Source organism: Curcuma longa, chromosome 5 (genome assembly GCF_044706935.1).
Source record: "Curcuma longa cultivar G26 ecotype Majalengka, Jawa Barat chromosome 5, ITB_CL_G26_1.1, whole genome shotgun sequence".
Taxonomy (NCBI): domain Eukaryota; kingdom Viridiplantae; phylum Streptophyta; class Magnoliopsida; order Zingiberales; family Zingiberaceae; genus Curcuma; species Curcuma longa.
The window spans coordinates 2,297,183-2,356,190 of NC_133865.1; the positions used below are offsets into that span (position 1 = coordinate 2,297,183).

Sequence of the window (59,008 nt, forward strand, 5' to 3'; positions counted from 1 at the left end):
TTGAACGAGCAATTTACGGGATAGAAGTAGGTGAGGGCCCTCTGCTCCATTCATCTCAGATATGGTGAAGATCTTAGCCAATGTATAGCCTGAACCTTCCTTCCCCTTAGATTTGCTGCATTGCATAAGGACGTTATCATCCTTTCCTGATTCAAATGACATGTCAGATATTACAATCACCACAAGACATATTCCCTATTCTTATGCGTTTTAGCATCTAAACCATCTTAAAATGACCTAAATAATCTAAAATAGGTCAAGAACCTGCAGGTTTAAGTTTGAAATTCACCTCTATCAGAATGATGGTCCAGTAGGAAAGGTGGTGATCCAGTAGCTATATTGAATTTGGAGAATGTAGAGGCTTTCATTTTGGAAAATTACAGAAGATATCGTTATTCTATGTTGTGAAAGAACTGGCGTGGTACACCATTCTTGGAGTTATGTAGGTGTTAAATTCCCAGCTTCACTGGGCGCATGCTCGTTTGTTTGTTTCTGTCCCTTTAATGATCAGGTATCAATGTTCTGCTAACTCCAGTCTGTACAGTACAATCAATGAGCTCCCTTAGGTGGTAGTTGCTGGCCATGCAATGCATTTGTCTTCACATACATTGACTAATATTCACTCGTTCCTGCCTTGAAAACAAGCTGAACACCACTGTTATTGCTCAATATTATTTCTTTAAACCAAAATTAAAGAAAACAAACACAAGCAGCCAAGTATAATAGACAAAAACCTTTAAATCTTTCTTTATATCCCTTACTATATCCTCATTTATATATAAATAAATTTTATTTTATTTTATCCTTTCAACTTCTTGGTTGTCTTTCTCTTCGATTCCATGCAATAGAAGAGGACCAAATGGTGATGTATGTGGTAAACGAAGAATGTAAAAGTTAAGACAGTTTCCCCTTTGCCATCTGTCAATCATTGCTGCGATAACATGAATGGCATATTTTATTGAAAGGTTGATGAGATGATGATTTGAGGGGTTTAGCTCCATTAAAATTATGTGAGAAGAAATATGACTTTGTCGTGCATGAACTGTGACTAAAATGATTTGATCCTTAGCTAAGTGTTCAGCTGTCTACATCCACTGTGTTATATGGCTTTTAAGTCTATTTGAGCACTGTAAACTTAGTGTGTCCTCTAAAGTAGTCCTGTTGTTTTTTAGCAGACACACAAATCTTTATTTCTAAGGAATAGAATACACACAAGAGCCCAATGATCTTAATGCGTTGATCAAACCTTAGTTTGATCAACTATGAGGGCAACTTAAATTCATTTTCGGAAAAAATTTTGTTCTGCAAGAATTCACCGGAACGGATTTCCTAGTGTTTCCCAACACTAGTCACCCAGAGGGAGGTTCAATCAATCGAAGAAGTGTCGATCGAGCTATATAAAAGGGGAGTTGAGGCAAGCTCTTCAAACATCTCTTGCAAACATTGATCTTTGTTCTAGTGCTGATCAGAAGTGCTCCAAAACTCCGCTCATGTGGTTCGGGAAGCGCCAAGAAGAGTGTCATGACATTCAGAGTTTCTAGCTAGTTCACGGCGAGTTTATTTTTCTTTTATGTTTGTTATTGTATCATCTTTTCAATATTTTGTACTTGTGATTTTCTTGCAAAACTTGTAAGAGGTTTCTTCACCTCTAGAAGCTTTTCAGAAAGAAGAAATAAACAAGTGGACTCACGATTGAGTGCATATGTGGAGTAGGGACCTTGAGAGGTTGTCAAACCGCATTAAAATTTTGTGCCTTCCTTTTGTATTATTTATTCTTTCTTCCTCTATGATACTAACTAACTTTAATATTAAAAAAATGAAGAAAAGGTGATTACACTATTTACCACCTATAGCGTTAACAGGATCCTATAGTAAGCTCATGGAGTGAAGAGACAATAAGGACATGTCCTCTTTAAGGGAATGAACTTAGGTGTTGATTCAACTGAGAGCCCTACTAGAACATTGAAGTCGAGATCGAATAGTTACCACTTAACTATCATATTTAGAACTTGCATAAATTCCTATTATACTCTTTTCTGTGCTAACCCAGTATTACAAGGTTCGGGTGATCGAAAGGTATATTCGATCGATCGAACAGTCCAGGAGACTAAACAGTAAGGTTCAGTTGACAGGAAGCTAAGGTGGCATAAGCATGTACCATGACAGTTGAAGTGTCCATTGTACTAATATGACATCTGATATGGACAAGAATAAGTCTTAAGATGTTGTTGTGACAAAGGATAGAGTTTAGCTTACTGATGTGTCAACATGCTCAATCAAGATAAACTTTGTCATGTTGACATGGCAGAAGGATGGACTTCGTCAAGATGACATGGCAACTCGAAGAATGAATCGACGATGGTCAGACAACCAATAAAGCATGTTCAGGTGATCGATAAAGTCAAGTCAGCTGAGGACTCAAGACTAATTGCTAACGTGGAAGGTCTAGTTGATCGAAGGGGTTCAGTCGATTGATAGACCAGATCTAGATCTAATTATTGAGGTGATCAGTTAATCAAACCAGGGAATCAATCGATTGAAAAAACTATATAAATGAAGGCTCGATCAGAAACTTCAAATCATCAATTCCCAAGCCCTCAAGCTTTCATCTCATGCAAAAGCAACGTCTTTGTGTCATTGTGCTCCTCCAACAACCTAAAACTACTTCAATACATCTTCATTGTCGGTAAATTAATATTATTTCTTTAATTTACATGCATTCACTTCAAAAGGGACGGTAAATTATTACTGTACCTTGCAATCTGTAAGAGGTCTTTCTCCACCTTCAAAAAGTTTTTAGGAAGAAGAAGTTTAGTTGATTGCCTTCTCATAAGCGATCCACAATTGTGAAATTTAGAATAGCAGTTAGTGATTATGAACCAAACAAATATTATGCTCTTATGTTGTGTCTTTTTCTTATTTCTTTTACTTTGTAACTCTAGATTTCGAAAAAGAAAAGAAAGGGTTTTAATAAGTCTTTTTACTAGCAATATTCACCCTATCTATTATTTTCAACAGTCCTACCATCCCATCTTGCTAACCCATTTAGAATTTCTCTGTCTGCATTTAATTCACTTGATATGGACGTTCGTTGTCTAAAATTCATTCGATTATTTTAAAATTTTATTTTTAAAAAAATTAATTAATTTGATTAATTTAGTTTGTTTTTAAAATTTTTTATTTGATCAAATTAAATAAATCAAATAAATTAAATGAATTAAAATAAAAAATAATTTATAATTTTTTATATAAATAATTTTTTTACTTGATAAATTTTTTTCATTATATTTAAAAAATATTAATTTAATAAATATTTTATTATTATTTTATTTTATTTTATTTTTATTTAAAAATTTAATAGATTTATTTAAAATAAAAAATTTAATTAATTTAATTTTAATTAAATACTTATCGATGGACGCATCGATCGGCGCCCTACCCATGCGTGCTTTGGTTGCCAGGTACAAGTTGCGCACGCTGCTGTCCAAGTGCGAGCCACAAACAACGCCCATGCAGACCTAAATTGCCCGATGGTTGTTGTGAACAAACCATGTTGCACTCTTAAGAGCGGGGCTGTGTGACAGTCTGCACATGTGGGCGAGGGATGCAGGGAATAATTTACTCCGAGTATATCTCAATTAGTTTTCATGGAGAATCATTCTACACGAGATAAAGCTTTTTTTTTATTGCTTCTCAAGAATATTTTCAGACTCACGACTTAGAGAGGATAATTTTAGGGAAACATATTTCTAATTACTTTTGAAAATTGAGTCAGACCAGAAAATTCTGAAATTCTGCCAATTGATCAAGAATCGGAGGCAAAATCGATCGGATTGAATCCATTACTCATCTAGGTTAAGGGGATAAAAAAGAAAGGAAGGAAAAGTTAGATCACGTGACCTTCAGTGGATAACTCTTCTGATATTTGTCGTTTGGTTTTTATTTTTCCACAGTCAGAAAGAGAAGGACGGCATCATTCTACACGTGTCATCAGCCGTACCGGACACGCATTGGCAAACTCGAGTAGCCAACGCTGAACGCCCTCGACATCATTCACCGGTGCGAGGCCAGGGCGCGGCGGAGAACCTGGACGAGAACTGCTGGGGCGCTGAGGTGGGGGAGGTGGCCCTCCACTGGCAGGAGCTCCACGGTGGTGCGGCCGCCCAGTTGAGCCTTGAGGTAGGAAGCGACGGAGAGGGGGACGGACACATCCTTAGCGGTCTGGATGACGACGCAAGGGGCGCTCACTAGACCAAGCACGCCGCGCAGATCGCTGTTGAACACCGTCCTGCACACGAACAGAGAGATGTCCGGACGCATGTTGAACAGCGTCCGGCTGAACTCCTGGACCGCCGCCGGCACGTCAGCCCCCACCGCGAGCGGAGCGAACCCCTGTACCCACGCCTTATAGTTGGACTCCATCGCGAAGAACACCTTTTCCACCTCACCCCTCTCGAATCCCCCGTGGTAGTCCCCGTCGTTCAAGAACCTGGATGGGATCCCCAATTCGCACACAGAACAAATTAAAGACCAAAATCAGTTATCTTACGGAAAGGAAAGAGGGTTTTCTGGATCCAGAAAACATGCACCTTGGCGATGCGCAGATGAGGATGAGCTTAATGAAGAGGTCGGGGCGTCGGATGGCGGCGAGGATGCCGATCATGGCGGAGACGGAGTGTCCGACGAAGAAGCAGCGTTCGACGCGAAGAGCCTGGAGGATGGAGAGGAGGTCATCGACATAGGAGTCGAGAGTGGTGTAGCGTCGGAAATCGAAGTGGTCGGGGTTGACGCTGCCGGCGCAGATGAGGTCGTAGAGAATGAGGCGGTAGTCGCGCTGGAAGTAGGGGAGGATGCGATTCCAAGCCGATTGGTCCGTGCCGAAGCCGTGCGACAGCACCACAACCCTCTCGCCACTCCCCACCACCCTCACGTTCAGCACCTGAAGCAATTTGTTGGCGCTGCTACCGCTGCTAGCGTCTGTGACTTTGCTTCCACCATGATTATGATTGTGATTATGATTGTGGTTGTGATTTTGATTTTGATTATTGCTGCTGCCCCCCATGGCCTCCGTTGAACTATAGCGAACTGATTCCCAAATTCTGGAACCCGAGTCCTTAGCACTCGCTCGCTAGTCGCAATATGGTTGAGAATTGGGCGACGGTTGGGGGTGATCAGATGTCATCTATATATAAACCCTTGCTTTTGTCGGTCGGTCGCTGCTTGTCGCTGCCGCTGCCTGCTGCTTCTGCGGTTCTTGAAAGCCTTCCATATTCTCCTGTTTTATCTTTTCTTCTAATTCTGCTTTTCGAGGAGAGGGGCCATTGATTAATTTACTATCCGCGTTGATAAGATAAGATGCATTTCTTTGTCGTTGTCCTTTCCACTTGGGAATTCGTCCACATATGTGTATAGGATTCTTGTCTCTTGTTGAAGAAGACAACTCGAGTTACATACGCACTGGATTAGTCGGGACCCGCCTCTCACAGTGGTACGATTCCCGACCACAACAGTCGAGTGGAGGAGCATCATCTAAGAGTTTCCCTCCACGGCTTGCTCTGGTCAATATAGCATGCTCAAGGTTAAATTCTATCCATTCTAATAATTTTTCATCAATAAAAAAAAACATCTATTATTCTTTTTCGCACGTCAAAGTTTTCTTATTTATTTATTTTATACTCTAAATGACTCTATTTTATCCGATTAATTTTGAAAGTCAATCATATTCATTCTGAATCGCACTTTGAAATATAATTTATATACATTCAAAAATCAATCTCTAAAATATTCATCTCTATTCAAATGCAAATTCTAATCCTTTTATTTATTTTTAAAATATTTAATATTATATCACACCTCTATTAAGTTCTTTTTACTCTTATTGGAAATAGTGTTGTTGGTTCATACCCGAATCTAGCTTAGTTTGAATAAAATATGCCCATTCTAAGTTGAGCAATCTTGATTGTGCTTAGTGAATATTGGAAGGTTGGGATCTCATTGTAACAAAGATGAAATTTACCACCCAAATGATCTCACACAGTCGGCTCCATAGCTATATGTGAGGAGGTAAATCAAAAAGTTATAGTTAGTCAATATGAGAGAGGAATATTTTCTTCGATTTTATTGAGATTCAACCCTAATCCATTATAACAATATCTAGTCTTTAGTAGTCAATTCAACCTTGCCCTAGAGGCAAAAGGTTGGGTTGTCTTCTATGTGTGACTCCGCACACCATGTTTATCTACAATATAGATTAAATGGACACTTGCATAAAAACTAAATGCAAACATTGACCAAATGTGATTCTTATTTCAGAATGTTTATTTACATAGATAGCTAGAATTCTGGTATACATTGCAACACATATGCCCTACTGGCACATTTTGACTGGCTTATTAAACTCACTAGGAGTTGACATCACTGATGATGATATTTTACCTCCTAGTGACTTTAACATAATAGGATCTAGGAACCTTTCTTTAGGTGGTGCCCATATAGATGATGATGGGGTACTAGCCTGGAGGCGACAACCTCAACCTCAGCCTCACCCTCACCCCTAGCTCCAGCCCCAGCTAGCAGCCGAGGACATAGATATTGAGGTCAAGTTCAGGAGCTACTTGGACTACCGGCACCTCCACCTCCACTTATGACTGACCAGAGGTCGACCCGACTAGAGGAGTCCTTACAGAGCTTCCAGCAGACGATGATCAGTCGGTTGGATGGTCAAGATGCGAGCATAGCAGAGATAGTGGGGATGCTTAGAGCATGGGGGCATCCACCACCACACCACCTTAGTAGATGTTTTATTTCGACTGACTTGAACTTGACTTGGACTTGTTAGAACATATTATATACTGGATCAACATGTACAATTTTTTATTATTATGCATAGCTTAGTTTTTTTTATGCAATATTACTCTAACTTTGCTTGGTAGACTAGCAAAATGAAAGTTTTCAAAATTTACATCTTTTTTCTTTTCAAATCTATTATAAATAGTTTTTCAAAAAGTTTTCAAAAGTTTATTCTTTTATTTTTTTGAAAATCTATTTTCAAATTTTTTATTTTGTTTTCAAAAGTAAAGAATGAATGTTTTAGCTTTAGACTAGATTCAATCTCCTAGAAAAGCATGTACCTATATATCTAGGTAGAGCATTTCACAAAGCACACTAGATACCTTATTTGTGATTGTGAAACATAGACTATGATGTGCGTAGGATATATAACCATTTCTTACACTTTATTCGCACATCTTTATGCTTTTCATGCTGTATCTTATGTATGTTACACCCTTATCTGTGCATTTGACATCGTATTCTTTATTTCCTAGTTCGGAGGACTGCTTGTGTGTTTGTGTGTTTCAGGACGGAAAACGGAGCAAAACAGGCGAAACGGAGCACTATTGAAGATATGGCAAGACAGGGTCGTGCCTCATAGGCACGGCCGTGTCTATCACCTCCAGAGGCCGTGCCTACATAGCACGGGCGTGTCTTCAACCAGAGAACCAACAAGCCTTGGCCGTGCCTCAAAGGCACGCCCGTGCCTTCCTCCTGCAGCAGCCAAGACATGGCCGTGTCCCTCAGACACGGCCGTGTCTCCCACCAGAGAAGCCCCTGTCTTTGGCCGTGTCCCACAGACACGGGCGTGTGTCTTCATCAGAACCATGCCAAGACATGGCCGTGTCCCTCAGACACGGCCGTGTCCTCTACCAGAGAAGCACCAGCCTCAGCCCGTGCCTCACAGGCACGGGCGTGTCTCCCAGCAGAGTACAGAATTGCTATGGTCGTGCCTCACAGGCACGGCCGTGCCTCAAGACAGAGCTTCAACCGTTTGTGGCCGTGCCTCACAGGCACGGCCGTGCCTCCACCACAGCTGGGCGACCACACCCGGCCGTGTCTCCCAGACACGGCCGTGTGACGGGGGCGTGCCTGGCCGATTTTCAGGGCATTTCTTGGGGGCCTATAAATAGACCCCCTTAAGAGCCCTAAAAAGGGGGAGATCTTGGAGAGCCACCGGAGCGTGCTAGAGCCACCGACGCCTCATTCCGGAGCCAGATTCGACGATCCGTTCATCCGCTTGGACACTCCATCGCATCTACATCCCACCTTCGAGGAGATTGCAGTCCGGAGAAGAAGAACTTCATTGATAAGTCTTATTTCCTGATTTCTCTTAGATTCTTGGAATAGGATGTATTGTTTTCACTCTACTCTGCATTGTAACCTCCCCGATATGGAGTAGTCCTCCAGATTCTAGGATGTAGGAAGAATCGGGGTTATTGGATGATTGTAAACTTGGGATTTGTTAATCTACCATGTTCTATGATATTATTGTGCAATTGCTTTGTGGATTTATGCTCTATGCTTGTTTGATGATATGCTTGTGAATAGTATGAATCCATGAGGGTAGAGATTATTCAGAGTTTGAGGAATTCTTAGGATCGTATACCCGGGACGCCTCGTGACAGGAGGAGAGTCTTAACCGGACCTTCCGAGGGATTGCTTAAGCTATGGATAATGTTTATGAGGGATAACTAACGGTTGTTTAGTGTTGGGGAGAGGTCTCTAAAGGGATACCCTGTGACAGGGGGTAGGAATCTAGTAGTATTCTGGGGCGCCTGCGTGACACAGGAGAGCCTTGAACCAGGCTATCTAGAATCATCTCAAACCAACCTAAGTAACATTAGAACACCATTGATTTATTCCGAGGAAGCCTGACGAGGTTTAATTGGATAATTTGGTTAGAATCCCTACAATTGTATAATCATTGAGGAATGATAGAGGATCCAAGTCAATCAATCAATACCCCGAGGAATCCGAAGTCCTAGAGTCGCTTTCCACACATTGTCACAGTCGAACTCTATCTTCGAACTAAGGTTTAGGAACTCTAGAACACTCCTTCTCCCCCACACCAAACCAATTCCAATGAACTCTCCACTCTTATTGTGCTAGGATAGTAATTAATTCCACGGTCCCTGTGGATTCGATCTTTTATTACTTGACGACATTCCGTATACTTGCGGAAAGCCTATCAAAATATTTTTCAAGATTGGATGAATTTTTTTTTTGAAAAAGTTTCTTAAAAAGCCTAAGATTTCAAAAATATTTTTCAAGTTCAAATTTTGACTTAGATATTTTTTCAAAAAACTTGAATAACATGTTTTAAAAATTAAGTAATTTTGAACTTAAGCTCAAATTCTAAATTTTTTAAAAAAGTTTAAAATTTTTAGAAGTTCTAAAAAATTTACTATTTTACTTTAAGGACTTGGATAATTTTGCTTAAGTTTGGTTAAACTGAGCAATATCAAGTTCAGGGGGAGAGAACTGAAAAAATATTATTTTTTAAAAATTGCTTATTTTTTAACTAAGTACAAATTCAGGGGGAGCCCTGATGCAGGGGGAGTTTGAGTTACACTGATTGCACATCATGCATAACATATTTTAACTCTGTTCTATTATAAGTTAGTATTGTTTTACATAACTTGAAACTTGAGTTGTCATAATTAAAAAGGGGGAGATTGTTGGTGCGGGAAGCACCAGATGATCGAACCTTAGTTTTGATAATGACACTAGGTTCAAGTTAAGTGTGTGTTGGACTAATATTGTTGATCTAGTGTGCAGGGAGCACAGGTAAAAGTCCTAGTTGAGGCTAGGCAAAGGAAAAAGTCCTAGTTGGAGGCTAGGCAAGGAGAAAGTCTTGATCTGGAGGATCAGGCAGAAGTCTTGGCAAGTCAAGAGCACCAGGTGCAAGCCCATGCAGTGTCGGAGGACCAGGAAGCATGGCCAAATCCAGTCGAGTACGGTCAGGAGACCAGAGGATTGGTGAAGTCTGGGCGGTCTGGAGGACCGAGTCACAGCAGCAAACCCTGGGGGCCAAGGACAAAGCCGAGCAGGAAAGTCCAACAAGTCTGGAGGACTTGGTTGGCAATCAGGTAAACTCTCCTGAGAGGAGTGGGTTAGGACGCGTTCCCGAAGAGGAACATTAGGCGTCGGTCTAATCCAAGGTTTCACCAGAAACCTAAAGTTAAGACCAAGAGACAGTTCTGAGAACTGACTCTCCACCTGTTATTTATCTATTTTTGGAGCTAACTTGTAATGCAGGTTGGAGAGGTGAAGTACTTGACTCTAGGCAAAGTTATCCAAAGTTTGGATGTTCGAGTCGACCGGAATGGGCATTCAAGTCGACCTGAGCTTGGATAAGTGCAGCGAAAGTCGAAGTATATCAAAACCCTCCACGTCAGATTGGAGTCGACCAGAACCTTGACTCCAGTCGACCTGAGCTTGGATAGGCGCAGCCAAAGTTGAAGGTTATCGACATCCTCCATGTCAGCTTCGAGTCGACCTGAGTAGGGACTCCAGTCGACCGGAAGGCGAAGTCAGCCGCAGAGGAAGAGGATCGCTGCCTAGTTGGGGTCGACCTGAGATGGACTCCAGTCGACCTGAGTCGATTCTATATAAGCAACGTCGACCAGAGGCTTGATACATCAATTCCTACACTTCCACGATCAAACCCTAATGAGCCGACGACATCCTGAGAGAGCAGAAGCATCCTATCAAGCCGTCGTAACGCCAGATTCACACCCAATCGAAGATCAAGAAGCTCCAGCACTTGGGTAACAATTTTATTATTTTAATTTGTAAATTCTGATAAAAAGATTGGTTTTATCGTGATATATTTGTAATCGATACAACTTGTTTCCGTAAGGAAATAAGTTCATTAGTGAATTGCCCGTCAGAAATGATCACAGATCGTGGGTCTTGGAGTAGCAGCCTTCGGCTGTGAACCAAGTAAAAAAATCATGTTCCTTGCTTCTTTTTACTTTACTCTTTTTACTTTACTAAGTCTTCCGCTAGCAATACTTTGATTTACGCAATGGAACAAATGAGTTTTAGAAAATTGGGAAAAACGCTTAAGCGCTATTCACCCCCCCCCCCCTCTAGCGCTTAACACGATCCTACATTTTCCTCCTCCTCTATTCAGGCCGCAGCACTGTTGCTTCTAAAAATAGAGGAATCATGATTTTGGCAGGGTGGTTCAGTGTGGCGTCACCCTTCTCCAAGAACGCGATTTGAGGAGGGGTTTTTAGGGTTTCTGAACGAGGTTTTCTCCTTTGGTGAAGAAGACAGAGAAACTCTAGGTCGAACGTGGCCACTCCCTTCTTCCTCGCGAGCTTCGTCTATGCCTTTCTGTTGCTACGAGTGTTGTCGATCGTGTGGGAAGAAGACATGGAGTCAAAACCCTAAATCACCGTCTAGATCAATCGGAACCCTAAGCTCACCGCTTTCCCATCTCTCTCATGCCACTGTTCTTCCTCCCAATGGTCAGCGCCTTCCCTTGCATCAGTCGAGCTCTCCCTTCAGGTCATAGCGCGCCCTGCTTCTGCCAGCAGATTGGGAAGATTGCTCGTGGCTGATCGCATGAAATCAGAAGAGTTTGCTACTTGCTAGTTGAGGGCTGGCGGCTAGTGCACAAAAGGGACCCTGTTGATTTTCTTCCTGTTGTGCTCTTCTTCGTGGTTGAAGAGGAAAACTTGAGTAGTCTTCTTCTTAAGCTCCCCTTCCTCTTGTGCTCCCCTTCCGGATTGTTGCCTTCTCCCGTTGATGACTGCAAGAAGAAGGGAATAAACCAAACCGGCCGGATCAAAGTTCGGTTGGATCAAGGTTTTGAGGCACAACAGAAAATTCTTATTTTCTTCGAAGTCGCTGCAGGGTTGTTGCCATTCATCCACAGTCATTTTACAACCATCTATAATCTTCTCGAAAGCTTACAAAGCTTCCGGAGAATTATTCCATCATCATCGGAAAGGGTTTTTGGTCATTTGCTTTAAATCAATGATCAATGATTGACCATCGAAAACTACACCGGGAATACAATTTTCAGTAATAGTTAGAAAGCCCCGGAAATGATTGTGACAAACGTTGTTGTGTGTTTACAGAATTAGGCTTTTCTCTCGAATCGATCATTATCGATCATCGGCTAATATCGAAGACGATGACGTGACTCGTGGCTTCCGAAGCCGTCCAGACGAGAGCTTGGCGTGGATCATCAGTAGAGGTGGGACTTTGACAAGGACCGCTCGATTGATGCTAACTTTGCTCAATGTCATCAATGAGGTAAGCATAGAATATTTACTATTCTGTAAAATTTTAATTTCCTGTCATGCCTTGTACTTTGTTATTTCCTATTTTGTATGCGTGTGTTGTAATAATTCTTGTTAATTATTATTCTATTACCGCTGCGCGCATTTGTGAAATGTGTAAACACGCGCATTACACCGGGACGATCCCAACACATATATTGAACTAATTAAGAATATATGTGAGAATGTAATGACAAGAGTAAAGATTTTAGATGGATTAACCGAAATATTTCCCATAAGAATAGGATTACATCAATGGTTAGCTTTACATCCCTATCGTTTTATACTAATCATGGACGAAGTTACTGAATACATCTAAGATATGGTACCATAGTGCTTGTTGTTTACAGATGATATTGTTTTGGTAGATGAGACTTGTGAAGGAATAAATATTAAACTCAAATCACGGTAAGAATGTTAGAAGTGAAATGTTTTAAGCTTAGTAGAGTAAAGATAAAATATATAAATTTTAAGTTTATATTAGACGTAATGAGACAATTATTAAAATAAAAGATGTTGGTTTGTCTATGACTGAACACATGAGCAAAAGATGAGAGTTGCAGAGATGAGGATGTTAAGGTGGATATGAGGACATAGAAGGACAGACAAGATAAGAAATGAAAAATTAAAGAAAAAGTTGGAGTTGCACCTATTGGTGTAGGGAGCACCAGATGATTGAACCTAAGTTTTGATAATGATCAAAAAAAGTTTAAGTTAAGTGTGTGAGTTTATCTGATGAGCTAAACTGAGTGTGCAAGTAGCACAGAAAAGCCCTAGTTGCGGCTAGGCACAAGAAAGCCCTAGTTGTGACTAGGTGGTGGAAGTCATAACTGGAGGTTGGGCAAACCTAATCTGGAGGATTAGGTGAGAAGACTTGGTTTGGAGGACTAGGTAAGGAAGTCCTGGTCAGGAGGACTAGGCTAGAAGACTTGGTGAATTAAGTGCATCAGGAGAAAAACTAGGCAGGTCTAGAGGACTGGATGACTAGCAGTGGAAATCCTGAAGGCCGAGGATTAAGACTAAATAAAAGTCCAACAAGTCTGGAGGACTTGATTGATGCAAGGTAAATTCTCCCGAGTGGAGTGGGTGAGAACATATTCCTAGTAAAGGGAACAGTAGGCGTCGATCTGACCTAGGATTTCACTGGAAATCCGAAGTCAAGACCAAAACAGTTTGTTAAAACTGTTTCTTTCCTGTTACATTTGTGTTTTGCACTAATTTGTAATGCAGGAAAGGAGACCTGAAACTTTATATCCCGGGCGTCCTTATCTAGATCTAGGTGTCCGGATTGGTTTCAGGTAATCGGATGTCAGCAGAACAGGGTCAGCGAAGCGGTGAGGTAGCAAAGTCCTAGTGGTCGGGACATCTCAGCTGGGCACCCGGAAAGATTCCAGGTGCCCTGATCTAGATAAGACGTTGCAGAGTCAAGGTTGATCCAGAACCTTTACGTCAGCATATAGGCGCCCGGAAAGGGATATAGGCGCTCGAAAGTGTCGAGTCAACAACGTCAATAGTGGATCAACGGACAATGTAGAGGCATCCGGAAAACTTCTAGGCGCCCAGATCACTCAATAAAAAAGCCTCGAGGGAGAACCCTTGAAGCATCAATCTACGATCTAACAATGCTTGTCTACACGAAGAAAGATCATCCGGAACATTGTTGTCATGTCGAGGAGCTACATCAAAGTCTACACATTCTGTCGGTATAACTATGTTTTACATTTTTGTTCTTAATTTCTAAGTCGGTATTCATGTTACCAATCTTATTTTTTATAAAGTGCTTAACTCCCTTTCGTAAGAGGAGAGTTACTTAGTGGATTGCCCATCGAAAATAGTCTTTTGATTGTGGGCTTTGGAATAGCAGCCTATGTGGCTGTGAACGAAGTAAAATCTTTGTGTACTTGTGTCTTTTCATTGCTTTCTCTATTTCATATATGCAAAGTTTTACAGATTTTATTGAAAAGTGTGAAAACACAATAAAAGTGCTATTCATCCCCCTCTAGCACTCCCAACGATCCTACAACACCTATTGAGGAAAAATTTTGGAAGACACATTTAAGATGGTACGGACATATAACTAAATGACCAATAGATGCTCAAGTTAGACTATGTGAAGCTATGATAAATGTGCACATCAAACCAAGAAGAGTATGCACATCAAACAAGAAAGAGGAAGACTAAGAAAACTTAATCAATCATAATAAACTAAGATAAATTTTATTTAAATATAAATAATGATATAATAGGGGATAAATCTCAATGACGTCGAAGAATCCATATAGTTGATCCCTAGTGGGATAAAACTAGGTTATTGTTGTTATTTTTTTTTTCAAAGAGGAACCAAGGGCATCAACTCATGTTTGATGAACTATCGATGTTCAAGGTGTTGTATACATGTGTTTGTACATTTATATTATTATTATTTTTTCTTTTTGATAACCCAGGTACCTAGTTCTTACGATCTAACTAATCTTGGGGCGATCATGTTGGGATCGTCCTGGTACAATCCGCGTGTTTACACGTTTTACAAACGTGCGCAGCGAAAATAGAATAATAATTAAAACTAATTATCACAACACACGCATGCATAGATAGGAAACAACAAGTACAAGACATGCTAGAAATTTAAAATTTTTTATAGAATAATAAAATTATTCTACGCGTACCTAGCATATGATGCTAAGCGGAAAGGGCATCAATCGAGCGGTCCTCGTCGAAGTCCCGCCTCTACTGGTGATCCACGCCAAGTGATCTTCAGGATGACTTCCAAAGTCTCAAGTTGCGTTACGATCTTCGGTACTAGCCGTCGAGCAGCAACGGTCGATACGAGAGAAAACCTTAATATCAGAAACACGCAACAACACACGTCGCGATCTTTTCCGGGGCTTTCTAACTATTGCCAAAAATTGAATCTTCAGATAATTAGAAAAAGGAAAAAGAGGGACCGAAATAATTTTAAATGAAAAAACCTTTGGAAACTTGACAAGTTTACATGGGAAACCCCTAATATGCGATCCTTTGATCGTTCCGACGATGAACCCAATCGGCAGCGGCTCCAGCGGTGGAATTAGCTCCGACGAAGCAAGGGCAGCAGCGACAACCCAATCTGGTGGTGTTACGACGGCGTTCCAGCTAGTTTTCGATGGCGACAACAACCAAAATAGGTTGGCGTCGGCGACAGAACAGGAAGGGAAGAGGAGAAGGGTTGCGACAAGGTTTTTTGTGGGGTTTGGCTAGCTTCTCCTCCGGCAGAGACGGTCTGCGGTGAGTGGCGACAATGAATCAAGCCCTAACGGGCGTCGACGCGGTGAAACAGAGAGGAGAGGAGAAGAAAACTAGGGTTTTGGTTCGATGCCTCCTTCCTTCGATGCACCACCCCTTTTAACTACGGCCGTTGCGGTTTTCTCGGTGCTGGATGTGGAACCGCAACGACGACGTTTGGTGATTTCGATGAACGCGGGCATCGCGCAAGATGCAATCACACGAGAAGCGATCGCACGGTGAGCGGCTAAACCAAGAGTAAGGCGTAGGCTGAACCGGAGAATAAAAATCAGGCTGAACCGAATCAAATTTTAGGGTTTACTATAGCAAATCGGTTCAATTTTGGTTCGCTTGGTTCAATTACCAAACGATCTCCGATTTGACCCAGACTAGTTTTTTTCAATTCATCTTTGCAAGATGAATCTCCTCATCTCTTCTATCTTGAAAAAAATAATTTGCATTATGAACAAAACTAGATTAGTTCAATTTGGTTTAACATCAAATTATTTGATTCAAAAACCAAACAATCTTCGATTTGAATCAAATCAGTTTTTCCTTTTGTTTGGTCCAACCAAACAAATAATCTCTCAAACTGAGAATCAAATTCTCAAACTTGTTTTAAGTCCTTCAGAAAAACTTGTAATGCGTGTGACTATGATAACATGCATTTTATTAGTTTATTTTGGCTCTAATACTTAATATTTTGGTCCTCTCGTTGTGTAACTATTGAATATTAACACATATTACGAGTAGGAACTCATTTTGGACTATATTGCTTATTCCTATAAATTTTGGACTGAATCTAATATTTTCATGTGTTTTTGTAGGAGACCTAAAGGGTCATAATCATGAAGTTGGACCAAGCTCAAGTGAAGTGAAGAGAGCCCAACCCAAATTCGGATTCATCCCATCTCATCCTATTTCGGATTCGGGTATGGGCTCACAAAGGATTCACTATGATCCGGATGGAATGACAGGGGCCAAACACGTAGGATAAAAGAGGCCCACAAAGGACACGTGGAAAGGACGTGGAGGCCAATCAGAAGAGCCCAACTCCTCTGAAAGAAGGGGAGATTAAACTCAAGCCCTAGGCAGAGGTGCCACCTCCCTAGTAGCACGAGCAGAAAGCCCTGCCAACTACCTCAGAAAATAACCCCCAGCACTCCCACAGCTAGGATCAACAGCCTACAACCTCAGCATTGGCCCACCACAACCTACGAGCCCAGGTTCGGTACAACGATAAGTCTACCACACCAGCAAAGGACATATACAGGACCTAAGCCCGTAACTGAACCCCACAGACCTAGCCAATCTCCTCCCAAGCTGGGTCGCATCACCCAACCTCACTAACGGGCCGTCTACTTGCACTCCCCACAATTGTACGAGCCAAAACTCCCTAGCCCACCAACCAGCTAGGGCCAAAAGTAGGGCCATTACACCAGCCGAGCTCCTTCAGACCTCGGCACCTGATGCCCTGCAACTATCAAGTAAGTAGAACTACACTCATAGGCCAACCTCATGAGCAGGTCGCTGCATCATAAGCCGATCTCGCGATCAGGTCGCCGCAGCATAAGCCGACCTCACGATCAGGTCGCCGCAGCATAAGCCAACCTAACGATCAGGTCACTACATCACAACCCCACCTCTAGACCAGACTGTCACCTCGTACGCCGACCTCAAGACTCGACGGTCACAGCAGGGGCTAGCACCTGGGTGTAGCAGCCTGGCCCCACCTCGAAGGAAGGACTTCCTATTAATCTCTTCCACCACAAAACACATAAGGAGATCGGAAGAAGACCCGCCTACCTACCCGGCTAGGAATATTCCACATCAGCGCATCTCAATCCTACATATTGGTCACGCCTGACGCGGAGATGATACCAACGGATAACGATCAAGGCTCCTTCACTAAACTTATTCGCAGGAGGCGATTTAGATAACGATCAAGGCTCCCTTACCAAAGCGATATAGATAATCCAATCTTATTACCAAGTCCCAGACAATCACAACCCTCCAAAGAAGATAAGATATATAGAAAAGCCATCTGATTTGCAGAACCTGTCACACATCATATCCAGAGATCTCGTCATCTCCCCCAATCCCAGGCCGCTGGATCCGAAGGTATCGCTCCCCCTCGCTCTATATAAACCTCACAGGTACGACATTCAACCCATCTTGAATCCGGAGGGTACACTTGCATTTTCTGGGTCTGACTTGAGCGTCGAAGTGGCCACGCTGGGATCCCCCGGCGCCCAGCTAATCCGTGCGTTCAGTGCCCCCTTCGCAGGTCCTTTCTCTTCCGCTGTGGAAACCTCGGGTGACGCGGCCTCCCCCTTGTCTGGTGATTCAGCTGTCGTTGGTAAGGAGCCGGAACAACTACGACTACAATCCGCTAAGGAAGCTAGAGGAGGAAGCAAGTGGAGTTCATGAGAGCATTCTTCCCTTGGGAGCAACCCTAGCCGCCACCATCATCTACTCTCACCGCCACCTTCAACCCTAGCCGCCACCTTCATCCATTGCCATTGGAAAGAAGGCGAGGAGATTCCCTTTCTTCATCCGACCACCTTCCATCCACCGAAGAGTCAAGGGATACCTTCTCCATCACGTCATCTCATCCACCCACCTCATCTACGGATTACATCGGAGTGTAGGGATTCCTTCCTTCGGCGCACCATTCGTGGAGTTAGCTTCGCTTCGCATCGCATCCACCGTCGGCTAGAGACATAGGGAGAATCATTAGTTTTACTCTACTTCCTATTTTTGAGCTTAGATTGAATTGTGCACTTTACATGTTTGTTAAAATTCCTCTTACATTTTGGATGTTGATGTTTCTTAGGTTTCTCTTATTTGTTGTTCATGCACTAGTTTAATTTGTTGATCCACTTGTTCTTAATATTGTCCTTTCATTTTAGTAATTGCGTTTACTCAGATTAGTGTTCTTTCCATTGTTAGATAATTTAGAACTTAAACAACCCCCTCGGTCCAATACAAAAGGAAAATCCAAATTCGGCTACAATAACCACTAGAATTATCATACACCATCTACAATCGTTGGGAGACGACTCGAGTTACCCTATACTACTTTAGTTAGGGGGTTCAATCTTATTTAAGTTGGTGTGCTCATTTAGACGATAATTTGAGCCTTACATCAGACTCAATAGGTTCCCAATTATGTTGGTCGTCTATAATTAACTATTAATTGCAGAACGATCATGAGTAGCATATAGTAATACATTATGATCCCCAATTGATCAAAAAATCAACAATTTATTCTAAAATAATTTCTAAACCTTTCAGCAGCTTTAATGAAACATGTCTCATTCCTTTCACCGTCTTATACCCGCTTGGTTTAGGATATGGCCTATGTGTGTCAGTTCCCACTAGGCTGACTACGTCACACCTAACCCAAGCTTGCTTTTTTATCCTACGTGGATTCAAGTTACTTGTACATATGTCTAAGAGTGTCATACTCTTGACATGTAATGCTTTGGTCAAAGACTTTCAGTAACAATCCTAATAAGTGGTCGTAGGGTATACATCTCTTTTTACAAAGAGTGGTAAATCCTCCGTGGGTTATTCAAACACCTTCGAGCACTTCGACTTATACCCAATCATCCTGAGTCCACACTTCTTCAGATATTTGCTTAAGATGTCAAAGTATAAGTCTCCATAACTAAGGTAACTTGAATACCACAATTCCAAGGAAATTCGCATTTAAGCTGCACTTAGATCTTCATTGACATATACATAAAGTCATATGAAGTCTTACGACAGATCATTCCAATTAACAAGTTACCTTTAACTAGCATCCACGTTTAACTCTTAACATCGAATGCCTCTAGTAGTGAGATCGGTTGCTTGGTAACCAAGAAATTTAAAACGTGTTAGTCTCAACAGAATCGATGACGTCTATGCTGATCAATTTCTCGACTAAGATAATTTCAATACATTCATAATTGCACATGTAGAGATGTTTACTAGTTGTGATCCAATCACAAATTCTTTTATGCTTTAAATCGTATTGCGGACATTCAGTAAATGAGTTTAAGATCCAATCAAACATATAAAGAATGTGCACTCAAATAGTAAATTTCTATTTATCCAATAAATAATCTAATCGTAAGGCGATATCTTAGGACACCTCTCAAATATAATAGATTAGTTTGACCCCACAAAAGTTTTCCATCGGTCCTTGAGGGTAAAAACTAGAAGTATGAGCAGCTTAGCGTCGACAACTGATCCCTCGTAGTCTTCACCGTCCCTGTAAGACTATTTCAATGCCGAATCAGTATTTCACTTGTGAAGGCAAAGTCGTGGGCCTTTTTATGGCTACTTCAGCCCACACTCGAGTTTTTCCTCTAAATTCAATGTCGCGTGCATGCCCCAATAGAGGATCGAACTATGACACTCTGAAAATCCTTATTATGGCTTAACTATTGCACCAAACCCGGGTACCATCATAGCTATGCCTGTGGGGGCTTATTATTTTTGTTCTTGGATGTAAAAAATGATAATACTCACCCTAAGGGCCCTTTTATAATCTGTCTCAAGGTTTATGGAAGAGAGTTAAATCACATTATCAAATAAGCTTCTAAATAAAATAGGAGAAACTTAATTCTCTCCAAGGATTTGCGCATTTTTATTTAAATCATACTTTGGATATAAATCTACCATTAGAATATCAATACAGAGAGAGATGGAGTTTCATTACCGTTTATGCCCAAAAGCTTGTTCTGAACGAAATGTCCTACAGATAAAAGCACACTCTAGTAGCTTGCTATTTATTAATTTTAATTAACTCAGTAAAACCACTGTTTAATAAAATGTTCTGAGAATTATTTTATTTATGTTTGTTTATTTGTTAAGTCAGCATGTAATACATATAAGGTTTAACTTTACCATTTTGTCCTTTGTTTGGAGGAGAGTCGATGGCAGACGCAAAATAGAAGAGGAAAGGAAAAAAAAAACCGTCTGTTCGCCTCACCTGCTCTCCTTTTCTCCCACCATTAATTTGATCGCCCATTGGCTTCCTTTTTGTTTTCTCTCGTCGATTTCCCATTCTCCCATCTACACTTCCGCCTCCCCCCCCTGGAATTTCCATTCCTCTCCCCATCCCCTCATTTCTTCCTTCCATTTCCTTTCCCTTTCTCCTTGCGCCTTCTTGAGCTGGAGAGAAGAATTTTCAAACGTTGTGTTGATAAAAGGGGCTTGACTATACTTTGCTATTACTTTCTTGTGAGAGCTTTAAGAACTCTCACTGATGTTGTTCAAGCGCTGCAACAAGATACTAAAGAAAAATTCCTAAATTTAGAATATATTCTCACATAAAGAATCATTTTTTTTTTTGGGTTTTCCTTCCTTTTTTTTTTCTGCCTCTTCCGTGTGGATTTCCTTTAGGATTAACGAGGGGAAGAGGAAACGGAAGCATAGGAATGGGAAAGCAAGGACCTTGCTGCCATTGTGGAGTCACAAGTTATCTCCTCTCTATTTTTTTTCTCCCTTTCTCTTTGGTATCTTCGTCTTGCATCTCTGAATTTTCCTTTGTTTGTGTAGTTTTTTTGGTGTATCTCTATAAATTGTGAAACTGTGTTTCTGGACTGAGGTCTAATTGTGCGTCTCTAATCGTTGGCTTCTTGTTGTTCTCCCCATTAAATTTCTCTTGGATTCGTTACTTTCCCGGGTCGCAGTGGAAAACTATTATAGATGTTCTGTGATCTATGAGGTTTCATGTTTATACTTCTGGAGTAAAATGGATTATGAGGTGTTTAATTTAATTTATTTGTTTTTGCTTTGAGTGCTTTGCATATTTTCTCTCTGTCTGTGCGCTATGAAATTTAGTTTTGAGAGGTTCCCACAGCTGTTCAGGAACAATCTGTATCTAGCAAAAGCTGTAATCCAAAAACAGAATTATGAAGTGGCTATGTATGTTATTCAGTATGTAAGACTGGCCTGCAATAGATGCTGCAAATTTCCTAGAGATTTTGTGTTTTTTTTTCTGCCTCTTACGGAAGTCATCAAGAAAATTAGCCATCCTCTTGGAGTGACTTCATATCGTGTTTCACTTATCTATAGCATGGAAACCTGCTGAAATCTCAGACATACAACTATGTGGACTCATACATTGTCATAGAAAAAAGTATATATGGCTAAATGAAATTAGTTCCTTCATAGCACAGGCCTCATGCTGAAACAGCTACTTGCTACCTATGATTGAAAAACCCAAGGACCTTGCAATGAGCAACTTTACAAAAAATATTCTGATTCTATGTATCCTAAGTGAAATTTAATTACATGCTTCTAGTGATTTTCAACCTGAACTGAATATAGAACGGCAAGGATTAAACAGGAGAGCTTGAGTTTTTTCTGGGTGTTCACTCTATTTCTTGCACACATTTTATTAAAGAGTGTGTCTCATGTTATGTTTGTCTAGAAATGTCAGTTTCTAGCTCTAGAAGATTGTTTAGTTAAGCAATGTTTTGTTTTTCGTTCTCCATTTTGATAATTCCCCTTGATAATATAACTATAATTTGTTTTATTATCATAATCAAACATCTCAACTACTTCAGAAATGTTGTCAAAAACTACTAGTGTCAATTGTTATCATTCATGTGTTTTTTTCATTGTACCAAACTGTAGATAATAAATCATGTTCATGAACTTAGAGTATATTTTCCATTCATCTATTTTCTAAACATTATTAAAAGATCATTGAGAAAACCAGGGACTTGTCAATTTATCATTATTTTTATTACTATTGGAAGGATAGATATAGACTCAACAATTCCAGATTAGGTAGGGGACTTGTTAGTTTCAAAAGGATTTATGAAGTCATGATTATGTTGTTTTGTATTAAACTCTTAGGCAAAAATATCACATGTATTCCTTGCACAAGTTTTTGGTTGTTTGATGGGTAGAGTATAATGTAATTCTACCTATCTGTTTCTATCATTATTGAACTTACATATGTTTGCATAAGAATGAAACACCTAGTTTGTGTTTGATGTGAGTAAAGTTGCTACATAATTAATTAATTAATTCAATAGGGCAGGTGGCAGCAGAAGGGGAGTCAAGCTCAGACTAGGAAACACCCATTCAATCTAATCAGAGGACCACACATGTCACCCTGCAAATTGATCATAATTGGTCAAAAGTGCTCATGCTGACCTATGGTCACAAGGGCAACCATCTCGAGGCCTATAAATGATAACTGAGACATTGAAAGAATGATGGGTGATGTGGAGCTTGCTCTAATACTATTTGGGACCCAAGACTGACCTGACTTTAGAATGCCAAGAGCCCAGAGATAGTTTCGTCAAAGTTCTTCACAGGCCCTTACATTTCCTTTGAACTCCTTACAGTTCAGCTGAGCTGTGAAGGTCAACAGTTCGGCGACTTGGATTGCACCTTGAGTAAACTCTATTGTTTACTTTATTGACCAGATCTTGTGTCAGACCTGTTGGCCATGTGCCAGCATGTTGTAATCCAACCATAATTGTGTTCATTCCTAAACACAACACTCTGATCTTTGTTTCAATCTATTATCTTATGCTTTTGTCTTTCATTTACTTTTTCTTGTATAAGGGAAGAAATCAATCTTGTTCCAACAAAAAAATTGCATCTTAGAGCCACTATTATTAGCAGCATTTCTAAGTCATAAAATATGTTACTAAGCATCTTATGCTAACTGAAGCTTAATGTTGATAGGCACCCCTCTCTGGAGGAATGGACCACCTGAGAAACCAGTTTTATGCAATGCATGCGGTTCTAGGTGGAGAACCAAGGGTTCATTGACAAACTATATACCACTCCATGCTCGTGAAGTTATAGACTCTGATGAGTTAAATGGTGCAAAAACAAGAAGTTTAACCTTCAAATTCAAAGAACAGAAGCTTCCGAAAACAACACAACATAAACATAAATTGCAAAATCAATGTGACATGCAGTATTGTGATCAGAACTTCTGCAAGTTTGAGGGTGATACAAGCAATCGATCCAGTTCTGGGTCAGCTATATCAGGTTCAGACAGCTGTTTATACTTTGGCACTGATGATGCCAGCAATTTAACAGGTATTCTCTAAACTGTTGTAAACATATGACTGTCCTGAATTCCTCTTCAGACAATACATTATTACTTGATTGACTGATTAAAAGTTACTTTATTCTATTTTTTTTTTTTTTTGCATTACTAGAAGCATGAGTGATAAACTACAACTAACAATTTTAGATTTTACATTTCACCTTCTTGAATTCTTTTATCCTTACTACTGTGATCTTAGATGGATGTTCCCAGATTTGTATTGCTTGACGTCCCTCACATATGGTCCATACATCAAGGATACAATTAGCAATACATGTCAATGGACCAGCAGCTAGATGTTATGCTATCTATGGTGTATATGAATTGTGCGTTGTCTTTCATGAGAACTGTGGTATCTTTTGTCCTTTTATTGTTTTCTGATACTTTGATTTCAGGACCTCTTTGGATGAGTAGATCTCAAAATCACCAATGTGTTTTTCTTATGTGCATTATTTCCCACACAATATTCATCTTCCATCTTTTTTCTTCTTTACAACTCTAGGAAAGTATATACTTTTTCATGTTAATTCTTTTCAAGCATCATGGCTTTCACTTATTTTGAAATGATTCATTTATTCTTTTACATCCACAACCAATAATTGCTATGAGGTGTCCACTGGTTTGACTTGTTATGATTTTGCTTATATAACTTTGAGAAAGGGTCCTAATTTTGTCGCAATAGTTCTTGTCAAACATCAAGTCATCAACTTATTTACTTGGAATGGTTTCTCGTATATATTAGTTTCTTAACCAATGATGGCTATGAGGTGATTATTTGTCACTATTTCTATTGTCATCGATTTTCCTTCCCTTAAAAAGGCATTGTTAAATTAGTCAAGGAAAGATTCAAAGATCCTTTGAGTGATACTTGTTAGGACCAAGTGACTGAGCTAAAGAGAGGTAAATAATGATGTTACTAATTGCTTATAAACAATTGTTGAAATGTTAGCTTTGGTAGTTCATACAAAACACAAAGTAGATAAAAGAAAAACACAAGCAAACCTAATAATACATTGATGTAACATGGTTTGGCATCCTTGGTGTCTACACCATGGCCTATCAATCATTCAGGTGGATCACCCCAAAATGCCACTACACTATCTCCTTCACGAACATATTTTAAAGGTCAAGAAACCTCTTGTAAATCACTTGAGAGTTTTACAATTGAGCATAATAGAAAGCTAAAAAAAGAATATAGAGAGCTCAAAATTCACTTAGAATATTGCAAGAAAAGTTAGCTTCCAATTCTCCATCAACTTCTCCTTTTATAGCTTTTCCCCCAATTTATTAGCATTACTACTCGACATCCAACAATCGATTGGAATATTTTTTATTAGGCGATTGTTCCAATGTTGTTGTTAGCATATCCAACAGTTGTCACTTTATCAACGACTTCATGCTAGCATAGTAGTAGTAGTTGATTGGAATTTGTAAACAATCAACTAATCCATAAGTAATCCACTTACCGATCAACTCAGCCATTAGCAAAATCATTCTTATTACTAGTTGATCACCCCGAGTCGACTGATAACCAATATAATTTTTTTTATCAGGTGATTGTTCCAATGTTATTGTTAGCATATCCAACAATTGTCACTTTATCAACGACTTCATGCTGGCATAGTAGTAGCAGTCGATTGGAATTTGTAATCAGTCAACTAATCCATGATTAATCCACTTACCGATCGACTCAACCATTAGCAAAATCATTCTTGTTGCTAGTTTGTCGCCTTGAGTTGATTGCATCAGTTGGTTAAAGTATAAATAATATAAGTCGACTGACATTACCACGAACCGGTCATAACCCCAAAATTTTCTCATTTGGGGTTTGGAGTTTCATCAATCAATAGATCTGGTCCATCAATCGGCTAGATCGATGACCATGAAAAAACCACTTCTATTTGATCATTGAGTCCACGACACAACCATTAATCGTCTAGCATTCAATCCTAGTTGACAAGTACACTAACTCCAACCATTTCTAAGGTCGTATTAGACTTGCTGAGATCTTACCATCTCCCAAGTACATTCTTTCAACACTTAACTCCTATGGAGTTATATATGCCGCGAAGTCATCTTCTAACTTTTTTGGCCTCACGTCCTCAGATGCACATGAGCCCTTGGCTTCACTCTGCCATCCTTCACGCCTTTTCTTTCGACGTTTGCTTCCTCGGCTCCTCTTCAATGCTCCTTATCCTATAGTTCATTGGATGCTCCACACTATCCTTCATTTTTTTAACCTTGAGCCATCGATGTCCATCAACCTTGGCTTTGCCAAGTCATCTTTATTTGTATTCTCTAAGTCATGCAAGAATCAAATACACATATCAAAACTAATGCAATCCTAACTTTAACCCTTTACCCACACATCAAAACCTATGTTCCAAATCATCAAGAAGGATGATTGAACCAATAATATCCCAATTTTGATGTGTGATAATATGTTTGAGATGGGTAGAACATAAATGAATTTTGGAACCTAAACTAAGATCCCCTACATTTATGTTCCCCCTAAGAGATAGGAATTTTAAAATTTCAGTTTCATCATTAAGATGAGAAATCTAAGTTTCTAACTTAAATCATACCCTTTCTCCCCCTTTAACAATGTCAAAAAGGTTGCTTTGTTTAAATTTTACTTTATGAAATTTTACCAAAATCATGAAAGTGATTGGTAACTTGCATTTCAAAGCTTTCCTCAAGATGTAAAAGGAAACCACAAGTTTATCGCAGTAAAAATAGCTTGTATTTTCGAATTTAAAGCTTCGGCTTTGATTTACTTGACTCAAACATAGTATTAGTGGACTAGTCAAAGTGCCAGTGACCTAATCAAAGAGCCAATCGACTGGTTTTTGGAATGCACTCGGGTGCCAAATTTAGAAAGGTATTAAAAATTTTAAAAGCTAAAAAAATCATAAAATTTGAGAAATACATTTTTTAAAGTTAATTGATCATGGAAAACCCTTTTTTTAATGAAAAACCATCTGAATTTTCAAAATGACTAAAAATTTTCAAAAACATGCAATTGTGTACCACTTCAAAGCTCTTGTTTTGACCTCTAAGTTTGAAAATGGCAATCCTTAATTTTCAAAATTTTAAATTGTATTTTTCAAAATAAAATGTCCAACCATGTTCTTAGACCAAATGTACATTATAAATACATTAGTTTTCCCCTTGATTGATCAATAATCACTACGTGTGATTCTATCTATGGTTTATCAAGATGCTTCAAGTGATGTGAACCACTAGTATCATCCTAACATCTTATATGGTATCAAAATGTCCAATACAAAAATCATGTTAACCTATAGTTTTGTTAGGACTACTAACGTCGTTAGGGGGTTGAATAGTGATTCACTTCCTTTCTCATTTGTTGATTGTGTGCTCATCTATAATATGTTAATGCGCAATAGAAAATACAAAATAAATACAAAAGAACACAAGTATAGATACACCTTGATTTTACATAGTTTGGAACCCTTGGTCCTACTCGATGACCTATCGTCCTAGTGATAGTGCTACTATGCTTTTGCCTTTTCGGATACCTTTCGGAGGTGGAGCAACCTCTTACAAATATATTCTTACAAGATAATACAAGTCAAACACAAATATAAAAATGATATCGAATGTAATCGAAATAAACATGTTTACATAAATGAGTTTGGCTTTGATTGCGTTGTGGTTGCTTTAAATTGCCTTCTGAAGATCTGAAATGCAGCAACACTTCCCTTCAAAACCTTCAAGAATTGACATTTAAAATCCACCATGAAATTCTCTTTTATAGGCTTCAAGTCGTGGCTCGAATCCACTTAATAGTTGATTGTTTTACTGTTGATCACCATTCAATTGCTCCACTATTAACTCAAACATTGCTTGCTTTATCAGTCCAACAGCTCAATCCAGCTAAGCAACAATTGATTGCTCCTCTCCTTCAGTCAATTACTGATGCTCAGTCGAGTTACTCATCGAGTTCTAAACATTCTATTTGCTCCAATAGTGTCATCAGTTGAGTGCATCACTCAATTGATGCATTAGTTGACTATTGAAACACATCAATCAATTGACTATAAATCCTCTTAAACCCCCTCAAATCCTGGACTCGTGGTTTAGGGTTCATCAATTGATTGCTAACACTCATCAGTTGATTGCTCACACCTCAATAGTGCTTAAAATCCCCTTAAACCCCTTATTCGTGGTTTCAGGTCATTAGCTAATTGCTATACCTACAGTAGTCGATTGATATCTCTATTTAAGCCTTATCAAGGCTAAATTCTCACTTTGCCTAGTACCGGTTGACCTTGACCTACCAGAACTTTTTTGTTTAGCATCCGGTCAACTTTGACCTACCGAAACTTCCTTTGCCTAACATCCAGTCAACGTTGACCTGTCAGGACTTCATTATTGTCTTGCATCTGGTCAACCTTGACTTGCTGGGACTTAACTTTCCATACTTAACATCCCGTCCTCTATAACTTGTTAGGATTTCACTTACATACCTAACATTTGGTCCTCTATGACTTGTTAGGACTTGCCTTCTCAGGTCTAACATCTGATTCTTCACGACATGTTAGGACTTCACTTCACATGTCAAGTGTTTGATCCTCTATGACACACTTGAACTTTACTTCTCATGCGAAGTGTCAAGTCTTTCATGACCCACTTAGGCTTTACTTCTCATGCTAAGTATTCGGTTCTCCATGACATACTTGAGCTTCACTTTTCATGTCAAGTGTTTGGTCCTCTATGACCTATTTGGATTCACTCTTATCAACTCCCTATTGGACTTTCAACCGCCAAGTATCTGATCAATCATAACCATTTGGATTTCTCCATGGTCAAGAATCTAGTCAACTTGACCTATTGAATTTTTCGCTCAACCATCAAACATCGAAACCCAAACTAAGCTTGGTCAACTTTGACTTGAGGTCGATTGCATCAACAATCTTTCCCTCCAATAATGCCCCTCTTTACTTGATATCTCACTCTTAACCATCAAACATATTGATCAAATATTGAAACTTAACAATCTCTTCAACTTGAGCTTGATCAACCTTGATCAACGATATATTGTACCAACAAACCTATAGTTTTGTTGTAAAATGTAAATGAGGTCTCATTACTTAACTGTGTGTGCATGTCATTCTATCTATGCTAAGTATCAAGTCAACCATTCACAGTTGTGCCCAAAATAGATAAGGATTGATTTGGGCACCCAAAATAGGTTACATGCAAGATTCACCAAATATTCCTTTGGATCTATGTCATGGCTACTAACTTTGCCTTTGATTGCCCCTTAGCAACTAGGCATTAGTAAACCCTCTTATTCTTTGATCTTTTATATCCTAATCCATTCTTGCTATAATTGCCAATTATGAACTTTTCTAGATGTAGTTTCAAATTTGCTACTTGTTCTCTTAACCCCTTGCTTTTTTCTCTAATTTTTTAAAATTTTCAAGAGGGAACTATTTCTAATCTATCCTCCAAAATATTAACAATTAGTTTCTTCAAATGAATATTTTTTTTTTTGTGTTTATATGAATTTAGCTAAACTAGAAATAACATCAATTATATCTTCGGTAGGTAAATTAAGTACCTCACTTAAAATATCGTTCGATTTGGATGAATGATCAACCCCTTCACTTGAGCTCCTAACTTCTTCGAATGATGTTGAGACGTCATCATCAAATGCCATAAGTGCAAGATTGGTTGCACATACTCTTTCTACTACTTCTTATGACGATGATAATGAGGAACCTATGGATGCATCATCCCACGTCGTTTGCAAATTGTCTCCTTAGGCTTCTTCCTTTCTACTTTGGCTCTTCGTTTTGTCTTCTTATTTTTTTTCTTCCTTTTTCTTGAATAAGAGGAATTCTTTTCTTAATAGACTTTCTTCATAGCAATTGAAGCACCTTACCCTCTTTTTTCCATTCTTCTTCTTTAGCATCCTCCTAACATCATTTTTATCAAATTTTAAATCTTTAAAAGAACTACTTAACTTTCTTACCATATATGCCTCCTCCATACAACTTATGGATGAGTAGACAATTTAGATGATGATTTTGGAGTGGAGGATTTCATCTTCTTCCCTGAACCCTAAGCCATATTTGCCACAGGAGCAACTCCCCTTGATCTATGAGTCTACTTCTTCTTCCAAACCTATAAATCTTGTTTCATGTAATTCCATAGTTAAAAAGAAGTCATCCAAACAGAATAGAATCCTTGATACATAAAAAGGATCTATCATGGACATCCATTGTAGAGTTCTTGGAAAGTCATTGATAACACTTTAAGCATGAAATTGTTTCTCTAATGCTTGTCAAATTGTTTATTAATTCCTTGATCTATGCATGAAGACTTGCTACCTTCTCCCCTTTCTCTATCTTTAGGTTGTTGATTTGTGATCTTAGGAGGTCTCTTCTTGTCGATTTTGCCTCTATCCCCTCATGAATTTCTGCCAACCTATCCCATAGCTCCTTTGCACACTCATATCTTTCAACTCGGTTGATTTCATAAGTAGGGTGCATGCTCAATAGATGATGTTTGACTTTTGAATTTGCCATATACTACTCCCTTTGCTTCTCAATCTATCTACCATCTTCTAATTCTTTCCTCTTTTTATCCTTAGGTATTTCAAAACCATACATCATGATTAGCATCATACCAAATTGGTTTTAAAAAGATCTCCATTCTTCTCTTCCACCTAGAGAATTTGCCTTCGAACTTAGGTGGATCAATGTTGGAACTAGGCATCTTTCCTTTGTACTTTCCCAACAATTAGTCTGATGAAAAGCTCCTTGGCTCTAATATCAATTGTTAGGACTAGATGAAATGTTTGTTCACAAATACTCGCTGAAATGTTATCTCGATTAATTCATACAAAACACATCATAAATAAAAGAAAAACATAAGCAAACCAATAATATAATGATGTACTGTGGTTTGACAACCTTAGCTCCTACTCAACCTATCAATCTTAGGTGCAACACCATGAATAGCTGCTATACATTCTCCTTCTTGGAAATCTAGATATGGAGAAACCTCATATAAACTACTTGAGAGTTTTATAATAGAGCACAACAGAAAGCTAAAGAAAGATTACAGTAACCTAATATTGCTAGGAACGTTAGCCTCTAATTCTCCATCAACTCTTTCCTTTATAGCTTTCTTTTAGCTTAGTTACTATTATTGCTCAACGCCCAACGATCGACTCAAATTCTTTATTAGTGTTCTACTCTTATCGTCGATAGATTTGACCATTATTGCTTTATAAATGACTCCTTCCATGCTGACATTTAACATTAGTTGATCAGAATTTGTCATTAGTTGACAAATCCATGATTAGTCGACTCAACCACAAATCCATAATCAATGGACTCATGGTCAACTCAAATGCAAACAGAATCATTTGGTTCGCTGGCTGATTATCCCTAGTCGATTGCCAACTGATTAATAACCAATATTAGGCGACTAGCATTACCATGAACCAATAAACTGATTGTAATTCTAAAATTTCCTCACTTGGGGTTTGAATTTTCATAGTGCATACTAGACTAGATGGATAACAATGAACAAAAATCACTTCTGTTTGATCATCGAGTCAAGCAACTCAACTATCAATCTATTAGTGTTCAGTACCAGTCGATTAGTACACTAATTCTGATCATTTCTAAGGTCGACTTCGCATATGTTGACATCCTTTCTTCTCTCAAGTACATTCTTCAACACTCAACTCTCATAGAGTTATACCTATCTTAAAGTCATCTTTTGACAAACCCCATGTTCTTTGGATGCACTCGAGTGCTTAGCTCCTCTACGTGCCATCCTTCGTGCCTTTGCATTCAAAGTCCGCTTCCCCAGCTCCTTTTTGATGTTCCTTGTCTAGCGGCCCCTAAGATGCTATACGCCATCTTCTACCGATCTCTATGAGCCTCAAGTAATTGAATGCCCATCAACTTTAGCCGTACCAAGTCATCTCCATGTGTATTCTTCCAAGTCCTACAAGACTCAAATAAACACTTTAAAACTAAGGCAATCATAACGTAAACTCTTTGCACACACATTAAAACCTATGATTGTTTTGAACACCAAGAAGGCCAATTACACTAATAATATTTTGGTGGTGTAAAACTTTTGTTCCAATGATTAATTATAATTCTAGAACGAAACATAATATGGTGAATTCCTTCCCATGATTGGTGCCTTCTGCATTTCCTTTCATGATGTTTATTGGAAAACTGAATGAGTTTTGTCTATCATCCTTTTTGTGTGTTATTTCTAAATATAAATTCTGCAAGATAAATGAACAGTGATAACTTTTATTTGATTAAATATATCCTATTCTTGTCATTTGCGAGTTGTGAGATATATGTGGACAATGAAATTCATCTTCTACATAATAGTTTCCATATGCTTGAAATTGATAATAATGGTTTAGCTTATGGAGCTCCTTGTTAATGTAATATTAGGCTCTAAAATATCACCTCAATCTGTGCACGTTGTTATTTAGTTCAACTGCCCTTTCAGGTTCGGTGCAGTCGAATGTTTGTGATTCTTTGGCGCCTTCTAAGAAGACATTTGTTACTCACCCCAAACTTTCTGTTGAAAAACTGACAAAAGAATTATATTCCATATGGCATGAACAACAAGCATCTAATCTGTCCACAACCTCAGAAGATGATCTACTTTACAGCAGCATTACCCCTCTTGATTCTTTTGAGATTGGGTATGGAAGTGTACTCATTAAAAATACAAATTCAAAAACAATAGATGATGAATCAGAAGCTAGCTCATTTCCAGTGGATAAATCATTCTTTACCAATGAGGCTTATTCAGATTCAGCTTTTCTTCCCATAGATACTAAAACCAAAGGAATTGCCACTCCTGGTGCTAACACTGTAAAGTCCACAATACAAATGGTCCATGTGAATGCTAAAAGGTACCTTCTTGCATTTGTAAATGAAAAACATGTGTTTTATCTCCAGTCCATGCTCCTCAGGCTTGACCTCTTTGAAAAGCTACTCTTCAATGAACTCTTGGATCTTAGACCATAATTCATTTGCGGTTTAACATTCATGTTTTGTCTATTTTGTTCAGAGCTAAAGTGACATATAATAAGTTTGCTTCCTTGAAAGATAGAGACTCTCCCCTAATCTATACAGATTTAAATGTAAGGATATGATTTTAACGGTAATATCAGTGCTTTACAGAATGATATTTGTTTGTAGTGTAATAGCTGAAATTTTATTGGCTATTTTACCTTGTAGTTTTTTATCAACTCTGAGGGGTTCATGAAATATTTAACACACGAGGAACAACAACAGTTGATGAAGTACCTACCATCTATAGACATTGCCAAAACTCCTGAAAGGTTGGTTCCATTTTTAGCTTTATTCATTAAGTGAGGTTAAGTTTCTATCAAGTTCTAATACTACCTTGTTGATATGGCAGCCTCAATAGCATGTTTTCTAGTCCCCAATTCTTAGCGACACTATATTCCTTCCAGCAATTGCTTCAAGAAGGCATTTTGGATCTCTCCTTGGCTGGAGCAAATGCCGAAGAGTGTAAGATATTGAGGAGACTGCTATTACAAAACTCCAACAATCGGTGGTTAGAGTGCTATCAAAAAATAAAGGTAAAAGGAATTTTTTTTTTTTGCCAAATTGCTGACAATTCATCTCTTCTGGCTGACAAACAATGATTCATTGCTGTAGGATGCACTATTAAAAAAGATAAATGGAGGGAATGACACATCAGTCACTCAAAAGCTTCCTGGTCTTTCCAAATTGGCTTCAACAAAAAGGAAGCAAGACAAGCAAAACCAGAATCATTCAGGTTCAGTTTTATGCTTCTACTAAAAGTAAACTTTTGTAATATTTTTCTTTTCCTTTCCAAGTGAAGGGAAGGACAATTACCTACCCACCAATATTTTAAAATAGGAGGAATAAAGAGAGACATATGACTATGCACAATGTTATAGCTAGTGTGAAAATAGTTACGTATATTTAGTTACATGAAATAAAGAACATCTCAATTAATCATATAACAACAACCACCCGCCAAACTTTTATTCCACTAAGTGGGGTTGACTACATAGATCCTCCTATGCCATTAGGCTTGATAATCTACTATATTACCATCTATATTTAATTGAATTTTATTCTATTTTATCGTTGCTAATTGAGTCTTCTTTAGTCTTTCTCTTTCTCTATTAATATGCATATTTGTCATGCTCTCATATCGTCTAAGTGAGGCATTTATTGGATGCCTAAGTACATGTTAAAACCATCTTAAACGTGATTCTCAAATTTTTTCATCAATAAATGTAACCACGACTTTCTCTCTAATATTCTAATTTTTTATCTTTATCTTGTCCATCCTCATATGCCCCACATACCGTAACATTTTCATCTCTATGACTCTCATCTTTTGCTCATGTACTCGCTTTATAATCCAACATTTAGCTCATATAACAAAATAGGTCTAATAGTTGTTTTGTAAATTTTTTAAAAAAATTTTAGTGGTACTTTACGATCACAAAGAACACCTATCGCCCTTCATTTCAACCATCTTATTTACATCCTATATAAAACATCTCTATCAAGTCTTCTATCCTTTTGCAAAAAGCATCTTTATCAACTCCTCCATCCTTTTACTAAAGTGATCCTAGATACTTAAAGTTATTAATTACAATTACTCGTTATCTCGTAGCTTAACAATTGTATTGCTACATCTAATATTACTAAACTTAAATTTCATTCTATTGAGGCTAAAATCTTTTACTTAATGTTATTCGCCAAGATTCAAGCTTAGCATTTATTCTCTTACGTGTCTGATCGATCAAAATAATATCTGTAAATAACATGTACTATGGTAATGTGTTTTGGATGCCTAGTGGTTCATCCATTACTAGTGTAAAAAGATAAGAATTTAAAGCTAATGTTTGATGTATTCCTATTTTTATAGGAAATATTTTAGTTAATCCGACTGGAGTCTTTATTTTTGTCATTACATCTTTATATATCCTCAATTTTTTTCAATATACACTACATTAATACTTTTTTTTCTAGAATATTTCATATAATTTCTCTTGAGACTCTATCATAAATTTTTTCCTAGGTCAATAAACATTTTGTATAAGTCTTACTTCTTTTTCTTATATTTTTTAATTAGTTATTTGAGAAGATGTATAACTTCTATTATCGACTTTTCTGATATGAATTCAAATTGCTTTTCAGTCATCTTTGTCTCCTTAATTTTTTTCAATCACTCTTTCTCAAAGTTTTATGGTATGACTCATTACTTTAATATCTCTACAATTTGCATAATTTGGTATGTTTCCTTTGTTTTTATTAAGAGAATTATAGTACTTACCCTCCACTGATTACATTTTCTTTGTTTTCAATATTAGGTTGAATAATTATAAGCCATTTAATACCCTACTTCAGTCAACATGGTCTCTTTTCTTAATATTTTTCTATCACTCTGCTCCAAAGTTTTATGATGTGACTTATTAGCTTAATGCCTCTATAATTCACATAATTTTATACGTCTCCTTTGTTTTTATATAGAGGATTAGAGTATTTATCCTCCATTGATCAGATATTTTTTTTGTTTTAATGTTAGGTTGAATAATTTTAAGCTATTTAATATCCTATTTCCCTAGACACTTCCATGCCTCTATTGAAATATCAGATGTGGTTCAATTGCTCCAAGAAGTAATCTCGAGAGAACTTGTTGAATCGGTTATCTTGTAAGAGGGGCGGGGGTTGAATAACGAGTTGGTCTTTCATTTTCTTTTTGTTGATCGTACTTATCTACAATTGTTAGCATTACGAAAAATAGAAAATAGTAATAACAATGATAAGCACATGACATTTGGATTTTATGTGGTTCGGAACCCCTATATTTCTACTCCATGATCTAGAGTCCTACTATAAGCATCATCTCTTTTCTCTTTGCCAAATACCTTCCGGAGGTGGAGAAATCTTTTAAAAAGTATAAAGTTTTATTCTTACAACAATACAACCAAATATAAGAAATACAAATATATACAATAATAATGATGCAATAAATAAAGATTACAAGTACTTAGTCATTTGATCGTTGTAGAGTTACTTTGGAATGCTCTCTAAAGGCCCTTGAATGCAATAACACCTACTCTTGAACTACCCTGAATGAATCTCCCAAAGACCGTTATGTTTTGAGATGAGTAACCCGTAAACTTTTATCTTCATCATCATTAGTCGATTGCCATGATTGATATGGCTGATATCGTAAGAAATAATAAGCCTATATCTTCAGAATCCTCATAAATCACTTCTTGAAATAACCATCAAGCGATTGTGTATTGAAAAGTCAACTTGTGGGACATCTGTTCATTTTGGGAAAACATCAGTCGACTCCATCAGTCGACTGAACACTTTTTATTCGATCCCGAATTACTCTAGTTGACTTCTGAAGTCAACTTCTAAACTTTTTGTTCGATCTAGGAAACCATTAGTCGATTACTGAAGTCAATTCGATAATCTTTTATTCATTTGAAGCTGAACACAGCATTTTTAGTATGAAAATATCATTAGTCTACTTGAGTTGACTAAATAATCTTCTATTCATTTTCAAACTAAAAGCACTATTTATGATGGAACACTATTCATTCAATCGACCCTTGAAGTCTGTTCATGTTGAAAATACTATTTATACTATTAACAATACTATTGACACCAAATTCCTTCATGCCAAGTGTTCGAGACTCTCGCATGCCTAGTATAGGTGATACTTCATCCTTTCTTAGTATTGAGTTGATCTTCTAAAACTTCGCCTATTTCTCAACCTCGGGTCACTCTTGACCTACCACTGGTAGGAATTCCACTGCATAGAATCCTTTATTCTAAGATTTCCAATGTTGTTTAGCATCTAGTCCCCCTTGAGTTGTTAGGACTTCATCCCTTGCCAAACATCTGGTCTTTTATGACCTGCTTGAACCTCCATCACATGCTGACATCTGCTCTCATAGAAAGATCACAATATAAGGTGGGGGCGGACAAGTAAAGATTGCTCTCAAATTGACTCACAAAGAAAGTCGATGCTCTGTCACGGGCAAGGCGACAAAGGTCAGTAGGGCTGAGAAGGATTAATTTCCTAAAAAGTAGGGGCGGCTAATAGAATTTCTTGAAAATAAGAGAAGGCTAACAGAATTTCCTAAAAATAAGGGCGACCTAATTTTAAAGCTCCACGGTTGTGGAACGTGCCATAGGTAGGTTGTGGTGCATTTTGCATTGATTCTTCATTGTGCTTAACAAGCTCCACAACTGTTGTAGTTACCATGACTAGACCATGGTCGATGCAGTTTGTTCCAATTGATCCTCCATGGCTATCTCTCTTAACCAGATGATCCATGACCGTGGTGGTTATCACGGGCTAGTAGTGGATCATGTTGTAATATTGTTCTTTTAACTTTGCATCTCCAAACATGCTATCAAAATCTCCACTTCATGTCAATATAAGGCATAAATCATAGTCATATGAACTAAATAGATGAAATGAATGCAAATGCTAGAAGTTAATACAAATTATGCATATATAATACAGTAAATGTATGCTAAATAAGGACGAAAACATATACATGATTTATACACATTAAATACCCTCAAACTTAAACTTTTGCTTTTCTTCAAGTAAATCATGCAGTTAAAATTAATGTGTGTGAATGAGACTTATTATACTTAGCGAATTCATCTAACTCTATCATGTAGTATTATTAGTAAGTATAGATAGATTATTTCACTGTGGTATAATTTGAAAGTTTCTTATGCGTTGTGCAATCTACATTGACTCTAAAGCATCGGATGTCAATCCAAGCTATTTCTTCATTTCACTGTGTTATCAGAATTCCCGACGCAAGAGGCACATTATCTATCACACGCAAGGCTCATTCCTCCTAATGCTTTACATTTTTCACATTTAGTCTCAAAAGAACACCTGAAGTCGAGGTAAGCTAATAGGTATTTCTCCAATAACCACTCGATATCAAAGGGGTACCTAATTGGTATTTCCCCAATAACAACTGGATCTCAAAGGGGTACCCAATTACTTTTACTCATTGTCAAATATATATTTTTTCTTTATATTTTTCAAACACATATTTTATTCATGAGTCCCTCGACTTGAGTATTTCTCTAGTAATCAAAAAGTAGTAGGAATCCCCAAGGAAACTAAGGTACTAGTCTAGTCTAGTGAATAATAACTGTTCTTGAATACTTCAACCTTCGAAGTCAAGTTTATGTGAATGTGAAAAAAAGATTCATATTAGGTAAGTAAATAATGAAACTCTCCAACTCAACAACAGTCATGTCATATTACTACAGATAATAGAAAATAAATCGTTAAAGATTAGAACACTTATTCAAACATTTGATTTTATAAAAATTTTTTATGCTAATGTCATGCCATAAAAAACAAATATAAAATATGATAATGAGTGAAAGAAAAAGCAAATAAAAACATGATGAAATATTACAACTAAAACTAAAAATAAATTAACCAAACTCTCCCAAACTTAAATCATGTATTGCCCACAATGTATAGAGGAGTTAGTGGCATAAAAAAACTTATTGAGGTGGATAGAAATAACCTGGAGATAGATGCCTTTCTTTAGTGCGTAAAGGGGCAACGGGATGTGGTGCCTCCCATGGGCAAGCCATGGTTGATGCAGTCTTGGTCGAAATTTCCAGCCTTGCACTCTCGAATGAACCATGACCGTGGTGGCTACCATGGGCAGACTGTGATTTTTGCTAGTTCCTTAGAAAAATTAGACCTTATACTCTTGAGTGTTCCAGACATACTTAAAAACAAATCAAAACATCAAATCACAAAACAAAAAAAATTGAAAAACTAAAATGCAAAATAAATTTGGGTTGCCTTTCAAGAAGCGTTTATTTTAGGTCGTAAGCTTGAGCTCTATCATTCCCAATTTAGAGCGTGTGGTTTGAGGAAGTTGCACTTCCCTCCTCTCTCAATAGGCTCATTAAAAGAGTATCTCTTAAACCTTGCTTAGATAGGAACAAGATACCTTCTTAACTTTTCTATCACTAGCTCTCGGTCTTTGATCATATATGCTCATTTACAAAGCGTCGTTAGGGGGACATCCATGTGATTCCTCTTTCACCATTTGCTGTAAAAATCCACTCTAAAAAAAAACATTCTTAACAAAATGTTGATTAGTAGCCTTAGATCAAATGCAATTTTATTTTCACCAACCGCTAAAGAGAGTTTAACATCAATTATGACTTTTGTGGTGGCTAACAAAGTAATGGCAGTCTAAGGATCCTCATCCATCTCAAAGATAACAGAATTAGCAGGAACAATAAAATTTTCAATCTCTTCGTTTCTTATATCACCTTCGTCACTCACCTTAGGCTCCTCTAAAGCTTTACTACTTTTCAAAGTGATAACATCATAATGTTCAGTAGGATTTGTCTCGGGTCGATATGGAAGTCTACCTAGAGCTCTTCAAGAGGAACTAACAACCTGTAAAATTTGAATTTCTAACGTCTCAGTATAGTCAACTAAGGCATCGAGCATACTTGCAATTTGTTTGATTTTGTCTCTTGTGACTTGATGTTGTTGTCTAGACTTTGTTATTTGTTGCCTAAACTCCTTGTGTTGTTTAGTTTGAGTTGTAATGAAGTTTTTCAAAAGGTTTCCATGTTAGATTTTGATACTTGTTGAAATCTTGAGGGTGGTCCATAATAGCCTTGTCTAACTTGAACTTAATTGTTCCTGTAAAATTTTTTTTGATGGTTTCTCTAATCATGGTTATAGGTGTTTGAATACGGATCATTCTGCAACCGTTAGTTGTAATTGTAGATGGCATCCTATTATTCCACTTGTACTCTTTGCAAAGGTGCAAATATTATTGACCAATTAACATTTGTATGACTTGTTGCACCACAAATCTCACTATAATCATTCGTAAAATTCATAGCATTAAATTGATCAAACTTTCGAGTTAGAGTGCCCATCTTCGCATGCAAGGGAAATAAAAAAATAGCAGTAAAAAGAAAAAGAAAATAAAATAAAATTCTAGTTTAAGCAAATTGCAAATAAAACTAATATCAATGAAAACACAATCCCTGGTAATGACGTTAAAAATTTAATACATGTTAACCACATGTGCATGGTCATCGTCAGGTAGTAAAATTATCGTCCTCTAGGATTATGTTGTCGATTATCAGTCTATGCACAAAGTAGGCTATCTAGTAAAAATCTAAATGAGAAATAGCTGTAAAAAAAACTAAGTTAAATTAAGAAAACTAAATAAAAGGTTGATGGGGAAACCAAAGACAATTCTAGATTTTTGATTTTACCACGATGATCGTTGACATTTAATTGTGAGCCCCTCTCTTTCTTACCTCAATGTTAGATTATGTTTTAAGGTGGTTGATCCTATGGTAACCGATATTCCCTCTCGAAATACACCAATGTATCTATCCTTTGACGTTCTGTGACAACCAATGTTATCTTCGAAAAAGTTTGAACTACTTTTGTGATCAAATACTCAAGTCCAGTTCTATAGATCCATGCTTAAGGTTCATCACTCGATTTTTCTCCTAATCTCTTGTAATTGCAAACATACGCTAATATATTCGCAATACGCTAAAATTGAATCAAGAATCGAACATATCATTAATAAAAGAGAGAAATCACAAGTTCAATGCAAACATGTCATTGAGCTACTCCCTAATCCTAGAGTAAAGAAAACTACTCCACAAGTTAGAAATACAAGTCATTGACATCGTAGCTCCTTTAGTGTCGTGAATGCAACCTCCTTCTTAATCCCCTATTACTGGAACGGGAGATCTCCTGATCACCATATGATTTGTAACCGCCACCCCTTGCTTCCTTTTATATTTTTAAAACCTTGACAAATTTCCTAAAACGTAGGCAACTTTAACATAATTTTGTAAAAAGTAAGGGTGATTAATAGAATTTCCTAAAATTAAGGAGAGACTAATGAAATCTTCTAAAAATAAGGACAGTGTGGTTTTGAAGTTCCACGGAACACACAACTGTAGGCCGTGGTGCATTTTGCATTGATTCTTCATTGTGCTCAGTAGGGTCCACGACTATGGTGGCTACTACGACCAGACTATGGTCCATGCATTTTGTTCCAATTGATTCTCCATGACTGCCTCTCCTTCCCAGATGATCAACAACCGTGGTGGCTGTTATAGGTTGGTTGTGGATCATGTTGCAATGTTGTTCCTTTAACGTTACGTATCTAAACTTGCTCTAACTTCAAAATCTCCACTTCCTGTCAATATAAGACATAAACCGTAGTCATCAGAAGGCCATGGCAGAAGCATGATTAACCCAAGAGTCATAAATAGAGAACGCCGCGGTAGGAGAAGGTCGTGGCAGAAGTAGGGTCAACCTAGGAGAGCCATAAATAAGGAAGGTCATAGTAAGAGAAGGCAAAAGCAAGGGCAATAGTAGGTCATGGTCTTCCTCGATCAGTCCTATCTATGGGCACACCCCTTTGACAGTTGTTTGTACTCCCAAATAGCATTATCTCCATGACCCAATGTGGATGTATTCAATGTAAATTCCTCAACTGGTAAAAGGATCCTCTTCTTCTTCCCCCAACTCCCTTTATAAGTTTTGTATTTTCCTGTCTTCTTACACCCACCTACCATTGTTGGTCACTAACTTGAGCGTCGGAGGAGCTTTGTCAGACACTTCCGGCGCCCTCTAACGAGTGTTAGTCTGTGTAGGTCAGCCAAGGTGTTAGTGGGAGGCTTTGTCAATAGCAGCCAACAAAGAGGTAGATTTTCGCAACATTAGTGGGTTAACTTTTTTATAGGAATAACCTTACAATCTTTATAAATTTTTCTATTCCTTTTCCTAACTATAAGAAAGTTAATTTGTGACATTATTTCCACTTTTGAATGTAACCGAGTGTTTTTATCTATTTTTGAAAAATATATTAGTTATTATAAGTTCATATTCTATCGTAAAATCCAATATAACTTTTCCTTTTTCATTTTTTGTTCCAAAATCATAGCCTCATTTTTACTCTACATATCCATTTAGATCTCCTATTATTAAAATTATCTCGTTTGTTGAAATTATTTTGTACTACCTCATCTAGGCCTTCCCTACTCCTACTTGTGCATATATTAATTACATTAATATTTTTTTTTGTTATTGTATCTCGAGAGCTATAATAGTGTCTCCCTTCTTAACTATTACTACTTCATCTTTTAATGAACTCTCTACAACAATACCTACTCTATTTCTTATTTACTCTTTTTTGTGTACTATAACTTAAAATATTGAAATATCTATCATCTTTACTTTTTCCCTACCGATTTTGTTTTTTATAAATATAACATAATAATTCTTCTCTTAATCATCATATTTACTACCTCCATTACTTTGTTAGTGATCATTCCTACATTCTATGTTCTAAATCTGAGACAATTGGAATTTTTGGAATGCCTATTCTTATCCAACCTAAGGTGTGAGAACTCTTGTATAATTAATGTCACACTCAAGTTCTCATGGATATGTAGCAATTTTTATCAAGACATGCAGTCCTTTCGGGGAACAATCTAATATTTACGCAATAGTTTGATGAATTTATATATAACATTTGCCTATGCTAGCTAGTAACTCTATGTAACCCTCCTTTATCCGGGCTTAGAATTTTGAGCAAAAATCAAGACCCATCATTTGTAAAATAGTCAAATGAGCACCCCTTTTTCAAATGGGTGCTCAATTTAACGTGAACTGTCTGAAATATCTTTACTTTATGTCTGGTTTAAAAATTTGTGTATTTTTAAATTGGGTTTATGTTCTGAACCTTGTGTAGAAGCTAGCAGACAACTTCTATAATATGTAGCAGCTAGTTGTTAGCTTCTACAATAGAATCATTATATCATTTTGATTTTGCTTATTGGAGAGTGATAATTTGATTCAAATAACATTTCAGTGAGCAAACAAGTGAAGGGGACTCCATGACACTCACTACATTTTAAATGAACATAATCTAATCACGATCGATCGTGTAGCAACAACAGGTAGCTACTACAATGTGTAGCAGCTAGTTGCTAGCTTCTATAACAAAATCATTATATCATTTTGATTTTGCTTATTTGAGAGTAATAACCTGATTCAATAATATTTCAATTAGCAAAACAAACGAAGAGGACTCCATGACACCCACTATATTTCAAATGAACATAATTTATTATGATCGGCCATATAACAACTATTTGCTAGCTTCTATAATAGGATCATTATATTATTTTGATTTTTCTTATTAGAGAGTGATAATATGGTTCAAACAACATTTCAATGAGCAAAACAAACGAAGGAGACTCTATGATACTCACTATATTTCAAATGAACATAATCTAATCACAATCAGCCATGTAAAAGTTAACAGGTAGTTGCTACAATATATAGTAGGTAGTTGCTAACTTCTACAACAGGATCATTCTATTGTTTTTATTTTGCTTATTGGAGAGTGATAATCTGATTTAATAATATTTCAACGAGCAAAATAAATAATGGGGATTCCATGACATCCACTATATTTTAAACGAACATTCTTTGATCATGATTGACCGTGTAGAAGTTAACAAGTAGTTACTACAACGTGTAGGCTGTGATTCAAATCCTTAAACTCGGTTCAAAACTTAAACTCGGTTTAGAAATACAATTTTTGAACTAGACATAAAGTAAGGATATTTTGGATAGTTCGCGTTAAATGAGATGTCTATTTGACTTTAATTGAAAAAGAGACACCTATCTGACTTTAATTGAAAAATGAGATGTCATCTTGATTTTTTTCCTTTTATTCGGTCTTAGGATTGGTCATGATGGGGTTTATTCTTCATTGACAAAGTTTCTCTTATTTTAAAAAATTAATAATTTAATCTATTTGTGGCTGCATATGTAGTTGGAACTTGAAAGATTCTCATACTCATGGATGATTAGCCATATGAATCAGAGTTTTGGTTGTGAAGAAATAACCATGCAAAAGTTAATATATTAGATATGAAAAAATTGATATAGACGGGTCCAAGTCGATAGTGGAAGCTCCTATATATCATAAAATGAGATAAAACATTAAGAACATAAGACATGTTAAAGATCACCGAGGTATTTTATAGTTAGACAAGTTGAATCAGTTAGATTTATTTTTTCTCATGTCGAAAAATAGGACGGGTATGGGAGAGGAAGAAAAGGAATACAAGAATAGATTCAAGACCTGAGCAAGTTGTACACCAAGTAAAAGAAGAGCCTTATCGTGCACCTACTTGGACAAAAGTAGAAGTGAAAAGAAAGGAAAAAAAATAATTTGACAACTTTTGAGAGGAAAGAAATTAAATTTCATCCATCAATTCCTCAATTTTATTATTGGAAACTCAGGCAAAAGTGGAGGAAAATGAAGTTTGTGTCTCTATACTTTCTGGCTTGCAGATCCTTCGATGGAAGTGGATTATAAAAAGATGTGATTCCTTTCCATTTCGTTCACCCTTCATTTAGACATTTTCTTCCTCTCCTACATCCTCCCAATCAAGCAAGGGTTGAACTGAGACTTAACATGATTAAAAGAATAGTGAAATGATTTATGATTGTTATTGATATGATCTTTGCATCATTCTTAATGAAGGGATTAATTCAGTGTAGCAGATGTCAGGCAATTGTAACATGGGATTGTTAGTTCTGAACTAAATAATGAACTTGTCTATCCTACTATTGGTAATGGTTGTCTCTAATTCCAGATCTGAAAAGGACCATGAGAAGCCCCAAAAGAGTCTGCAGACCAGGAGGCATGAATCCAAAATGCTCAACTCTGTTTGGTTCCAGTATAGTCAACCAAGTAATTGATGAGTCAGAAAAGTTTGCAGACAATGGCGTGGCTTGCTTCAGTCCTAAAACAGTTTATTCAGATCTTTCTGATAAGAGCAACACCATGCAGTCTTTTATGCAGTTCATTTCTGACAGCTCCGAAGGTGACTTGTTGCTGGATTTCCCTACAAGCACATCATTTCCAGAAGCGGAATTGTACCATCCATGGAAGAAGAAACCAAACCCAAATGGATTGCTAGCTACAAGTGTAGTTGACATCTCTGACATACCGACTTCGAGTTTCAGCAACAAAGTCTGAAATCAATAAGCCTTGTGTAGCGAAATCACTCGTTTCCCTTTGAACATAATTGACGAGCTTTTCATGAATGACTGCTGTTAGTCTTGTTCATCCTCTCTTGATTTTCCTAAATATTATGCCCATTTAACTGATTTTGAGAATGCTGAAAACAAGTTTGAATGGCTAGACACGTCTATTTCTTGTATAGCCTGGAACATAAGTGTAATATACCCCAGGAGAGCAGTTTGTATTTTATGTAAACAGGGAAGACTTGGAATTTATATAGGCTTGGTGGTGTTGGAGTTATCTACAAAGCTTCCTCGATGTTTAAGTCATGGTGGTGCTGTGAAAATAATAAAATAGTAATGAAGAAGAAAGTATTTGTTGGATTGGTAATGTGCTAGAGGGGGAGAAGGTTTAATAGCACAAACTACAAGTTTGGTTACTTGTGGGTTACTTTTGAGTAAACACAATGGAATTAAGACCAGATAACTCAAGTAATGCACCACAAAAATTGACACGTCACAAAAACAAAACATACAAATTTAATGTGGCTCGCAACTCTCAAGCGACTACTCTACAATCCTAGAGTCCTCATCAAATATTTCACTAATTGGTTTTTTTTGGTCTCAATCGGGATAGAAAATATTAGTGTAATCGATCTCTAGAATTTTGATGGTTTGATTTGACTAATATATTTAAAGGAGTAGAGTTGTTGAAGACTAATATATTTGAAGGAATTTGGTCAAGGGTGATCAAATGATTTAATCATGGTTGATCAAGTTGAGTGTGTAGGACCAGTGGGATCGATAAGGGTGAATATCGATTGTGTCTTTCGTTTCTTGATGTTCGTTTGTTTATTCTATCAGATTAGTCGCAGTGGAAAATACAAATATAATAGAGACAAGAAGAAAGATATAGGGTGTTTACTTGATTCCCAACTCCTCGAGGTTGGTATTCCAATGCCTATGTACAAAAGGAGTTCGCTCACTAGCGTGTCTCCTTTCTAAATTTTTTTTGGAAGTGGAGAAACTCCTTACAATTTTGAGTACAAGCACAAAAAATAGAAGATAAAGCATGACTTGTAAATTAAATACAAACAAATCTTTTTGCTAAGCTGATCCGGAAGTCCTTAGCGCAACACACTCCTCTTGAAATTTTTCCGATCGCAAAGCTTCGAGCGTGGTTTTAAGCATAGAGACGAGGAGTAGTAGTAGTAAAATTGTTGATCTGAATGTCGTGATCGGACATTTTTTGATCTACTGATAAGCCTTATCAATGTATCAATCCTAGATAAAATTTGATCCAAAAGACCGAACTTTTCACGATCTGGGTCGAGTCTCACAATCTCGTCTTTATCAAGTTTATCAGTCTACCAATCTATAGGATTGATCTACCAAATTAGGTGTCATGTCATCGATCCAGGTCCGGACCGGAACTCAATCAACTAAACCTAATTGGTCTAACAATCCTTGGGATCGGTCTACCAAATCGGCTTGGGTTCAGTTTGACTCAAGTCAAGTATGATTGATATGCAAGTATGATTGGTTTGGCTGCGTCTGATTTGTGTTTTTTTGTTTCCTTAGTCATGCTCCAAGCTCTAGGTTCTTGTAAGATATGCATACAAGTACAAACAAATAACCTACTCTAATCCTATGAGTATACCTGACAAGGTTATTGTTGGTGCAATCTTTGCCCCAAGTGCATTGAGTTTCAATGTTTGGCTAAACCATGTTTGAAGTTAGGCAATACTTGTGATCTAACATGTGTGATGCAAGTCTTGGCAAAGAAAAGTCCAAGTGGGTAGTCTTGGCAAAGAAAAGTCCAAGTGGGTAGTCTTGGCAAAGCAAAAGTCCAAGTGGGTAGTCTTGGCAAAGTCCAAAAGTCCAAGTGGGTAGTCTTGGCAAGGAAAAGTCCAAGTGGGAAGTCTTGGCAAGGAAAAGTCCAAGTGGGTAGTCTTGGCAAGGAAAAGTCCAAGTGGGTAGTCTTGGCAAAGACTTGACATGACGAAGCTGATGGAAGCATCTCAAGCTAGTGCAAGGATGATGGAGCATCCAGGGAAGGCATGAGGCTGTGGGAGATGTTTGAAGGCCGAGGTCTAGGTCAAGAGAAGCTGAAATGTGATTTTTCAGCTTCACCAGTCGACTGGCCCTGCCAGCAGTCGACTGCTCATAAATCAGACGCACACAGAAAAATCAGTCGAGCCAGAGGAAGACAGGAGTCGACTGGGCAGTCGACTGGTGTTATGGTGAGTCGACTGTTGCCAGTCGACTGGTCTTGGACAGTCGACTGTGATTTGAACGTTGCAGAAAATTGGCAAGCATTTAATGCACTTTAATGCGAGATTTTGTTGCCGATTGAAGGCATCAGTCGACTGGCCCTGCCAGCAGTCGACTGATGTTGCAGAGTTATAAAAGAAGCCTGCTCGAGAACAATCAAGAATCTTCGCTATTTTCTATCTCTTTGTGCTTCTTTTGAGAACGTGTTTGTTCTCTATTCTCTGCTTTCTTCCTCTCCTCCTCAAACATTATTTCATATCATTTTTGAGGAGATCAAAAGAGTTGTAAAGGTTTCTCCGCCTTCGAGGTTTTCGAGAAGGAGAAGATTCATAGTGCATCGGGTGTGTGCGTGCGTGTGGATCCTTGGATTAGTCACCTCTGCGGAGGTGGATACCAAGTAAACAAACCGGGTTAGCGTTGATCTCTTGTTTTCTCTTTTATATTTTTGCTTCCGCTAATCTCTGTGCAGAGAAAGATCAAGAAAAATCGAGAAGCTATTCACCCCCCCTCTAGCGAACCAACCGATCCTAACAAGTGGTATCAGAGCCGGTTACGTTTCGGAGGATCTAACAATCAACCGGAGCAACTCATGGCATTCCAAGAGGGTTACAGCACCGCACGACCACCATACTTCGATGGAAATGATTTCGCCTACTGGAAAGGTAGAATGGAATATTATTTAATGAATGACATTGAAAATTGGTTTAGTATTGTAGATGGGTTCGAGATACCCAAAGACATTGAGGGAAAAGCTATCCCTACAAAAGACTGGACGAAAGATATGTGCAAGAAGGCACAAGCCAACGCCAAAGCTACAACGACATTGCAATGTGGGCTATCAAAAGAGCAATTGAGCAAGGTCGGACCATTTAATTCGGCCAAAGAACTATGGGAGAAATTGATCGAACTAAACGAGGGATCAACCGAATCGAGACGAGCCAAGAAGGATCTTTTGGTGAGTCAACTACAATCCTTCACGATGAGATCCAATGAGACAGTAAGTCAGATGCATGGGAGATTCAAGGAAATAGTAAATGGACTCCATGTAATCGGTGAAAAGATCGATAACCGCGATCTTGTAAGGTATGTGTTACAAGCCTTTCCCCGAACCACTTTATGGGCATCTATGGTTGATGCATATAAAGTATCAAGGGATCTATCCGTTGTTAAGCTTGATGAATTATTTTGTGAATTTCAACTACACGAACAAGCTAATATGGGCACGCAAGAGAAAGGTATTGCCTTGATTGCAGATAAGGAGAAAAAGAAGAAGAAGAAAGAGAAAGAGGAGTCATCAGAATCTGAGCGAGATTCCTCAGACAGTGATGAAGAATTAACATCAAAAGAAATGACACATTACGTGAAGAAGATGATGGGGAAAACCACATCACACGACATATGGCACTCATGGCACGAAGAGATGAATCAGATGAATCAGACATCCTCCTCTCAAGCAACGCAAGAAGCATCATCATCAAGCGCACACCACCTTTCTTCCTCACAAAGACTGAACCCTAGCCGATCTTCCTCTAGCGAGGATGAGGATCTTGGCCAGCCATGGAAGAGCAGCTTCTTCGCGATCTTGGCCAGCCATGGAAGAGCAGCTTCTTCGCCAGCCATGGAAGAACATCTTCTTCGCGATCTTGGCCAGCCATGGAAGAACCACACGATCACCTCTCCTGATCGTTATTTTCCTCCAACGCGATCTTCTCCAACCAAGGAGGAAGCATCGCCGCTGACCTTCTCATTACATGCGATTTCATATGTGAAATCCCGAGCGAGTTTTGAAGCTGTTTCTCCGGTTGTGTAAGGAGAGGGAAAAAACTTCCCGGGTTGTTTCTCCTAGTATTGGTCCCTATTGTTGGACACATCATTGATCTCGTGGTTTCTGGTGTGCTTGTTCTACTTAACCGCGATATCAGAAAGTGAATCTTCGGTTGGTGTTGGACATCAATAGCCGGTATTCATAGTGACCAACAAAGAGAACCGAAGTGTTCACTGTGAACAACTGTGGGAACCCTATTGTCTCAAAAACTAGTGAAGCTTTCGAATAATTGTTCTATCATCACCAGAAAGGATTTTCGATCGTTTATCCTAATTCGGCGGTCAAAGGTTGACCACCGAAATCTTTATCGAGAATACGATTCTCGATGATAGTTAGAAAGTTCCGAAAATGATCGTGACAAACGTTGTTGCGTGATTTCCGGAATAAGGTTTCTCTCGATTCAACCGTCATCGATCATCGACTAGTACCGAAGACAATGACGTGACTCGTGGCTTTCGAAGCTGTCCAGATGGGAGCTTGGCGTGGATCACCAGTAGAGGCGGGACTCCGACGAGGACCGCTCGATTGATTCAACATCGTCCAAACGTCATCCGCAAGGTACGCGTAGAATAATCTTTTATTATGTAAATTTTAAATTCCTGTCATGTTTTGTACTTGCACTACAAGAAATCAATAAAATAGCGACGAAACATTAGCGACGAATTTTTATTTCGTCGCTAATAAGTAAGTATTTACGGCGAAAAAGTTATTTCGTCGCTAAAATAAACTTTAGCGACGAAATATTAAAATTCGTCGCTAAGATTTAGGGTATTTTCGCAACAAAATGGAAAAAACATTGCTAATTATTTTCTCCAACGTTGTTTGCGGCGAAACATGGTATTTTTGTTGCTAATACTTAGCGACGAAAATATTAAATCGCCGCTAACTCTTTTTACCAGAGTTTTTAACGGCGAAATTATTAAATCATCGCTAACTTTCCATGTTTTTGGCGACGAAATTAGCAAATCGTGGCTAATCTTTAATTATTTGCGGCGAAAACAACAGTTTTCGTCGCTAACCTTCGCCTAAACCCCTCCGCGCACTCCTGCCTTTCTCTTCCTCTCGCTGCGCCCGAAATCCCCTGCCTTTCTCTTCCTCTCGCTGCGCCCGAAATCCCCTTTCTCCTTTCTCCCCTCGCTGCGCCCTAATCCCCTTTCTCCTTTCTCCCCTTTCTCCGACCCTTTCTCCTCGTCGCTTAGCCCTAATCTCCTCGTCGCTACGCCCTAATCGTCTCCTTTCTCCCTTTCTCCTCGTCGCTGCGCCCTAATCCGGTCCCTTTCTCCTTTCTTCCTTTTCTCCGACACTACCCGTTAACAACCCAAACCCACACTCCGACACTCCTCGTGGCTGCGTCCTAACCATCTTTGCAAGGGAAGAAGAAGGAGAAGGGAGTGGAACCGGTGGCTAGCTAGCTTGGGCTTTGATCAGATTGGGATTACTACTGCCATGGAAGCTGCTCTGCTAGGGCTTTGGATCTGAGGTGAGCATTAACTTACTATCCTAATTTAGATTGATCAGCTGTGAAGGAGAAGGGAGTGGAACCGGTGGCTAAGCTAGGGCTTATTAAATGGATCTGTTATCTCTATTAGATTGATCATGTTCTATTTTTAGATTATGGTTGGTATGCATTGATCATGTTCTATTTGAGACCTTTGTTCTATAATTAAGAACATGTCTACCATTGGTAGGTTTAACATCCTAGGTTTAACATTGATGTTTGATTATTAATTCAACTGATGCTCTATAGGGGAGCATTAACTTACTATCCTAATTTAACATCATGTTGGATTGATATGTGTTTAGGATATAGTTTTTCTTATTATTTATTCCTTAACTTTCCGTAGATTTTCTTATTTTCTTATTATGATTTTTTATGAGTTATTTTAGGGTATGATATTTATCTTCTACAGATGATCAATTATACAGATGATGACAGCGATTAATATTTATTTACATGGTATATATATATATTTGATCCTTTTTTTATTTCATTTCCATAAGATATTGTTTCATTACTTGTTCATTTATATATGATGCATATATTACAGTCATGCCACCTAAGAGGATTGAGCATCTACCGGTCGTGCCTACACCAGATGATGATAGTTCTCCTACTGGTTGAACAAGATATATTTGAACAAATTCTTAATCGGTTGGCACCTGGAGCAATACAATCTTTGATCCATGATTCTCCTTCAGCTCCACCTCCCCCTTCATCTTAGATTGTGATGGTAAGTTAATTTTGGTAACAAAACCTCATAGAATTGCAAGCAATGAACATTGTGAAGTGGCTGATCAATCAAATTGGCTCAAGTTTAATTTTGGTAACAAAAATGCACCTTTCTCATTGATTTCGTTTATGATTCTGCAGACAGTACGCATTTGACAAGGGACTGATGATGGAAAATATAATTTGGCAAGGGACTGCAGACAGTAAATATTCTGTATCTTTTCTACATGTTTGCTTTAATTGGCAAAAGTTATTTATGCCAATTTTTAGTGATATGACAACTAACCTTTATTTACTACAATGTGGCTTGTGGTTTGCTTTCATTTATTTGTTTAGGTGGATTAAAGAATATGTAGATTAGATGAAATGTGCCATACACCCAATTTGTTTATTGGACCATTTGCTCATGCCAGACACATAATTTTATACTTGTGGTTAAAGACACATAGAATATGCAGTTCTATGCTAAGCTTTAAGGTTAAAGATATCAATCACCTTTTGGTTGGGATCTAGTGTTATTAGTTTTTTATTTGTGGAAATTTGAAGTCCTTTCTACACACTGCTAATTTGCTTTTTTACTTGCTACAACTTTCCTATCTCACCATTAGTTTTATATTAGTGTTATACATTGCTTAGCTCTCGAATATTCCTTGTTATCCACAGTTAACCTTAATTAGCTCTATAATATTAGTGGCATTGGTAAAACTCAAGTGACAATTTATCATGTTCAATTTATCAATTTTTGAGCTCCATTTTATATTTATGACATTACATTATTTGATTATTTTGAGCTAATTATTGGTTGTTCTCTTTTCAGGTATACAGCATTTTCTGGGTTGTTATTCTCAGTTCTTCTGCACTTGTTTCTGGTTATTCGTTATTTTGTTTCACCTGTCATGACTAGGCCACCTAGGCCAAAACTGTATGATGACAATTGCTTTGTAGAAGTTGCTTTGTGTTGTTGTTTGTATTTGACCAGCTTGTATGTAAACTTTAAGCAGAGATTACTGCACTGCAGTGTACTTAAACTAATATAGATTATATGTTAATGTATTTTAACCTCAATGTTTTTAATGTGTTTTGAGTGTTGTGATGTTATTTATTTGTTGTAATGTTATTTGAGTGATGAATCTTTTACTGGACGATTCTGTATACAAGGATTTTAATGGATACAGGGGAAGGTGCGGTTTGCTTAGGTTCAGAACTTAGCGACGAAATAGGCAGATTTCGCCGCTAAAATGAAGATTAGCGACGAAATAGGCAGATTTCGCCGCTAATCTTTGATCCTGAATGAAGATTAGCGACGAAATAGGCCGATTTCGCCACTAATCTTCGATCCTGAATCGTCGTAAGCCTCTGATTCTTAGCTACGAAATTGGATATATCGCTAATCTTCGATCCTGAATCGTCATAAGCCTCTGATTCTTAGCTACGAAATAAAATAATTCGTCGCTAACACAGCGACGTATAACTTAAATTTCCTCGCTAATTTAGCGACGAATATATTATATTAGCGACGTAATATTATTCGCCGCTAACATTAGCGACGAAATTTAAGTTATTTGTCGCTAATGATGTTTTGCGACAAGCTTATAGTGACAAAATTAGCGACGATATTTTATCGTCGCTAATTGTTATTAGCGACGAAAAATCGTGGTTAGCGACGAAATAATTTCGTCGCTAAATTACTCAATTGTTGTAGTGATCAGAAACCACGAATGAAAACCCTTACCTGCTCTTTCCGATGACGACGGAGAGTCGAAGCCATTCGAGGTGCTCAACTACAATCACAAACCAAGTCCGGTGTGGAGTCCCAGCTACAATCGCAGACCAGGTCCGGTTACCTATCGGAGCATCTGTGGTGGTGGAGGAGGGCTGTCGTTGGCCATTCGCAGCTGGGTACTCTGCTCACAGCCACGGAGACGACGACAGGGAAGGAAGTGCGAAGGGTCGGCGATGAAGAAATCTCCGAGCTGCCGATGCCGCTCGACTTTGATCAGGGAACCTAGGGAAGAAGGAGGCGGATGGAGTGGAATGGAGGAGAGTGGTGGCCCGACGATGTAGAACAGGGGAGAAACAGAGTAAAAAATCATGAGGGAGAAGAGAACAGTACCTAGCTTGCGATCCGAGCCCCCCTTCGCTGTGAACCGTTGTTCGCCTTTTACCTATGAGCTGAACCGCCTTTTGAGCTTGAACGAGCTTTTGAGCTTGAACCGGTCTAATGCTAATTTTGGGATTTAAACATATTTGGGCTGATCTTCAATGGAATTTGGCCTGGCTTTACTCTGATTTGGTTTGGACTGAATCCTAATTGAACTCAAATTTAACTCTGGTTGAACCGAATTTGAATCCTGATTTGGATTTGAACCTGATTTTTTAACTTGGTTGAGCAAATTAAATCATAATTTGAATCCAACTCGAACCAGGACCATCTTAATTTTCTACAAAAATCAAGAACACAAATTAATATCCAAAAATTTCCCTAAATATCATGAAAAATAGGAAAAAAACTAAAAATCCATCAAAGATAAATATCAGTCCAAAAATTAAATATGATCAAACTGGTCTAAAATAATTCTAATTAAATAGGTAAAAATGCACATTATCAAATCCCCCACACTTATTCTTTCACGTCCCGTGAAAGTAAACTAATATACATTATTTTCCACCCTAACAACATCAATCAAATTAGAAAATTACAACAACCAGTTAAATACGAGTGTCAAATGTTAGAAACCCAAGTAATCTAGAATTCAATTCTCACATGGATCGACAAAATAGCAATTTCAATCCACCCTAATTAAATTGAGAATGATGACTAGAAAAAATATCTCATAGGATAATAATGTGGTCGCTCATCCTCATAATCATGTAATTAGTGGATCTCTCTCAAGCTACTTATGGTTCATGCACTACCATATGCTTGCTCTTCTTCTAATCTCCACCACTATCATATGCATAAGATTGTAAAATTCATAAAGGTTTATTACAAAAGAATAATGAATAACGAATAATGAATAAGGGGATAAAATAATGTATATAAGGGGAAAGAATGAAGATAATAAATAAAGAATACAAGTGGGAGAAATGGGAAACAATGAATTACTTCATAAATGAGTCAATGAAATCATGCCTAATAGATATCAAACTAAGCTAGTGTAGGGTGAGCTAATAGTAAGAAAACAACTCCTAACCTCTCCTACACTCTAAAATATCACCAATAAAGCTCCTAATAGAAGAAATAAAAGTTGCTAAAAATTTACTACCAACTATCCCATATAATATCACCAACTCAAACTTTATTTTTATTTTTATTTTATTTTATTTTTCTAAAAAAGAACCGAACTTTTTTTTACAACAGAATTTTTTTTCTTCTTTTTTTTTTTTTCAATTCTGTTTTGTTTTTTTTCTTTTCTTTTTTTTTCTTTTTTTTTCAACAAATTTTTTTTTCAATTTTTTTTACCTATCTAAAAATGGACACACTAAAATAAAATACCACAAAATAAAATAATGAAAACCTATCTACAAACAACATGAAAGTCTGTCAATGGTGAACTCTCTACACACACCCTCACACTTAAATTTTTGTCAGTCCTGGGCAAAATCTCATCTTAGCAATCAAGGTTCCCAAATCCAAGAAAAAAATGAAAGAGATGGTAGGAAAAAGAGATGTCACACAAGAGATGGATTATTCGATAACCTAAACTAATAGAAAAGAATGGAAGAATAAAGAATGAAAGAATCACCTTCATGAAATTATGTAACCTCATGGTAATGTGGTCTCGACAAAATCAGAGCAAGTTCTAGAGTAACATTTACCATAAGTGCCACACAACAAATAAAAAATCAGGCTCAGTCCTCACTAGGTAAAAATAGTCATCATCTGATTTATTTAAAGTAAAATCCATCACTAAGTTGTATCCTCACGTAATCCAAGAACTCTTTCATGTCTATGAACCTCTAAAACTGACAAACTTAGATAACTAAGTTATCGCAATTCCTAAGATGATTAAGTCATGCAGGGAAAAATTTATTGTGAAAGAATGATGAATAACTAAATGTACACATCCTAAACTAAATTATTTATTTATACACATACTAAGCTAAGAAAGAATAAATAACATTTATATACATCCTAAACTAAGAAAAAAAATGATAAATAGGTATACACATCCTAACTAACCAAATAAGGTAATATGTACAAACAATGAAATATATACAAAATAAATAGTATACACATCCTATTTAACAGAAAAGAAAACTATACATATCCTACTTAACAGAAAAGAAATAAAAATAATAATAATAATAAATAAAAAAGTATATGTAGGATCGAAAACACGCTAGAGGGGGGTGAATAGCGTGTTGCACGCTTTTCAATTTTCGTAAATTACGAGTGTGTTAAGAAGCGTAAACAAAATTTAAGTGCAGAATAAGAAATATGAAAAAGTAATTGCAGAAGGTAATGACACGTTTATTTTTACTTAGTTCATAGCCCAACATTGCACTCCAAGGCCCACGGTCCTTGACCGTTTCCTCTGGGCAAATCCACTAAGGCACTTGCCCCTTTTCGACAGCAAGTGTATCGAGAATACAAATTTGAAAACGCTTACAAAAACCCGGTACAATTGAAATAATGGAAATGAACTTTTTACCAAACTTTTGATCGCGCAGTTACTCCCCGGAAGAAGATCTTGGCGTCTCGGTGTGAATCTGAGTTGCTTGGATCGAGTGCAGCACCGACGTCGAAGAACGAGAGCTCGGGAGTCGCGAGAACGGAGTTTGGTTGCGAAAAGAGGTTATTCTCGGCTGCTGCTCGCGAGGCTCTTTTATACTCCTCCTGAGTCGACTCAGATGCCAATCTGGGTCGACTCCAGCTTGCGTGGCAGATAGAACTTTATCGCTTTCGCCCGTTATCCTCTCTGAGTCGACTCCAGTTGCCTCCTGAGTCGACTCCAGTCGCTGTGGCGTCAACGGCGATAAGTTTTGACTCTGAGTCAGCCTGAGTCGACTCAAAACCTTACCTGAGTCGACTCCAGGCCGAGTTGGTAGAAAATCGACGCGCTGACTTCCGGATTCCGGCTGACTCTGCTAGAGTCGACTCCAGACTCCATCTGAGTCGACTCCAGACCCGAAAAGTCAACTTTTCGTCCGGAGTTTGCTTTCGTCCGATTTTTCCTTCCTGCAAAAGATGTTAGCAAAATAACATGCAAAGGATAATTTTATTAAGTCGGTTCTCGGAACCAACTACGAGTCTTAACTTCGGATCTCCAGTGAGATCCTGGGTTAGACCGACGCCTAATGTTCCCCTCGGGAACGCGTCCTCACCCACTCCCCTCGGGAGAATTTACCTGATTGCCAACCGAGTCCTCCTGACTCGTTGGACTTGTGCTCGGCTCTGTCCTCGCCCCCCAGGATTTGTGCTGCGACTGATCCTCCTGATCAGCCCAGTCTTCCGCTATAACTTGGTCCTCCTGACCAAGCCCAGACTTCTGCTGCAACTTGGTCCTCCTGACCAAGCCCAGACTTCTACTGCGGCGTGGTCCTCCTGACCAGCCCAGACTTCACCTGGTGCACTTGACTCTGCCAAGACTTCATGCCTAGCTTCCACTAGGACTTAACCTGTGTCTCCTGTAAACTCAGTTCAACAACGTTAGCACAATCATATACATAACTTGATCCTAGTTCCATAATCAAAACCTTGGTTCGATCTGCTAGTGCTTCCTGCACCAACAGAAACTCAACTTGATAGCCCGAGTCACATAATTGACTCACACTAAGCAAGTTAAATTTCATGTCCTTGACTAAGAGGACCTTGTGGATTGTGATTGTAAGTGAAACCTCAATGGTACATTTCCCTATTATTTTGAGTTTGCCACTATTCCCAAATGATACCTTTCCTTTCTTCATATATTTTAGTCTTGTGAACTTACTTATATCTCCGATCATGTGGCTTAAACATCCGCTATCCATAATCCACATATCGATATCCTTCTTCTCTCTCACCTATACAACATAAAACACGTCACTTTTGGGTACCCAAAAACTTGACTCACTAACATTTTGTAAATACTTCTTAGGGACCCAAGCTTGTCTAACTTTATCCTTAGGTGATTTGTTCAAAGATATATGTCTACCTACCAGTGATATATATGAAACCTCCTTAGGTCTATACCCAATTCCAGCTTTGTTATATACTGCCCTTTGACTGTTCAACACCATGTCAAGGTTTCTAGACCCAAGTGTAAATTTTTCTAGGCACTTCTTTAACTCAACAATTTCACCTTTTAGTTTTTCATTTTCATCACATGAATCAACATGGTCAACATCGGTGTTTCTAGTAGTCCTAAGTTCCTCTTTCAAAGCTCTAACTTTGGATTTAGATTTAACAAGTGCATTTTTGAGAAAAGCAATTGTGCGATAAAGAAATTTTACTCTAGCACTATCTATTACCTCATCCTCGCTTGAGGAGGATTCGTCCCCGCTTGATTCTTCACTTGAGGTGTCATGGTCACTCTCTCGTGCCATGAGTGTCATGTGCCGGGTGATGTGGCACAACTCCTCCTCATCGTCCGAAGAGTCACTACTTGAGTTGTCCCACGTGGCTTGAGCTACCATCACCTCCTTCTTCTTGTCCTTCTTCTTCCTTTCTTTTGAGTCTTCTTTCTTCTTTAGATTCGGACAGTTCGGCTTGATGTGTCCCTTCTTGTTGCATTCATAGCAAGTCACGTTAGGATTATAATTCGAACTTTGAAATTTACCTTGGGGTGGTGTGAACATCTTTTTAACATCTCTCCTGGTGAACCTCCTCGACTTCCCCATCATCCGTTTTACATAGTGTGCCACCTCTTTCGCCGACATCTCTTCTTCACTATCTGAGGACTCCTGCTCGGACTCGGATGATGCTTCCTTCTCCTTCTTCTTCTTATTGTCCTTCTTTTCTACAAACAAAGTTATACCTTTCTCTTTCGTTGACAAGTTAGCTTGCTCATGTAATTCAAATTCATAAAATAATTCATCTAGCTTGACAACAGATAGATCCCTTGACACTTTATAAGCATCAACCATCGATGCCCATAAAGTGGTTCGGGGGAAAGCTTGGAGAACATACCTTACTAGATCACGGTTGTCAATCTTCTCACCTATGACATGGAGACTGTTCATGATCTCTTTGAATCGCCCGTGCATCTGGCTCACCATCTCATTTTACTTCATCGTAAAGGTCTGTAGTTGCCTAACCAAGAAATCCCTCTTGACTCGTCTCGATTCGCTTGAACTTTCATTTAGTTTGATGAGTTTTTCCCAAAGCTCCTTGGCCGAGTTGAATGAGCCCACTTTGCTTAGTTGCTCCTTCGATAGTAGACCCGACCACGGGCCAGGTCCAGCCTAGACCCGGCCCGGACCCGGATCGGGTCAACGGGCCGGTTGGCCTGTTGACCTGGTTAGTCGGGCCAAACCGGAACCGGCCCGGTAGGATGCCAAGCTGATTATGGTTCAAGCCGTTGGGAACCGGTGGACCGCCGGTTAACCGGCGGGTTGAACCGCCGATTTGAGTTTTTTTAATTTTATGATTTTTTTCCCTGTTTAATACATTTATATATATTATCAATATATTTTTATATAAAATATATTTATTTTTATTTAATTAAATTATAATTTAACATGTCATTGCTAAGGATCGAACCAAGACATCTTAGGACACAAGCACATATACTCACCACTGTTCTACAACGTCTTTTATTTATAAAATAAATATAATTATATATATACTATATTTATATTTATTTAATTCAATTTTAATATGGGGAACAATTCTCACCGGTCAAAGACGTAGACACTCACCACTATACCCCAATGACTTTTATACATAATTTCAATATGATATTATATATACTATAGTTATATATTTATTTCAAATATATTATAATATGCGTGGGGATCGAACCCAAGAGTTCCGCATGAGAAATGGATACAGAGACCACTATACTCCAACATCTTTAGTAAACTTATTTAATAAATTTATTTATATATTTATTTCAAAATTATAC

General features: G+C 38.0%; 2 protein-coding genes across 2 annotated transcripts; one reads left to right on the plus strand and one right to left on the minus strand.

Annotated features, from left to right (window-relative positions):
• Nucleotides 1–3,824: 3,824 nt before the first annotated feature.
• On the minus strand, nt 3,825–5,305 carry LOC141829992 (putative strigolactone esterase DAD2). The gene is made up of 2 exons (XM_074717462.1): nt 4,590–5,305; nt 3,825–4,489 (listed from the first exon to the last, which is right to left on the minus strand). The coding sequence occupies exons 1-2, from the start codon at nt 5,060–5,062 to the stop codon at nt 4,054–4,056; spliced, it is 909 nt and encodes a 302-aa protein (XP_074573563.1). The 5' UTR covers nt 5,063–5,305; the 3' UTR covers nt 3,825–4,053.
• Nucleotides 5,306–20,447: 15,142 nt separating this feature from the next.
• On the plus strand, nt 20,448–44,918 carry LOC141829285 (GATA transcription factor 26-like). Its single transcript, XM_074716724.1, has 8 exons — nt 20,448–20,864; nt 23,097–23,459; nt 31,993–32,404; nt 32,563–32,635; nt 32,733–32,836; nt 32,917–33,100; nt 33,180–33,300; nt 44,262–44,918. The coding sequence occupies exons 1-8, from the start codon at nt 20,825–20,827 to the stop codon at nt 44,645–44,647; spliced, it is 1,683 nt and encodes a 560-aa protein (XP_074572825.1). The 5' UTR covers nt 20,448–20,824; the 3' UTR covers nt 44,648–44,918.
• The last annotated feature ends 14,090 nt before the right edge of the window (nt 44,919–59,008 follow it).

Excerpts from the sequence above, each read along its gene's own strand:
- LOC141829285 (XM_074716724.1), top strand. The coding sequence starts at position 20,825 with ATGGGAAAGCAAGGACCTTGCTGCCATTGTGGAGTCACAA. Across the intron at positions 32,405-32,562 it reads GTCCATGTGAATGCTAAAAG|AGCTAAAGTGACATATAATA; the intron begins GTACCTTCTTGC and ends TATTTTGTTCAG. Across the intron at positions 33,101-33,179 it reads AGTGCTATCAAAAAATAAAG|GATGCACTATTAAAAAAGAT; the intron begins GTAAAAGGAATT and ends TCATTGCTGTAG.
- LOC141829992 (XM_074717462.1), bottom strand. The coding sequence starts at position 5,062 with ATGGGGGGCAGCAGCAATAATCAAAATCAAAATCACAACCACAATCAT. Across the intron at positions 4,490-4,589 it reads CTCATCTGCGCATCGCCAAG|GTTCTTGAACGACGGGGACT; the intron begins GTGCATGTTTTC and ends GATCCCATCCAG.